Raw genomic sequence first — 65,907 nt, forward strand, 5'->3', positions numbered from 1 at the left:
CGGCTGACCGATGTGTTACAACCGACATCACAGTGGCTCTTGCATATGTTAAAGAGCGGCCATAAGTGATTTTGGGAAAATTAAGCTATATGGCATACTGTTAAACTTTTTGAATAGTAGTAGCATTGGTTTAAAAAAAAACAACAATTTTTTTTTAATAAAATTTGTAACCATGTTTTTTTTCTCTTAAACCCGTCACATTAATTGTCTTTTTCGCTTAGTGATAGCAAATAAGAATCTAAATATTCGTGGAGGCTTTAAAAACCCGAGATGATTATTATTTTTTACATTTTAAAGAAAAGGTTTTCTCTACTTTTGGACTATTACTAAGAAAGTTCTGAAATTATTATAATGTATTAATTTTTCATGTTTTTTTAAACGTCATTTTTATCCATATTTTTATAGTTTTCAAAATACCAAAAAAATACTATCGACGCTTATCGACGTTTCCTCTTATCGCAAATAATATTGTTTGAGGAATGTATTTGTTTATAAACAAAAAATGGTCTGCCGAATTCTGCCTATTCATGCAATATTTGAAATAGTCCGTGTTTCTCAATAGACCGCAACACAATTTTAAGTTACGTTTTTTCAGAAAAGACAATAGTCGAAAATGTTCACGGTATGCCACAAATCAAGATGTTTTTAATTGTCTCCTGATATCCTCTGACCCTTATTTGGCTGCATTTCGGCATATGTGGAAGAAAAGTGAATATTTAGAGCTGGATGATGAAGCCAAAGAACTCCTTTTATAGAACATATTATTGAGTTAGTTGAGAATATGTTTTCTTACATAAATATTATTTTCTACTTTTACGTTCAGAGTTGTAATGGTGGTTTAGTTTTTTTGTTTTGGAAAATATATATTTTTTTAATTTTATACTTCTGGTTTATTTTAGTATTGTTTAAAGTTTCTTTTAAGTATGGAAATCACTTGATTAACAACACACATTTAAGTTATAAATACTTCTTCGTCTGCACGTATATAGTTTTTGGATCCCATTGTTAAATTAGTATCTCGTTATTTTATTTTTTCACGGGGGAACTTGAATTTTTTTATTAAGAAAGGTCTAAACAAACAGCTAGTGATAAAAGAAATTATTTTTAAAGAATTTATAAACTTATCTCTTTCACCTTTCACTTGCTCACCCAATCCAAACATTTCCCGAAACCCACCCCCACGTTCACTCTTTAAAGGAGGGGGCGTGGGGCTGCTAATGTAAGAGAAACATTTTTTGGAGTTCAACAGAAATCATTACTAAGCGGTAAATCTACAGGTGTGTACCTTTACCGATATTATTAAGTGACACGCTTTACAAAAAAAATATTTTTGCCGTCATAATTAAACCGGCGTTTTGCTAAAATTCAATTAAAATTATAGAAAAATCTATAGATATTTTTCTTTTCGCCATAAATAAAGCAGCTGGGCTACAAATTACTGATTAAAGTATTTTTTTTCTATTTATGACCGCTATATCCCTATACCTCGATCCACTGTGCGACACTCCAGTATGAGCCGTAGTCCTGGAAGAAGTGACGTCTCCAGTAAAATGTTTCGAGACATTTGTTAGTGAAAAAATTGTTACTTTTTTATGCCAGTGGACTAATGAACCTGCGGCAAAATATTTTCTTGAAAATTTAAATAAAAATATGAAAGTACACGGCTTACGTTGGCGTGATGTGACAATTAGTGAAATGTACGCATTCATTGCTCTGGTACTTATGCAAGGCCTGATCCATTTATTTCACCTTAGTGATTACTGGAGGAAAGACTTTCTTTTGGCTGCGCCTCAGGTTTTTTCCGCCACCATAATGAGTAGGGATAGATTCTTATCTATCATGAAATTTTTACGCTTTTCTGATCCTAAAGCCGCCGACTCATCTAGACCCCTAACCCGATTGGCAATGTTCTTCGTTTTTATAAAAGAAAATTCGGTAATTGCGATTGATTCAGGTGAGACTTTAGCACTCGACGAATGCCTTTTGTTGTACAAGGTTAGATTACATTTCAAACAGTGTATATCAAATCCAAAAGATCAAGATTTGGGATCAAACTGTTTGTTCTGTGCCCTAGTGATCCCAAATTTAGAGGTTACACCTACAATTTTGCATGTACATTCAAGGAACTAATGCGTTTTCAATGTCTAAAAGAGTGGTTGTGTATATGCTGTCGAACTTACTTGACGAAGGTACGGAAGTGATATTGGATAATTGGTACGTGTCAGTTAGGTTAGTTGTATTCTTGTTGACACGAAATACTTATGTGACAGCTACAATAAGAACCAACCGAGGAGTGCCGTCTGAACTCACACACATTCAGTTGGAAAAAGAACAGTCGTGTTTTATCAGAAAGGGAGATGGACTGATTGTGCGTTATAAAGACAAAAAAGACATTTATGTGATAACATCTAAACTGACCGGTAATTTCGTCCAGAAAGACCAGTATTCCGTTGCCCATAAACGCATTGTAGTGATTGTAGTGTTGCAAAAGCCAAGTCATGTGGATCATTATAATTTAAATATGGGTGCCGTTAATGCAACGGATCAGGACCTGGAGTCATACAATGCAGCAAGGAAGACCTACGCTTGGTTCAAGAAAGTTGGGATCTACGTGTTACAAAGGGTGGTAACGCCTTATAAAAACGAGATGGAGGCCAGGAAATCTGCGATTGGCGAGAAGCAACAACAAAAAGTCAAAAGAAAAATAGGACAAACAGGAAAGGCCAGCAAGCCTGTAATAAGGATGTAACAGAAATAGACGAAGAAGAATGGTTGTGTTTCTTTTGTGGAGAGTGCAAAGTTGAAAATATGATAAAGTGTGATGTGTGTAATCTTTGTGTACATGAACTTTGTGCTATATTCAAAATTACATATCCTTTTTTTGTGACAAATGTATTTAGACTATTCCAAATGTTGTGTTCAAAGCTTGTTAATTATTTTATTCTGGTACAGAATAATCTTTAAATTATTTTTTGTGTTTTGAATTTTTTAAATATGTTTATATAAATATGTATAAGAAATAAATTTGTTTCCTATTATATCTACTATACTATTTTGTTTTTTTTTTGAATTACTTCAAAGATATGATTAGGCGTAAAGCTATTTCATTAAGTACGATTTAGGAAACCTAGCGGTACGACTTACTTTTTTAGAAAAATATTCCAGTGATAACCCATATGCACGTCCCTGGTGAATATGGCGACACTTTTTTAGCCTTAAAATATGTCGCAGTTATAGTAACTTTTACCCTCAAAATTTCATTCAAATCGCTAAAAGCACTTGGAAGGAAAGTATAATAAATCGAAAAAATATTAAGACTTTAACACCCTGTAGCTAGGAAACACAGCAGAATCGGACCTATGTTGATATGAAAGAAATCTTATTTTTACGTGATGGATCTCCCCACGAGAAATGGCACATGTTTTTTGAAACACCCTGCATAAATGAAAGTGTTTATTTTCCGTAAAAAGATTAAAACAACTTTCTTAGTGATTCTAAAGTCTACCCAGTGAGTCAAAGAAGATTTCGACATTAAAAAATGACAATTTACGTGTGCATTAAAATGACAAACAGAACTGCCGTTGTCATGTATGCTCTCACTGGATAGACTGTATAGTTCTTGTTGCGTATATTTTCCCGATATGAAAAGAATTGTAAAATTTCACTTAGTATAGAATCCAACGGAAACGAGATTTTTAGAAGCTCTCGTAAAAACTAATTTGTCTAACCAAACAAAAAACAATTGTATTTTAGTGGGTTTATCCCGCCCGTCGTCAATGAAGTAAATTAAAGAGAAAAATGTAAAAAAATATTTCGAAGTCAAAGCTTAGTAAGCTTGTAAGTACATTTCAAGTAATGAACCCGCCACAGAGGAAATGAGATTATTAAAAATATCTAAATCTCGCGTAGTACTTGCTCTATCAATTTTACTATTTTATCACTATTTTTTTTACTATATGTATGTATTTACACTATCAAAATAAACTCACTGTATATGACAAATAATCTTGCTTATTGATTGGTACTTTATTATACATTATTTTTTTACAATCAATCTATATTACTTGCATTACCAATAAAAAGTAAACGTATTGTTTCTTTTTCAGGAAATGCTGCCTTAGTGGATCTTTCACTGTCCGATCTTAAGAATAAGTTCATCTGTACAATTAAAGAAGAGGAAGATATGTTAAGACGATTGTCGACTTGGGCAATTCCTTTTAACTATCATAATATGATAGATGAACAGACAACGAAGTGTGCTGAATCTCTTAAAAACTACAGCCTAACGAAACTCTTATCTCCTTAAGAAACCTATACAAAAACAAAGATTTTCTAAACTATAAATTAAAAAAGCAATTATGTGAGGCTCTTGTATTATCACAGTCCAATTATTGTAATTTTGTTTACGGGCCTTGTCTCGATCAAAAATCTAAGAGACAGTTACAGAAAGTACAGAATTCATGTATTCGCTTAATATACGGATTGAGACCATGTTACATATAAACTAGATATGTTGAATTGGCTAAATATTGAAGACAGACAAAGTTACATTTTGCATGTTTTTTACACAGAATTTTGCGGAATGGTTTTCCTGAGTATTTAACTAATAAACTTAAATTTCGATACTCTAACTATGCTATAAGGCAGTGTAATAATATGGAAATTCCCAAACATCGCACGGCGCTATATCAGCGTTCTTTCTCCTACCTGGCAACCAAGATGTACAATTCCAACTTGAATCTATACTCCCTTGATTTAAAGACGTTCACTTTCAAAACAAAAATTAAAAACTTATATGTTGAGCGGATATAGAATTACACAATAATTTGATTTATTAATTTTTGTATCCTTTACGGAACAATTTTCATTTTTTACTGTTTTTGCTTTAACTTATTAAGTTGTTGATTTTTCCTTATCTAAAGTATATTGTTAATTTTCATTTTTCTTACTAATTCTTTTTTCTTTGAATGTTATTTTTTAAGAATGTATTATATTATTTACTTTTTTTATATGCTCGGTTAACTTAACAGCTCTGCTGAATTTCGCCGAGTAAAAAATAAAGACGTTATTTATTTATTATTTATTTATTTAACAGAACAATATGATCAAGAACAATATGTGGAACAGCCATCGACATCAACAGGCATATTCCATTCTGAAGTTAGATATCTAACACCAACCGAATTTAATACTCCACCAAAGAAGAGGCAGCATATATGGGATCTGATAAGGACAGTGAATGTTTAAATATGGAAACAACTGAGAGAGAATCACAATTAGCAGATACCCCTAGGAAAAGAGTACTACGACGAAAATTAATTTACGCTAAGCGACAATTGAATCGAGTTACGACAAGTTTAAGAACGAAGTCTTACTTGACATAGCCTAAAAAGCTCAAGCAATTGTCCCAATTTAGTAGGGCAATGGTCACTATGCAATATACCATAAGAAAAAAACAGCCTGGACCATTGAAGAAAAAAAAGTTTCTCTTGCTTTGTTTTATAAGTCTACAACTGCTTATAAATTCATGGGATCAAAAGGTTGTATATTGACGTACTCTTGATGTACTCAAGGCAATGGTCACTATGCAATATACCATAAGAAACAACCTGGACCATTGAAGAAAAAAAAGTTTCTCTTGCTTTGTTTTATAAGTCTACAACTGCTTATAAATTCATGGGATCAAAAGGTTGTATATTGACGTACTCTTGATGTACTCAAGGCAATGGTCACTATGCAATATACCATAAGAAACAACCTGGACCATTGAAGAAAAAAAAGTTTCTCTTGCTTTGTTTTATAAGTCTACAACTGCTTATAAATTCATGAGATCAAAAGGTTGTATATTGACGTACTCTTGATGTACTCCAACAACCATTGCAACCCGGATTAAGAGCTTCAGGTACAATCCTGGTCATAACAAATATATTTTTAATTTATCGAAGATAAAGGTGAAGGCTATGACAAAAAAATCAAGAGAATGCACTTTCATTTTTGATGAAATGGCAATAAAAAAATGTTTGGAGTTCTCTAACAATAAAGATCTTATTGAGGGATTTGAAGATTTTGGCGAGTCTGAACGTTGTGTAGTGTTAGCGAAAGAACTACTGGTAGTAATGATAAAGGGGCTATATTCAGACGGGAAAGTTTCCTTATCATTTTACTTCAGTGAAAATGGCGCCAAAGCTGAACAACTCGAAGCTATTATTAAAAAGAACCTTCATGAATTAAGCAAAATTGGCATTATTCCGACTGCAGTAATTTGTGATCAAAGTACAAGCAATCAAAAGTTATTTAAAAGACTGAATATTTCAGTAGAACAACCATTTTTTTTCATAATGAAATTAAATATTTTGCCTTGTATACTGCATCCCACATCTTAAAATGCCTTAGGAATAATTTGCTAAATGGCTATTTTATGATAGATAATAAAATTATTAGTATAAAAGATATAAAATCACTTTATGATTTAGATAAAAGCCCTTTGGTAAGAGCTATACCAAAACTTACAGATAGTAATTTAAACCCTACTCCATTTCAAAAAATGAATGTAAAATTAGCTGCCCAATTATTTAGCCATAACGTGGCCGCTGCTCTTAAGACAGCCGTTGATTTTGGGGAAATAAAATCTGACTGCAAGATATACAGCTGATTTTGTGGAATTTCTTAATAATACATTTGACGCTTTAAACAGCAGAAATTTATCTGGACCAAAACAATATAGGACTCTCAGTAGTTCTGGACCAAACTAATAGGGCTCTCAATAGTTCAAATGAGGCCCCAATACAAATCATGGAAAAGGCGTTTAATATATTTAAAAAAATTGTTGAAGTAGACAATAAAGGTCAGTTTAAAATACCGCCTACCTTTGATTCTATATTAATAACTTAACGCTGTACCGCCCATCTTTCAGGAAAAGAAGAAGGAGGGATATCGTTTTTTATTAACGTCGCGTTTGAATCAAGATGTTCTTGAAAACCAATTTTCCATATACAGGGTGATTCAGATTTTCCTAGAATAACTGCAGGTATCGATAAAATTAACAGAAATAATGATAGTTTGTATTATAAACCATACTCAAAAAACGCTTCCGCTTGGAGTAAAATGGCGCTAAAATTTTAATTATTTTTCGGTTTTTATTATATTACTCGTAAGTCAGAGGATCTAAATACGCAAGTATTTGATTAAACGTTAAGGACAACTTTTTTTCTCCCTCCTTGCTTAAATGCCAATTTGTTTCATGATTTTCTGGAAAACTTTCTTCCTAAAGTTCTTGAATACGTTCCATTAAATTTACGTGAAGAAAATTGGATGCAATTAGACGGTGCTCCTCCTGCACTCTCTGGACGCCAAATGTGACAGTGGCTAGACAAAAATTATCCTCGTCGATGGATAGGACGTCTACGCGACAACCGTCAGAATTTAATTCTCGGTGAGGGGCCAGTGGCTTGGCCTGCGCGTTCACCGGACCTAAATCCCCTCGATTATTATGTTTGGGGTCATGTTAAGGATATCGTTTATGCAACACCAATAAACACCCGCAATGAATTAATTGAAAAAATACAGAACGTCTGTAACACCTTAAGAAATAATCCCATTACAGTTGGAGCAGCGGTTAATACATTCATTCGTCGGTCCAATAAATGTACTGAGGCTGGAGGAATGCATTTCGAGCACTTATTGTAAGTTTGTTGTTGTGGTTTAAAAAATTTATTTTTATTGTTAAATGTTCGTCGTTTTTGTCATTATAAACATGTCAATTTTCAGTCTCATTTTGTTTTGAACCTTTTCCATGAGTCTTACTATGTACGGAATTTTGTGGAATATCTCGAAAACTAAGCGACATATCAAAAAAATTTAAGAACAAGAAAAGTTAGTAAAAAGATGGAAGGTATCAGAAAAAAATACAAATTTATCCAGTGGCGTGCGACAAAAAAGTTCTACAAGGTTCCGTGCAGTTGACACTCACAAAAACAACACCCTGTATAGCAATTAATCTAATTTTTTTTCACACATATCAGCCACGTTGCCCTTAGCATTTAACCAAACACTTGCGTACTTAGATCCTCTTTGCATTTGACAGATATTCATAGTGGGGTGACTGTATATGAGCATATTGATATTTGTATTTTGTTTATTTTGTTCATTACTATATATAGGTCGTTGAGGTTATGTCGAGAGTAAACAGGTTAAATAACAAAGTCCCAGAAAAATTAAAACAATACTGTAAAAAGTACTCGGTAACCTCATTGGATTGCATAAAGTGTGGATCAAGCACCATCCAAGCTGTGCGGCTCAGGTAAAAGTGCAAAATACAGATAACAAAGTTTTGTGTTGCCCAAAAGCAAAAAGTAAGGTTAGTGAGCAAGAAAATTTATCTAACGACGATGCCATGGACGAAAAAAGATATAGATAAAGTGTTTTAAAATACTTATTAAACGAGTATCTTACACCATTTAAAAAATATGTTCAAAGTGACTTGGTTGAAAACAAAAGATCGATTCAATTTATGTTGGATGGGTTTGACGAACAGAAAGAGAGCAGATATAAACTGTTAGATGAACTTAAGAGCCTTAAGGATCAAAATTAAATGCTATAACTGAAAGTACGAGAAATGGAAGGCAGAATATACTTCAGCGAACAGTAAGAAAAGGAAAAATTCTAATCGATATTTGGGAAAACCCAAACAGGCAGCTCAATCCCAAGGAAATCGTAAAGGGAGTGCTTATTTCATTGAAAACAAAAGTTGATGAGGATGAAATTTTGGAAACGTACTATGTATCCAAAAAAGAAAATGCACCTATTATGGCAAAATTTAAGAATAAAATAGCAAAGCAAAACGTGTAAATCAAAGTTAAACAGCGATTAGGAATAAAGTTAAATGAATGTAGATTGGAGAGAGATAACAAAAATATATTTCCAAAAAAGTCCTATGGGTTTTTCGCCACTATAAGAAAATCTACAAAATAAAATATAATTTTTTAATAATGATCTTACCAAAAAGAATTATTATATATTAAAAAAAAAACTAGAGAGCATAAGCATCAATAGAAATATAAGTCTAAGTATGGAAGGATCTATTTAACCTTTAAAATAAATAAATAATATAATAATAATTTTTAATACTAATATGATTATAATAATATAATATAAGATAGTCAGGCCAGACAGAGGAAAGTAACCGGGATAGGGTTCTTTACTGTGTCCGCTACGGTACCCAGGGCAAGCCGTACAGCCTGTGCCATACCCCGACGGGAGCGGGCTCCACTAATACAGACTATCTTCCCATACACCTATCCCCATACAGACACATAACACAAAACTTGACCCTAGACGGTCACAACTACTCCTTTGGCGGGCTCAGGCATGTAATGACCTCATGGAAAACAAAACTCCAAATAGGAAATTCTAATAACGGATACATCACAAATGAAGTAGAAATCAAGCGAGGAATCTTTCAAGGCGATAGTTTGAGTCCATTGTGGTTCTGCTTAGCCTTAAATCCCTTAAGTAACTTACTAAACTGCAGCCCATATGGATACCGAATCGCTGGAACACAAGGTGAAAAGCTGTCGCATTTGTTCTATATGGATGACCTCAAGTTATACGCCAGTAATAGTGAACAACTTAAAAGCGAACTTGAAATAGTTAAAAATTTTAGTAAGACTATAAAAATGGAATTCGGTCTAGAAAAATGCGCAGTTCTTAATGTAAAAAAGGGCAAGGTAGACAACAAAGGGGGAACATTACTATCCGATGGAACAACGATTGAGCATCTGAAAGAAGAAGAAAGTTATAAATATCTAGGATTCAAGCAAGCCCTAAATATTAAAACAGCAGAAATGAAAGATTACCTTAAAGCTAGACTTAAACAAAGACTCAAAGCATATTAAGTACACAGCTTAATGGAAGGAATGCCATAACAGCGATTAACTGCTGGGTTTTACCCATTATAACTGCATCCTTTGGAGTTCTCAAGTGGTCAAAAACAGATATGCAAACACTCGATCGCCTAATACGTACCACACTTACTGATTACCGAAGTCATCATCCAAAATCGTCGACATCGAGACTATATATATCTAGAATCAAGAGGGTAGAGGTCTACTTAACTTAGAAGACGCGTACGAAGTACAAATAAATAAACTAAGGCGGCACTTTAAAAAGCACCAACATTCCTTGTATCGGTGTATATCTCAAGTTGACAAACACTTTACAGCATTAAACTTATCGGAACCATCTGAAGACGATATCTCAACCAATGTAAATAAAAGACATGTTGACGAATGGCGATCTAAAGTATTGCACGGCAGATTTCATGCAGCTCTGACAGGAGACCAGGTAGATCATAAAAACACCGGAAAATATATGGCGAAGGGAATACTAGACCGCGAGACAGAAGGGTTTATTCATGCTATCCAGGACCAAGTAATTCCTACTCGGAACTATGCTAAACATATATTGAAACAAAACGTAACATCCGAATTGTGTCGAGTGTGCAATAAACAAATAGAGACAATACAACATATAAGTAGTGGCTGCAGCAGTATAGCTCCCAGGGAGTATCTGGACAGACATAACGACATACCAAAACTAATTCACAGTGAAATATGCCGCCTGAAAAAACTGAGTTCATCAACAACCCCTTATTACAAATATACTCCTCAGGCAATCGTTGAAAATGACAACTGGAAAATATACTGGGACACATCAATAATAACCGACAAAGAAATAACACACAACAAACCCGACATACTTCTTATTGATAAAAAACAAAAAATAGCACAACTGATAGATATAGCTGTACCACTTGATGATAATCTGGGAAAAACATATGCAGAAAAAAATAATAAGTATCAAGACCTAAGCTACGAATTAAAACGCGTGTACAAACTGAAGAAAGTTCAAATATTGCCGTTCATCATATCGTGCAACGGACTCATTGAAAGAAGATTCATGAACAACTTACAAACGCTGAATCTAAAGAACTCATTAGCAGGAATTGCACAAAAGGCAGCTATTCTGGGCACCTGTCATATAATTAGAAGAATTTAGTAAAGGATTAATAACCTTGGTCGATAAAACCCGGTTATACTCCTTAATTATCCCGACTTAGTCGCTAAAACCGGCTTTAAGCTGTGAAAAAAAAAAAAAATAATTATAATTATATTAATATTAAAATAACCTAACTGTACTTAACAACCCATGCCTTGACGCATATTCTTTTTTATAATAATATCTGCTTTCAGAGACTAAACATCCATATCCATAAAATAGTTGGCCCACACTAATAAAACCTCATTTCGGCCCTCGGACGACCTTGCTCTAGTCAGCTATCGACTTACGTGTTGACAAGTTGATTAGGCAGGTCATTGAACTCCGTCGCGTCTAGCATGTCGTTTTTTCAAAGATGGGTCCCATATAAACGCAGCCAGAAGTATTTTCAATACTAAAAATATTATGAATGGCTATGTTACAATAAACTAAGTGTAAATACTGAAAAAAAACAGTATACCTGGTGCGTCTCGAAAGTGGCTCACTCCTATAACTTTTTTATTTTTTTCTCCTCCTTTATTTTTTATTTTTTCAGATTAAAAAAACGTGATTTGGTTTATTATTGGCGTATTCAATTATTTTTGGTCACTTCCTGTTTTACCGGAAATGACTACAACTCTTCATCTTTAAATGATACCCTCTCATCCTTGATATTTTTTTACTTTATTCGATAGAAAAGGACACTCTGAATAGAATGACATATCATATGTCAACTTTTGACATTTTCGCTTTAACAAAAATCGTATTTTAAATGTCAATCTAGAGTGCCATGGCTGTTTAAGCCATGGCTGGTTGTTAAGTTTTATTCAAGGAGCCTTGAAAAAAATAGATTTGATCGTCTAATGTTTCTCGTGTCTTGTCCTGGCCAGTTAAAAGATGCCCAAATCATATTTTTAATCATATCTCAATTTTTTCAAAGGGAACAAGGGAGGTTCATTAGCATATTTGGAAAAGCATTTTTTACGAATAATTTGGTACCACACACTTGGTATTTCGAGTCAAATTGTCATTCATTCTATTGAGAGTGTCATTTTCTATCGAATAATGTAAAAACATACTGAGGGTGTCAATTGTAGTCATTTCCGATGAAACAGAAGTGACCAAAAACAATTGAATACGTCAATCAATCATAATTTATGTCATATACTAACATACCAAATCTCGTTTTTTTATCTGACAAAATAAAAAAGTTATAGGGGTGAGCCACATTTTTAATATGGCATTTTTGGAATGTAATTAATTGTATAAAAAATACACGAGAAAAAATTTATAGCCTTTAATTTAAAAACTAAAAGTATTTTTTTAACATATTTGAATCGCCCTGTATAACTATAAAGGAATATAATGTGCACTATTGTTGCCGGCATATTTTGTTAAAAAGATTGGACTGAAAATTTCAAATAAGAATGTGTTATTTAATAGTTATGAGCACTTGATCACCTTGTAAAGTTTTACAGATGTACTTATAATAATTAACAATAACAAAGTGGTTAAGTAGGTCTTAACCAGTAAATGTATTTTTTTAATATACTGCTACACATAGAAATCCTTACATTTAAGATACATAAATTGAAACAATTATACAAGAATGTACCATCCGTAATATTAAATATATTGGAGCAGTATATTTTAAATTGGTCATTTAATATTTAATAATTGTCGTCTAGAGATGAATCTGTTCAGAAGTATAACATAATTCTAAGGTGATTTGTATGAAAAATGTATCCCCGGTTCATCAAGGTATTCTTGGTAAGTAAATGGTTTAGAACATATTGTTTTACGACGGGTATATTTCAGTGGTTTATATATAAAATAATAACTGAAATATTATTTGTTTACATAAGTATATTTTAATGTGATTATACAGGGTAGTTCACCACATACGACACGGAGTATTGTAGCTAAACGATTAGATTTTTACAAATTGTTAGTTTTGGGTTCGTTGAAGGACTATTACAGCTACAATTTAAAAATATTTTTACAAGGTACAGAGTGTCCCAAATAAATAAAAAATATCAAAGTTGTATTTTTTTAAATGGAACACCCTATATATTATTACATTTTTAGAGTCTACGATTAAAATAAAGGTAAATTTGATTAAGGTTTATTACACTTAAACCTTACCGTTTTTTAAATATTTTCAATTTGGTAAATTGCAATAAATATTTTCAGGCTTCATTTCTCCGTGAGTATCAAAGTTTTTAATGGTAAATATTTACTGAAGTTTATTTATTGATCAGTTATTGTGTTGCAATAATAAAAATTATACCACCTTATACAGAGTGTCTAAAAATTTATTTTAAATAATTACTAGCTTTAAACGGCAACAATTTGTTTAATTTAAATGGAATACCCTGTATATTTTATGCTAATCAGATGCACAATTTAATTGTCTATCAAACTGTATTATACCATTTTTTAACTATCTCTTCAAGGTTCCGTAGAAAACATTTTCTTGTAATTTAGAACTCATTTATCAATATACCCATGGAATACTGACATTTTAGATTATTTTTAAAGATGTACCAAGTTTTTAAAGAGTACAGACACTAATATTGTCGATATAGTTCGATTATTTCATTAAAAAACTAAAAAAAAACTGTTTAAATATTTGTTAAAGAGGACCAATTAATATGATTCCAGTATTCAATCTACATTAATTGACTGTTTGCGTTGATTAATAATAATTGCTCCAAAACCCTAAAAAAATAATTTTGTATGTGTATTAGACAGTGTGGTAAAAAGTAACACCTTCAAAATGATATTTCATTTTGACAAATGTTTATTTATAACAACAGAGATGTTCATTTTCATAACTTATTATTTTATATTGATTTCTGATTCAAATCCACATTTATTAAGAATAATTTATTAATTAACACAATTAAGTATGTAATTAATGGTATACTCTTTTATAGAGATTTAAATAGTTTTTTTTTACATACAAATGGGCTAGTAATATTATCGTTTTGCTAAAAACGATATTATTAGCCTGTACATTTTGTATATTTCCTGCTTTAACAACAATCTAAAATGTCAATATTCCATGGGTATAAAATAAATGAGGTCTAAATTATAAGAAAATGCATTTTCTAAGAAAACTTGAAGGAATAGGTAAAAAGCGTAACACAATTCGACAGACAATTAAATTGTGCATCTGATTCTCCTAAAATATACAGGGCATTCCATTTAAATTAAACAAGTTATTGCCCTTTAAAGCTAGAAATTATTTAAAATAAATTTGTAGACACTCTGTATGAGGTAGTATTATTTTTATTAGTGCAACACAATAACTGATTAATAAATAAACTTCAGTAAATATTTAGTATTAAATACTTTGATACCCTCGGAGAAATGAAGCCTTAAAATTTTTACTGCAATTTTACAAAATTGAAAATATTTCAAAAACGGTAAGGTTTAAGAGTAATAAACTTTAATCAAATTTACCTTTATTTTGATTGTAGAAACTAAAAATGTAATAATATACAGGGTGTTCCATTTAAAAAAATACAACTTTAATATTTTTTATTTATTTGGGACACTCTGTATCTTGTAAAAATATTTTTAAATTGTAGCTCTAATAGTCCTTCAACGAACCCAAAACTTACAATTTTTAAAAATCTAATCGTTTAGCTACAATACTCCGTGTCGTATGTGGTGAACAACCCTGTATACATAATTATGATTATATTTGCATAAGTTTTCTTGAACCATTTCTTAACTATAAAAAAAAGTTTTTTTATAATTAACAAACTTTTTTATAATTATGATTATATACATAAGTATATAATCTGCAATATTTTTATATCAAAAATGTAGTTTTTAAATGGAAAACTATATTGTTTGACTTAGTGGATATGTAATAATAAAGTTTCTCTATTCCAAAATTATTTTTGTACCAAAATTATAAAATAAAAAATGCTATTTTTTAATTGGAAATTATTAACAGCACTAAGAAATGCTATTTTTTATTTCAAAACTAATTCTAAAATTGTCTTTATTTCCCGGTATATTCAAAGTGATGCAAAACTGTTTGTGGTTTATTTATTATACAAGGTGTCCCAGAAATAAGTGCAAGTATTTTAACTGGTAGTATAGTTCGACCACTGAAACACGCCCACGAGGTTTTTTCGCGAAAACATTTTTTTGAAAATTTGAATTTTTTTTTATTTTTTAGCTAAAAAACATAATTTCTTGATAATATGGCAACATAGGTATTAGATTAAATTTACAAAAAAAACAGAAAAGAACCAGTGGTTCTCAAAATTTTAGCAAAAAAATCTTTTTTTTGAAATTTTCAAAGTAAAATAACTCTGTTATTTCGGACTTATTTGAAAAACGATAAAGAGAAAATATGTTTCTTTTATCGAGATCTACCACTCCTTAAAATACTTGCACTTATTTCTGGGACACCCTGTATAAATTATTTCCAAATCGTCAATTCTTTTCACCAACTGGTAGTAGGTGCCATTAAAAATAAAGACGAGTATGAACTAAGTAATGACGTATAGGGCTTGAACTCGCCAAAATTATCATCGATTGTCGTTCCACAGCCGCTCGTGACGCCGTTTTTTTAGCTCAGGGACGTGCATATCGGTTATCACTGGAATATTTTTCAAAAAAAAACATGTGCGCTACTGACTTTTTTCTTTTGATATCAAAATCGTGTAGGCCGTTTAATGCCAATTAAAAGTTATCTCTTGATATTTTGTCGAATTCGGCCTCCTTGATGAAATAAAGGCAATTTTATTAATCACAATTAATAAAATTAAAATAAAAATAATATTAATAAATTATATATTTTACCTAATTTATTATTAAATATTATTCCAATTAGTTATTATTACTATTAGTCCAACGTACAGCAATTTAAAAAAATAATGGTATTTAAGATAATTACAAAAAAACTAATTTTAAAAATGTTTTGATATCCCAATGATATCCCTAAAACTATGCATTTCCATGCCCATGTTTATAGGAACTTTTTTTCATATTTCTTGATGAAGAATCAATGAGTACTTATTTAAAACTTTCGCAAGTTAATGATATTATTTTTTTTTAAGTTGCTATTAAATTTGGACCAAGGCAAATTAATAAAATTAAAAGGAGGCCGAAATCGACAAAATATCAAGAGACAACTTTTAACCGGCATTAAACTGCTTACACTATTTCGCTAACAAGAGAAAAAAAAGTCAGTGGCGTACATGCTTTTTTTTAGAAAAATATTCCAGTGATAACCCATATGCACGTCCCTGGTGAATATGTCAACACTTTTTATTTTTAAACTATGTTGTATTTATAATAACTTTTACCCTCAAAATTTCATTCGAAACGCTAAAAGTACTTGGAAAAAAAATTATAATAAATGGAAAAAATATTAAGACTTCAACACCCTATAGCTACGAAAAAAGCAGAATTGGACCTATGTTGACATGAAAAATAAATCTTATTTTTACGTGAGGAATCTCCCCACGAGAGATAGCACATGTTTTTTGGAACACCCTGTATATTAAATCGCTGTTTATTCACTTACATAATATTAATTATACAATGATAGTTTTTAATAGTTTTTTCTCTCTCTTTCATGAGCATTAAAATTTTATTTTAAAATTAACACAATGTCTTCAATGTTGATTAATGGTACAAAATACAATGTGTTCCATTTGAAATATCACCGAAAAGCAGTTATCTAGATTTAATTCACCTTGTATATCAGGTAATTTAGCCTATTCTAGTATGATTAGTTTTGAAGAAAATACATAGAACATAAAATAATTCCAGTTAAAAATAATCAATTATATTTTTATTATAATTTTCAGAGAACCTGAAATAAGTAATGTTATGTTTCACAAACCACTCGGTATAGATTATGACATTAGGATAAAGTATTTTTGAAATTATATTTTTTTCCATTACGCAATCCACTACGTAAAAAAATGCAGAATTCCATTTAAAAAATTATTAATTTTACACACAACTTTAATTTAAAATATTTAATTTAAAATTAATTTTTTTAACAACTTTAATTTAAAATATAGAATTGAGCGTCCGGATTGCACAACGACCTTAGCGCGTGGCCGCGGGCAGCCCTGTAGACAAGCGAGACAGCGACGCGCCGATTTAACAAAATAAATCATTTTAAACCTGCCGTCATTTCGTTAATAATTATCGTAGCGTGTTGATTTTTGAATAGAAATACTCATGAGTCTTTAGCGCTTCCGACAAGCCTAAATAACTGGATTAATTTTTATATTTTCGATTTGTTTACATTGTCCGAGCATATTATAACTTTGAGATAAAAATCTCTGTTATAAATTTTAAAACTGACAGATATGAATACTATCATTTAATTAGTTATACATTTAGTTACACATATTCAAAATTTAGGTCTATCGGTTTATGCTAGCAGTAATAACGAGTATAAATAAAAAGATGGTCAGTACAACGCTCGCCGTTTTTAGCGCACGTTCAGCTTTGGTTTTAGTTTTAGCGCTATTTTTACAGAAAATAAATTCTGAACTTTGATCAAATGACAAGAACATTATCATTGCCGTTATCTCCTGGATATAATGTAGTTCTTTTTTCAAAATATTCCATTGTTTTAGCTTAAAGAAACTTGAATTATGCGGCTTTTTTTGCGAGAGCTACCGGAGCTGCGTTAATAAAGATATGGCTGTGTACGTTAATCATAGCCACAATAGACTGTAATTTTACCTCGTCACGAGATTTTTTGGAAATATTGCACTTCCATTTATCCGGATTTCTACTAACTTTTGACCTTTCTTTTCGGTCGCATTTCCCTCTATTTAATAATAAATAAATAAAAAAAAAACGCACAAATCCTACTGGTAGTAAACAAGATGTGGTAAAAATTTTCTATACTCCGTGTAAACAAAAGACTATCGCATATACTGTCTTTCGAATGACGTACATAGCCATCTCTTTATTAACGCAGCGCCGGTAGCTGTCGCAAAAAAGCCGCATAATTCAAGTTTTTTTAAGCTAAAACAATACAATATTTTGAAAAAAGAACTATATTATAACCAGGAGATATTGGCAATGATAATGTTCTTGTCATTTGATCAAAGTTCAGAATTTATTTTCTGTAAAAATAGCGCTAAAACTAAAACCAAAGCTGAACGTGCGCTAAAAACGGCGAGCGTTGTACTGACCATTTCTTTATTTATACTCGTTATTACTGCTAGCATAAACCGATAGACCTAAATTTTGAATATGTTGTAACTAAATGTGTAACTAATGAAATGATAGTATTCATATCTGTCAGTTTTAAAATTTATAACAGAGATTTTTATCTCAAAGTTATAATACGCTCGGGCAATGTAAACAAACCGAAAATATAAAAAATAATCCAGTTATTTAGGCTTGTCGAAAGCGCTAAAGACTCATGAGTATTTCTATGCAAAAATCAACACGATACGATAATTATTAACGAAATGACGGCACATTTCAAAAACATGTGCCTTCTCTCGTCATATTCACGAGGGACGTGCATATGGGTTACCATTGGAATATTTTACTGAAAAAAAGTGATGAAATGTACGCCACTGACTTTTTTCTCTTGTTAGCGAAATAGTGTAAGCCAGTTTAATGCCGATTAAAACTTGTCTCTTTTTGATATTTAAATGGTATCCTTGGTATTTTTTTCCTTTATTTGATAGAAAATTACGTTCTGAATAGAATAGCATGTCATATTATGTGGACTTTTGACATCTTCACTTATGGAAATTTTAATTTTCAATTCATGCGGCCATGGCTGTGTTAAAATCATTAATTTTGGACTCTTGGAAAAATTGATTTATCATAATATCTTTCGTCTTTTCCTGGCAGGTTGTCCAAATCGTATTTTTAATCATAACTCAATTTTTCAAATGGAACGAGGGTGGCCCCAACATATTTGGAAAAGGTATTTTTTACGAATAATTTTTTGGTACCACATACTTGGTATTTCGTGGCACTAAAGATTGAAATTTAAAATACTATTTTTAAGCTGAAAAAAGAAAGTATAAAAAGATGACATAGGATATGTAATATATTCAGAATGTCATTTTGTATGAAACAGAGAAAAAATATCGAGAGTACTATTTCAAAATAAAACGTTGTACTCATTTCCGGTGAGACAGAGAGTGACCGAAACTAAATGAATACGTCACTCAATTCTGATTTATGCCATATACTAACATACAAAATTTCGTTTTTTTATCTGAAAAAATAAAAGTTATAGAAATGAGCCACTTTTGAAAGACACTGAATTAATTATGCATATACAAGGTGCTACAAATTCGAGGTACGAGCATTGGTATCTCGGAAACCGTAATAGATACGAAGATTGTTAAATTGGGGCAAAGTTACCCCTTCTTGGGATGTACACCAAGATGATATCAAAAAAGCTTTTTAAAATTTCAAGGATTGCTGAGTTTTTTGGAAAAAAACTAATTTTTTTGAAAATCAATTTTATTTTTTCCTGTCGTTACATTTTAGAAAATTAAAAAACTAATTACACACTCTCATAGCCACTTTATCAGGGATATCTGATAGTATTTTTAGATTATCAAATTGGCTGATAATTTGTGAGATACAGAGGCCAACTTAATTTTTTTAAATACGGATCTGCATTTTTTATTTCAGGTTTTGAAAGAACTCGATCTTCTGAATACAATGATATGCCACACTTGATACTTTTTTTTGTTTTGGGTGCCTGAACAATAACAAAACTATTTAATTATTATTTAAAATAACTTCAAGTCCGACTCTGGTTTTTTAAATTATTTAATCTGATTATGTTCATCGCAACAATATTGATCAGCGCTAATTAACATTGAATAAGGAAAATCGAGCAATTTGAAAGATTCAAATAAATAATGTCCAGGTCAGCAATTTAAAGATATTCTTTTTAACTCTTTTTATTGTGAATTTGAAATTTCTCAATGTCTAATCTAATCTAATAATATGCATTATATTAATCGTAGTAATTATAAAAAAATCAACTTTTACAAACTATATAGGTTCTAATGCTCTACATGTTCGAAAGGTTCCCTAATGCACAAATTTATTTTTCGTTCAATTTTATTTATATCTCTTTAAACATAGCTTCTTCTTATATTTCCGAATGCATTTTGTACTCTTTATTGTAAATTTTGAAATGTATTGATTTCACTTTTACAAATAAAATCGAGTATACTAAAAATAAAATATTATTTATTTTATATTATTTTGTTGCGTTTGATTTTCCTTATTCAATATTTTACCCCACGTCATTGTTAAGTTTGAAAGCTTATCAATATATTGTAACGATGAATAGATTAAATATTTAAAAAAAAACAGAGCCGGACTTGAAATTAGTTTAAATAAATTGTGTTCAAATGTCTAAAATAAAAAAAATATTAAGTGTGGCATATCATTGCACTCAGGAGACAGAGTTCTTTCAAGACCTGAAATAAAAAATGCAGGTCCGTATTTAAAAAAATTAAGTTGGCCTCTGTACCTCACAAATTATCAGCTAATTTGAAAATCTCAAAAATAATATCAGATAACCCTAATAAAGTGGCTATGAGAATGTGCAATTAGTTTTTTGATTTTCTAAATTGTAACGTCAGGAAAAAATAAAATTGATTTTCAAAAAAATCCGGTTTTCTCAAAAAACTCAGCAATCCTTGAAATTTTTGAAACTTTTTTCATACCATGTTGGCGAACATCTCAAGGCGCAACTTTGTCCCAATTTAACCGTCTTCGTATCTATTACGGTTTCCGAGATACCAATGCTCGTACCTCGAATTTGTAGCACCCTGTATACATATTATCAAAACCAATAGATTATTATTGATAGTGCGGCCGTGAAAGTAAAAATAGCTGCCTTGCTGTTTTATTTCATATTACAATTCATCTATTACAAGGACACTTTAACATGATTTTTTTATAAATAAATGTATAATGTGTTTGTCACAGGGAATTATAATTAAATATCAATTATCATCTCAATAATTAAAAGTTTTGTTTTTTATTTGTACAGATGTATAACATAGGTACAGTAGTTATATGTCGATAATAAGAAATACTACTGAATTAAACCTGTTTTACATAGAAATTAAACAAAATAATGTCTATATCATTGTGGTGACTAGGTGAATGGAAAATCGGAATTATTTAACATTGAATGGATAACCTGAATAGTATATCTTTTTTCACATACGCACAGTGACTGAAAATGCAATTCTACGGTTCCAAAAATATTTATGTTATGTAAGTGTTTTTTTCGGCTTTATAAATCAAGGTATAAGCTAATAAACTTTTACAAATGATGTTGCAAAAGTTTTTTTTTAATAATAACTATAGATACGAGTGCCTTTATTGTTTATTTATTTTCACAGTGGGAATCTTAGAAAAATCAATGTTCTTTTTTCGAAAAAACGCTCGGACACGTCGATTATTGATTTTGTTGATACCATTTTTGAATGATGCCATGAAGCTATTTTTATGATGATATTTTAATGTATACAGGGTGCCCCAAAAATTGAGTTATGCCAGATAACTTCTTTGTTTTAATGGAAACACCTATATTTGTTATTTTATTTGTGGATTTTATGTCAAATTCTAGACGTATTTTATGTTATATACCTATCTTCAACTGTTTTTAAGCTGCAAATAACTGAAAATCGACATTTCACCTTCTTTGTCTACCTATACAGTATCTACCATAATGTTGGCTACATATGGTATTTTTTTTTAATTTATAGGATATGCGAAAATTTTGTATGGGGGATCGCTACTGCATGTTTAGTAACTTTAAAAGTCATTATGACATCAGTGACGTTATCATCGCCATGGCGGCAAATTAAAAAAAACGCTGTGACAACCCGAAAAGTGGGGTTAGATGGCAAAATATCGAAAAAAGTTATTCGAAAAAAGTGTATAAAATGATATTTTAAGGCTATCTACAAAATTTGCGACATGCATATTTTTAGCCCTGGCTCCAAGCCTGTTTCTTCTATGAAAATGTTTTATATGGAATTTATTACTGGATTGGCTCAAGTAACTTGATATTCAAAGTATAGCATGCACCACTGAATTATTGGAAACCTGACAAACTGTCAAGAAACACGGCATGGCTACAAAAAATTACCGTTTCGAAATCGACTTTTCTGATTTTATCCTCTGGAAATGACTTCAATGTGAAATTTTGAATTGTTTTACTTTACACATTGAATATCAAGTTACTTGAGCTAATCCAGCAATAAAATCCGTATAAAAATATTTTATAGAAGAGCCAGGACTCAAAATACGCCTTTTTCTACTTTTTCTTATTTCCGCTCCAAATTTTGCAGGTTAGCCTTAAAATATCATTCTAAACATTTTTTTCAAATATTTTAGTATTGAAAATACTTCTGGCCGCGTTTATATGGGACCCATCTTTGAAAAAACGACATGCTAGAAGCAACATGGGTTCAATAACCTGCCTGTCAACACGTACTTAAATTGATAGAGCTGGCGTTGATGAGCGAATAGGGCAAGGTCGAGTCTGGACCGGCGGATAAAGAAAGCGATATTATTTTAAAAGAAAATATGTCAAGGCATGGGTTGTTAGGTACAGTTTGGCTATTTTAATCGAACTATTTCCCTATGACAAACAAGGAGCAAATTATACGAGAAAGAGCAGAATCACATAAATAATAAATTTAGACTAATTACCATATTTTTTTATATGATTATTATTTTTCTAATTAACAACTTAGGACAAAGAAAAAGCTTGCATGGTTTCCACCGCCAACAGGCGTTAAAACAAATGAATCCAAAGCGTTGTCAAATATTTATTGGGATAAATTGATACGTTTTTGAATATTGTTGTAAATAATAATTATTATCATTTAATTAGTGCTAACTTATCAAAATTCACAACACGGCGAAATTTCAACAAAATCGGCCAACGGATCTTTGAGATATTAATAAAGAAATGTCTATTAGGACCTGACACCCTGTATCTTTAAAATTACGCATTTCCGGACACATGTTTATATTAACTTTTTACCTTAAAAACACAAAAAATCACCTTCTGAAGTTGGCCAGATACTTAATTAACAGCTGTATTTAAAAATGGCTAGCTACGGATGTTGTAAGTAAAGCTATGTTTATTTTAATAGAAAAAAATACATTTCATAAAAAATAAACAAACCCATAATTCAATTACTATACATTAATTAATTAATTTTAAATGTATCTAAATAGGCACTTTAATAATTGAAAAATGGACATGAGCACTTCATAGAGTATACCAAATATGTAAAAAAAATCCAATAAAAAAACCACAAATGGCACATTAAAATCTGCATTATCTGAAATCAAACTATAGGTACCTAAACGGCCAATCAGCCAATAACAGTCACAAGACGCCGACATCGATAACGCGATGAGCAGTTTTTAATAATTATTCAGTTAATACTTCAAGTAGCATTCCTTCAAATAAATTTTAATTTAAGTACTGTTAATACATATAGTCATATTAATGATTATAGCCTGTATGATTTCTGAAATAAAAAAGTCCAGCGTGTTTTTATCAGAATAATTATTAAATGATTAACTAGAAATAGTTAATATTTATTAACTTCGTAAGTGTCATTTTTAATATAATTATGGATTTAATAATTAAATAATTATCTTAAGTTTAAACTGTGGTAAATGAGTTTCAATCATTTATATTTAAAATCTTAGGGAAGGCAATATAGATTTTAGGCAGAAGAACTCAAGGGAAGGACTGTGTAATTAGTAATTAAAACTTTACATTTTTTTTACTTGCCATTTTTCTTTGCACGTTCACTCTTCGTTGTGTCACACACAATCTGAATTTCGGATATGATGCAGAACTGATAAATTAGACCAAATATATTAATTGCAAGGTATGCAAAAAATATTTTTGTTAACTTTGCAAATACTTAAGGCATGCAATAATTTTAAAAAAATTTGACGTGAGATTACTTCATAATTCTTGAAAGTCTTGAAGATTCTTGGATGATAAAGATTTGAATTATTATGGGTATGTTTTGTTTAAGAAGCTAACAAATAATTTCAAAAACTCAACTATCAAAATATAATGGTAGAAAATGTTTAAAAGCATGTATAGGTATAATATTCCATATTAATTGAACATACTGAATGTAAACTCGGAAGACATAGTTGCTGCAGTCGATAATATATTTTGCTGCTTATTTTCCTCATAACAAAAAACCGTCAATACCGCTACTCACATTATGGGCACCTTTTTATACTTAAATCTCTTCATGATGTTTAAAAATACATATGTAGGTACATACTATAAGTAGTGGTTGTCACGGTTTTTTTATAATGGAAAATATTTTTTTTATTAGGTATGATGAAAAGCTGCAAACTAAATTATCGTTGGAGCCAACTATATTTTAATTTATTTTTATCTACAGTAACTATGCACGGTAAGGGTTCAAAATATGCCTATACTGTGAGGCAACTCAATTCGAGTATAAATTAACACTTACATTCCAAGTATCTTCTTGGTCTGGCACCCCGTTCATCCTTATTCCATCATTTCTATAAAAAATAGTATGATTTATAACTTTTAATTTTTATTGAGAAAATTGGTGAAATTTTGTTGTACGGCGAGTTTAAATTTATGGGCCCTCCATAAATTTACACCGTAAGTTCGAATATTAGTTAAACCTAGGAATATCCAAGTAATAGCCGGAAACATGCAAAAGAAGGGGTGAGTTTAGGTTAGAGTAGAATTAGGTTTTAGTTGGTTCTGAATTAATGAAAATATAGACCTAATCTATAAAAAATAGTATGATTTATAACTTTTAATTTTTATTGAGAAAATTGGTGAAATTTTGTTGTACGGCGAGTTAACCGAAAGTGACCCACTTTTTGGTATATTTCGGGCTCCTACGTGGGCAACTCTACGTTTAACCAATATTCGGGCTTTTACGGTAACATAATACTCATTCTGATTGGTTTAATCTGGCTCCATAACAAAACTATGGGTTCGAAGTGCTATTGCAAATTAATGCAATTAATTCTATGTATACACTTTCATAAAAGGCCATCACGATAAAAATTAAATATCAAAATTATTTAACGTTGCGAACTGTTCACTTGTTCACCATACGTATCTGGAATATATTTGCGAATGGCGATCAGCGATACGATGGTGCGTCTAAACCTGGGGAGACGAGCGCGAGACATTCCAAATTCGCTGTGTGGACGAGTCTCGCGAAAGCGTCGCGGGTCAACCCACGGAGCCTCGTTGCTATCCGTCCCCTGTCGGTTTTCCAACGGCCGATCAAAGAAAGCTCGAAAGTCTGGACGTGTTTTGGTAGGCCCGTCCGACTGCGAGATATTAGCTCTGATTTATAAATTTCGACCATTTAAAATTAAGTAATCTCAAATTTTAAATCGTACACCGTATGTATTATCATTTTTCTGATAGAATTTACAAATTTTATGTCACTGATAATTTTTACCCTACCGAAATCAACATTTCTTTAAACAAATTGAATTATTACAACATCTATTAATTTTAGATATATAACATCAAAAATGGCAAGAAAAGTTACCGAATTGTACGTATGTATAGTCCAATAATAAAATAAAAAATAGGGTATTCCCATTAGAAAATATGTTATATCCGCAACACTGTTTTGAATTACCCTGTATACTCTATAGTAATGTTAAAATGTGCTTCTTAACCTTATCAATAACTTTTTATTTAACAATTTGTTCCAAAAACGTTAAAAACGTATTATGTAAAAAAAAAACGTCGTGTAAGGAATAAAGGGAAAACAGCCAACAGGGGGAAAACCGACGATGAATACCATGTTAAAGACCGAATATCATATTAAAGATACAAAAATTTATTACTGTATGCGTTATTATTTGACCATCGTTTGTTATATTCAATTGCAATTTAATGTGTTTGGCTTTCTTTCACTATGATCCCACTCGGCTTGTCTCGTGGCAGGTTGGCGTAAAAAATGGATAGAAAATGTCTCGCTCTCGTCTCGCTCTTGTCTTGCTTTCGTCTCGCGCTCGGCTCGTCAGGTCTGGACGCACCAGACTGCCGGAGTGGTGACGTCACGAATGTCAAATTGCTTTCCAAACAAGGTTTAGTTCTTTATATTTCTATTGAGCTCTTCCAAATGACGTCACAAATTAATATAAAATGTAAAAAAACAGGTGATTGCCGACAACCGCCGACTTGTATCTGGTATTTTCAATACGACTATGATGGTTGCGCATGTTGCAAAATCTGTGAATTTTTTTTTCCATATTTTGCCATCTAACCCCACTTTTCGCGTTTTCATAGCGGTTTTTTTTTAATTTGCCGCCATGATAGTGATCACGTGACTGATGTCATAATGACTTTTTAGATTATTAAACATGCAGGAGCGATCCACCAAACAAAATTTTCGGAAATCCTATAAATAAAAATTTTTCCCATATGTAGCCAACATTATGGTGGACTGTATATTAAATGAGAAGGGGCGCCTGGTGGCAAAAGTTTCTGTTTTTCTTTAGAAGGAAAAAATGTAGAGAACAAAATGATGTTAGTATTTGGAAGTCGTAACAAGGCACAAAAAAGTTCTACCTTGTTATGCAACAACGTTTTCGCATTATTCTTTAATTTACAATGTACACTTTAATTGAGCGTCCTAAAATATCTTTCATACTAAACATTATAATTTTACGTAAAACACAAATTACATATCTCCAGAAATATGCAGCATGTATTTGAGAAAAATCAAAACACACAAACATTAATTTAACGAAACGATTAAGACTGCAGTCGAAACAGAGATCAGAATTTCTCGAAACGGCGTATTAACTGCTTCGACTTTCGATCAACGTGGAGCAATTGTTTCTTAGCCAGGGCAACTGGGATTTGTGTAGCACTGTTTATTAGCTTTCTTTGAAGGGTAATATATCATTTTGTAAAAGATTTAAGTCAACAAGAAATTTGAATTTTGGAACTTCACAAATCCATTTTCTATCACTGTGATACGGTATAATCGTTGACTTTATAATTAGGGTTTGCATACGTCCCGATTTACTTGTCACATGTACGGGTTTTTAAGGCGTCCGAGGTGGTCCGCCCGGAATTTCAAAACTGTCCAGGAAATGATTTGGTTTTGAACCTGAAACAACGCGAATCTAACAAAAAGCAACTATAATTATTTTCATGACACAAAAAAAATCGTAATTGAAAACAATTTTGTTTTAGCTGTTCGTCGCCTACGAGATAGTATTTCGGAATCAAGCATGTGCAGCATATCAAAGTTACTTCTTAGATAAAAATGGCGAATACAAATATGAATATGGAACTGAAAATGGAATATATGCCAAACAACAAGGAGATGTTAGAAATGAAGTTACAGGCCAATATGGAACAAGAAATTATGGCATAAAATATACAGCTGGAGTTCGAGGATATGTTCCGCATTATACTTATTATAATAATTTCTATAATCCAGGTAAAGATGGAAATATGTATTTCTTAAAAAATCAGTTGAATTAAAGGTGTTTATGCCTTCTCTAAATGCCTTCTCCGCTTCACACTCAGCTTCACATAAACATTGGACACGTCCAATATGATCAATTTATAAAACGGATAAAAACTAATTTAAAGGAATGCTACAAACCAGAAAAAACGACCAGACTACGCAACATTTTAAACCATGTTTTAGTGTTATATGTCAATAAATAGCTAAACTAAATTTTCCGGACCTATGTAGAAAGTACCGTATGATCGAGAAAAAACGGCGTCAAAGGCGGCTGGGGAATGACTATCGATGCTATTTTTGACGAGGTCGAACTCTGCTCAAAGTTAATTAACTTTATTTTGATTTTTTTAGTTAATTAAAATTCTTCTTCTTTTCACTTTAAAGATCTTCAAAAAAGTTAAATTATAATTAAAATTAATACTAAATGTAGAAAATCTAGAAGATAATAGTAAGTTTTCGGATACAGAAATTTATATCCAAAAAATATTTTTTTCTGATAATTTGAACTATACCAGTTCTAATTAATAAAAAAATCTATATTAGGTAAATCCAGTAAATCCTAATTAATACAGAATGCGTCTTTAAAAGTAAAGAAGAGAAAAATCAAAAAGGCTCTAACCTAACTATCGCCCGTCCCAGTCCCAGGCATTTCGATAACGTCTAGAGTTAACAAAAATTGGATTATTCTACTGTTAAAATGTATGGATTATCCTTTTGTAATTGTCTAATACAGACTAGACCCTTCAGATTTACTAATACTGTAGCTGTAAACCAATCAATATGTGTGTTCAATTACTAGTAATAACCCGTTAGTTCATGGAAGAAGTATCGTGTTTATCAATAAAGTTAATTGTAGGCCTTTAAATTTTGCTTAATATGGTCATATTTTGTAATATTCAACTCATAATTGTTGATACTTCTGGTGGATGATGTTCAATTTTATACATGTATAAAATATAAACACACTAAATTGAAATACTAGAAACGGTAAGGTGAGATATTTTTAAGAATCTGTATTATTACTTATACATTACTTTTTTACTTATAGAATATCTACCCCTGTGTATAACCTCTAAGAAACAAATTAAATGAAACAAAACTATGTCAAAGAAATAGTCTATTGTATAGAGGATTTAAAGAAAACCAAATAGGTGATGCTGTAATCAAAGCTTTGTCGATATTGACTTACCGAAATGTATAGGCATACGTTATGTTTGTACAATTTGTTTTTGAATTTCTTCTAGGTTTCTGCATCTTCAACAGCAGTTTTTTCAGTCCATAAGATTCAACATTTAAAAATACAGGGATACTTAATCATTAATTAATCTAATTAATTTTTTTTGAGATATAGGCACTATAAGCAGCAAAATATTAGCCTTATAATCCCGGAAGATGTGGGCAATAAATTAAATGATAAAGAATTGTAAATTGTTTATACATATATAAATCACTTGTTTTAAAATAAAAAAAAATTGGCATTTTAAATTTTATATTGTATTTATTTATTAAATGATAAAATTAAAATACTTATATACTACATGATCTAACACTGTAAGTCTTAGTTTCTTTGGTTTGGTTTACTGTTTGCCGAGTACTATGGGTATAGTTCATTAAATTAATAGACTCTATTCTTATGATTGACATATGCATATTAATTGTTTTCTTAAGTTATGTTACAATAAAACTCACTTTATAAACAGTATAATATAGGTCTGTATTTTCTTTCGAATGGTATTACAAAATATTTTTTACTGTGGACCCTACTAATCAATATACCATGCCTGGTTCAAGAGTCTAAATCTGTACTTATTACATTTAATTTAATAACAAACCTAAATTATTTGTCTAAGTTCTGCGACTTACTAAAAAAAAACAATTATGATTTTCGAAAGTGATTAATACAGCTTTTTCCAAAATTATACATTACTTCTTGATGTTTGTATTATATTAATTCATTTATTTACTTCAATTGTTCCAAAGTGTATATTATTTCCTGCAATCTACCAGTAGTTACGTTAAAAGCTAGGTATGTAAATAAATGACTTACCAGCCTAAAATTATTGAGATTAAATAACGTAATATATAAGTAAATAAAATTGACAATACACCAATAACATATTTTAGCAATAACCATTGATTCCTGCATGGAACTTTTTGATTACAGCATCACCAATTTTGTTTTCATTAAATCCTCTTTGCAATAGATTATTTCTTGGACACAGTTTTGTTATTTAATTAATATGCTTCTTAGAAAACAGAAACTTGGGCATACACAGGAACAGATACTCTATAAATAAAGAAGTAATAATACAGGGATTTCGTAAAAATTACTATCTCACCTTATTGTTTCTAGTACTTCAATTTGGTTTGTTTATAATTTATGTATGTATAAATTGAACATCATCCACCAGAAGTATCAACAATTATGAGTTGAATATTGTAAAATATGACCATATTAAGCAAAATTTAAAAGCCTACAATTAATTTTGTCGATAAACACGATACTTCTTTCATCAACTAACGGATTATTTATTGGTATTAAACATACATTTTTATTTACAGCTACAATCAATGCAATATTAGTAAATCTGAACGGTCTAGTGTGTATGAAACAATAATAAAAGGCTTATCCGTACATTTTAACAGCACAATAATCAAAAATTTTATTATTCTATTTTATTAAAACTGGACCGGTAACAATGCAAAACCAGTCAAATGTCAACATACCTTAAGTTGTAAACCTATGATTTTATCATGGTGAAATCTAATTTGTTGTGATGTCTACACTACTACGTTATAGTACCTACGTTTAGTGTCCCCGAAATGTATTTTTGTAATATACAACTGGTTCGAATGAGGCAAAATTTGTTGAGGCCTAATGTTAAGACTACACAATTTCATATGGCAAAATTATAGGATGACAACTTATTGGCAATATAAATTTTAAATAGTGTTGGGGACATACAGCAACCCTGTCGGAGCCTGTTGGGTTAACTACGGCAACCCTGTAAGGTGCAGTTAGAAAATGGACTGATCCAAGAGAGTCCAAGAGGGGAGGACGCATAAGAAGAACATCTTTTGACCTTTGAAAGACATTATCATTTTACTTAACGTGAAATTCTAATAATATTGACGCTTATACATAAGTTTTTTGGTCCTTCGAACCCGATATTTGGCGAAGAATTTGGAAAAACAGCAACTACAATTGACAACGCAATTTAATGGTTTTTATTCAACGATTGTTACCACAAGAAGTTTGCTATCGCTACAGGTTAGTGTGCATCCTTTTTTTTCCTTTTACTTTACCTACTTTACAACCATTATTTGCTCACTTTATTCGATTTTTATCGATTTATATTGAATTACTTTACCTATGCTGTAATTAACCGATTTAAGCCACTTAACACGTTTCTTGTACTTATTTTAATTATTTTAATTGAGGGATTTAAACAAACATTTACTTATTACATCTTTAACATAACTATTTAAATTTTAAATACGTTAAAATGACTGATGAACTTAAAAACAAAAGACGGGTCATTAAAGCAGCTCTCACACGATTTGAAAATTACTTTAACTTAAAAAAGTCTTTGGAAAACCTTCCTTTTGAAGAAGTAGAACAATTAAAAAACAGATTACTTAAGGCTACTACATTTTTAGATGATTTTAATGACGTTCAAATGAGCATTGAAAACTTAGACCCTGAATTTGACAAAAATTTCGATTCACATTCAGAACAACGTGAAAATTTTGAAAATCAGTTTTACCGTATTACATCTGAAGCCAAAAAATATTTAGACAATATTATTACAAAACAAAATGCAGAGTTGAACTCTCAAAATGTACAACAAACAGGCACTGATAATAATATGACTTTTGCATCGATAAAACTCCCACAAATTAATTTACCCACATTCGATGGTGCCCATGATCAATGGCTTTATTTCAGAGACACTTTTCGATCACTCATTCATAATAATAATTCACTAACATCTACACAGAAATTTCACTATCTACGTCTTTCTCTAAGAGGCATAGCAAACGAAACTATTTCATCTCTAGAAGCTTGTGACGATAATTATCAAATTGCTTGGAATATTCTGCAAGACAGATTTGAAAATAAACCTTTACTTGTTAATAATCACATTAAATCAATTTTTAATTTACCATCTCTCACTAAAGAATCACATCAAGGTTTAAGAATGCTACTAGACGGTGTTCAGAAACATATAAACGCCTTAAAGGTTTTGAAACTTCCTACAGAACATTGGGACGCACTTATTATACATATAATAACTTCCAAACTTGATAATGCTACAAGACGTTCTTGGGAATCTACAATTTTTAACACTGAACTACCAACTTATAACGAACTTATAGATTTTTTAAAAGAAAAATGCCGTATATTAGAAACTATTGAAACAAATTACATATCAAAATCACAGAAGAATTATAAAAATGAACCACCTCTTAAACGCGATTTTAAAACATTTTTAACAACAGAAAATAAATGTTCGATGTGTAAAGGTGATCATACAATTTATAACTGTACTTTTTTCCTAAGTCTTTCTCCCACTGAAAGATTTAGTGATATAAAGAAAAAGAAATTCTGTATAAATTGTCTTGGTTCTAATCATGTAACAAAAGACTGTAAATCGTCTGGTTGCAAAAAGTGTGGTAAAATTCATCATACTTTATTACATTTCAATGAAAATCCTAGAACTCATGATAAAGTTAGTACAGGAATAGATACACCATCCAACTCAAACACACCTTTAGTTTCACCTTCAACTTCAACAACGCTTACAATTAATAATTTATCGACAAATGTTGCTTTGCTATCAACAGCTAATGTTAATATATATGACTCTAACGGAAAATTACATAGTTGTCGAGTTTTATTAGATAGTGGTAGTCAATCCAATTTTATATCTGAGAGACTATGTGATATATTACATTTAACCAAGGAAAAAACATCATTTTCTGTTTCTGGGATTAATCAAATATCTGAAATACTTAAACATAAGGTTATTGTTAAAATACGTTCTGCTACAATAAATTATGAAGCGAAATTGACTTGCTTGGTTGTACCTGAAATTACGGGAAATTTACCCTCAGTATCTTTTGATCACACTTTGTTAAACATCCCAAAACATATACAATTAGCCGACCCAAACTTTAACATTTCAAAACCAATTGATTTACTGATCGGCGCTGACTTATTTTGGGAACTACTTAGCATTGGGCAAATAAAACTGGGAACTGGACTTCCTATTTTGCATAAGACAAAACTTGGGTGGATTATTTCAGGGCCTATAATTAATAATTTTCACAATAAAACAACATGCCATTTTAATCAAAATATTGAACAACAACTTCACAAATTTTGGGAAATTGAAGATTTTCATAAAAATAAATTTTTATCGACTGAAGAGTCTTACTGTGAACAACATTATTCAAAAAACACTGAGCGAAATTCTGACGGACGTTTTATTGTTAAACAACCTTTCAAACAATCTGAAGACATTTTAGGTGATTCGAAAAATACTGCTATTAATCGATTTTTAAATTTGGAACGTAGGTTTGAGAAAAATTCTAATTTGAAAAAAGAATACCAAAATTTCATAACTGAATATCAAAATTTAAATCACATGACTTTAGCCAATGATCAAACTGACATATCTGGATTTTTCCTACCACATCACTGTGTTTTTAAAATGGATTCAACTACAACAAAACTACGAGTTGTTTTTGACGGTTCTTCTAAATCAACTTCTGGATATTCATTAAATGACTTATTAATGGTGGGACCTAACGTTCAAGACAGCTTATTTAATATTTTAACACGATTCAGATTTTATCCTATTGTTTTAAGCGCAGACATCGAGAAGATGTATCGACAGATTTATCTCCACGAAAGCCAACGTCATCTACAAAAAATTCTGTGGCGTCCTGATAGAAATCAGGATCTGCTCGTATATAATCTTAATACTGTGACTTATGGAACAGCTTCTGCTGCATTTCTTGCTACTCGTTCTCTTCAGGAGATAGGACATCTAGAAGCGAATGACAATCCTAACATTAGTGATATTATTTTACATGATTTTTACGTAGACGATCTTCTCACTGGTGGACAAACCCCACAAGATGTAAAGGAACTAAAAGATAATCTTTATAAAACTCTTCATAAATATGGAATGAATCTACGAAAATGGCTATCTAATGATAAATCTATCACTGCAGATTCCGATGACATATTTATTTCTCTTGATTATGACAACCAAACTAAGACGCTAGGTTTACTCTGGAATTCTCTATCTGATTCATTGCAATTTAATATTAAACACGAAATACCCGATAAGACTACTAAACGCACGATACTTTCTTCAATTGCTCAAATTTTTGATCCAATGGGACTTTTGACTCCAGTCACGATGACTGCCAAAATCATTCTACAGCAACTTTGGAAGATTAAAATTGATTGGGACGAATCTATACCTGCGGATCTGCATACAAGTTGGTCCACATATAGAACCCAACTTATTCAATTAAATAAACTTAAAATTCCTAGATTAGTTCTTTGTGCAAATGCAGTCGAAATACAATTGCATGGTTTTTGTGATGCTGCTCAACCTGGTTATGGAGCATGTATTTTTATTCGTTCTTCTGATGCTCTGGGAAATGTTACTTCTAATCTTCTTTGTTCTAAATCCAGAGTATCGCCATTAGCACTTACTACTATTCCAAGACTAGAACTTTGTGGAGCCCTTCTACTTGCTGAGCTCATGAATAGTATTTTGAATTCTACGAAATTTGATATACAATCTAAGGTATACTGGTGTGACTCCACTATTGTACTATCCTGGCTAAATACTTCTCCACATCTGCTAAAGATATTTGTTGCTAACAGGGTGGCTCAGATTCAATTACTTACAAATTTAAAAGAGTGGAGATATATTAATACTCATGATAATCCTGCAGACCTTCTAACTAGAGGTATAACTCCTTTAAAATTTATTGACACTAAAATTTGGTTTACGGGACCTTCTTGGTTGGTCAGTGAAGAAATTAATTGGCCACATTGCAAATTTAATTTTTCTAAGGAAATTGATGAAACAGAGTTACGTAATATAACAGCAGTACACTTAATTAAAAACGATTTAAAGGAAAATAACATATTAATGCTTTTAGAAAATTGTTCAAAATTTACAAAACTTTGTCGTATACTTGCTTATGTCTTACGATTTAAAAACAACATTCGCAAAACTAAAATAACACATTTTAGCGGTCCTTTAAGTTTAGATGAGATATCAAGTGCTCTTTTTATTCTAATTAAACTAGTTCAGATCGAATCATTTTCTGAAGATTATAATACCTTACGTAAAATGAATAAATTACCTAAAGGTTCTAAATTACTTAAACTAAATCCATTTTTTGATGAATCCAACGAAATTATAAGAGTTGGAGGCCGTTTACTAAATTCTGATTATACATTCGAAAGAAAACATCCTATACTCCTTCCCGCAAAACACAAACTTACAACTTTAATTGCGGAAAACGAGCATATTAATTTATTACATGCTGGTCCTCAGGCTATGTTAGCTTCTTTACGACAGAGATATTGGCCACTTAATGGACGCAATTTAGTTCGAAAAATATATCACAAATGTGTGAAGTGTTTTCGATTTAACGCCAAATCCGTACAATACATCATGGGTAACTTACCAAAATCGCGTATAACAGCTTCTCGCCCATTTTCCTTCTGTGGAGTTGACTATGCAGGTCCATTCACAATTAAAGATCGTAATGGCCGTAAATTTAACACCACAAAGGCATATATATCACTGTTTGTTTGTTTCGCTACAAAGGCGGTGCATTTGGAGCTAGTTAGTGATTTAACAACTGAATGTTTTTTGGCTGCTCTTCATAGATTCATGTCTAGAAGAGGTAAATGTACACAAATGTTTTCGGATCAAGGTACAACTTTTATTGGGGCAAACAACGAGTTAAAATCTTTTTTCCAAATTAATGGTGACAAATTAACAAACAATTTAACAAATCAAGGAATACAGTGGAATTTCATTCCACCTAGAGCTCCACACTTTGGTGGACTATGGGAATCGGCTGTAAAATCGGCTAAATACCATATAAAAAGAGTAGTCGGTAATTCTATTTTTAATTTTGAAGATTTTAACACTATTCTATGTCAAATAGAAGCTTGTTTAAATTCGAGACCTCTCTGTCCTCTGTCTGATGATCCTGATGATCCTACTTGCCTCACTCCTGCACACTTTTTAATTGGAGAACCTGTTACAACTATACCACAAACCAATGTTCTGGGTACACATCCATCTAGACTATCCAAATACCAACACCGTCAACAAGTTGTACAACACTTTTGGTCCAGATGGTCGAAAGAATATGTTTCTCAACTTCAAGTCCGTACCAAATGGAGAGAACAACACAATCAAATATTGAAACCAGGTTTGCTTGTCATCATAAAGGAAGACGGCTTACCACCACTCAAATGGCGGATTGGGCGTATTCAACATGTGCATCCTGGGTCAGATGGTGTGACACGTGCAGTAACCATTAAAACTGTCAATGGAACATTCAAACGTCCTGTTACAAAAATTAGTGTTTTTGTTTATATCTTTGAAACACGGAGTGCTTTCAAGGGGGGCGGTATGTTGGGTTAACTACGGCAACCCTGTAAGGTGCAGTTAGAAAATGGACTGGTCCAAGAGAGTCCAAGAGGGGAGGACGCATAATAAGAACATCTTTGACAAAAAAAGACATTATCATTACTTAACGTGAAATTCTAATAATATTGACGCTTATACAGAGCCCTTTAGTGATAGAAATTTCCTCTGAGAGACAGTTGACCGTTTTTATTTGTGATTTTCCTCCATGGTAAAGATTTTGTACAGCTTTTATCGGAGCTGCGTTAATTCTTGATTCGTGCAATACTTCCCATAATTTTATTATTGGCACTGTATCATATGCTTTTTGTAGATCGATGAATGTTATATGAACTTCCTGGTTCATTGCAGATTTCTTCTCGATGATCTGTTTCAATGCAAAGATATTATCTGTACATGATCTTCCGCTTCTGAAACCATTCTGCTCTTCTTCTTCGTAGCTGGAGTATTCCTCTTCAATTAAGTTCCTCAGTATCCTTCCATAGAGGCGACTCATAGTGCTGGTGACCGAAATTCCCCTGTAGTTATTGGGATCCTTCCTTGAGCCCTTTTTATATATAGAGGAGATATATGCATTTTTCCACTGTTCAGGTACTGGATGACCATTTAAGCACTGGTTAACTATGTTTGTTAACATTCTAAACAGTTTTTTGCTTCCAGATTTTATGACTTCCGCATATACTCCCTCTGGGCCACATGCTCTTCCATTCTTTAAAGACATTATAGCGGTCTTTATTTTGTTGGTATCCACGTAGATTTCCTCTCCTTCAATGTTTATTTCTGGCTGTGGCGGTTCTTGATACTCAGGTCTGTTCTCTGTCAACAATTTGGAATAATATTTCACCCATTCTTTGTTGGTTATTATTTCCATAGGGACTGACCCCTGTTTTTCAGTTGTTGTTGTTTTTAAAAATCTCCATACTTCCGTATTCCTTCTTCCGCCTATATACGTATTAATTTCTTTGCATTTGTCATCCCACACTTTATTCTTTTCTTCTTTTACCATTCTCCTCACCTCATTTTTCTTGTCATTATAAGTGCGCTTGTCTAGTTCAGATTTCGTATTTTTTAATAAAATGAGTGCGTTTAACGTTGGTGATAAATTAGCTAAAAACTGATGGTACTCTGAGAAAGTACAATGTTTTCAACTGTTTTTCCTCATGGTAATTCTAGTTTTAACTTCCCTGGTACCATAAAAAACCAATAGAGACCTTGATGTAATTAAGAACTTCTTAATCTAAAATCACATTTTATGTAAGCTAATACAAAATTACAGTTGAGGGTTGGAACCTTTGGTGTTACACAGCAAAATAAAAACACTAAATCACCACAATACACCAAAACACTTTTACTTTTACACTGGACGCGCGTTTCGCTAACTATGTTAGCATCATCAGCAGATGATTATAAACTAAAGTACAATCTACAAGTTGAGCGTTTATATACTCGCCCAGTAGGTATCGAGTGGGCGTGGCAAAATCTAGCCAACCGAGTCAGAGCCCACTGAGCGTAACAGTTAGATTTCCGCCACTAGAGTAGTAGGAACAAAGAACTTGAAGGAATTGGACCGTTGTCTCTGTTCATACTATCTTTACATTTATTAATTCTGATGCTTTCATATGCCTGTAATTTTAGACTTGTTAATTTTAAATTATTAAGATTTATCCGGTCTACCATATCTTATCTGAGCTAAATGTTCTTATGTCGAGTGTTTGCCCAACATATTTCTGATTACAATCTTTACAAGAAATTTCATAAATACCCGACCTTTCCAGTGGAGGTGTATTATCCTTTGGTTTACCTAATAATTGTTGTAATTTATTATTAGCACTATACACAAGTTTATAATTGACATTCTTAAAAATTTCTTTTAGATCACGGGATAACTCTCTATCAAACGGTATCGAAAAATATTTAGACGTATCTTTCTCCACTTGAAAAGTCGAATTTTCAGAAATCATTAACCTATACCTACGTTTTCTAATTAATTTATCAACAAAAAGTGAGGAGAATTACCATTACACTCAGCTACATTCCTAATATAATCTCTTTCTATTTCATATCTTTCGTTGGAAAGTGGGAAACTAAGTAATCTATGAACTAAGAAATTTAAACTAGCCATTTTATGTTCAACACTATGATGTGATTCATTAGGAGTATATCTACGTGTGGTCGTATTTTTCCTATAGATATCAAATTCCAGGCAATTAATAGTATTTCTAATAACTAATACATCTAGAAATGGTAATCTGTCGTTCTCAATTTCATGCGTAAATTTAATGGAAGGAAAACCATTATTTAACTTAGAAATAGAATTATCTATGGTGTCTGAATATGTCAAAAACAGCAAAAATATCATCCACATACCTAAACCATACTCTTGGAAAATACTCAAACTGATTCCTAGCCTCCACTTCAAACCTGCTCATGAATAAATTAGCCAAAAATGGAGACAATGGATTATCCATTGCTGTACCTTCCCGCTGTTCAAAAAAGTTGTTATTAAATTGAAAATTTTAATTAGTTTTAGAAAGGAAACTGCAACTTCTGTATTTTCTCTTATTCAATTTAATTTTCGATATACCCAAAGTATTCAAATTTAAAAATAATTTTTAATGTGTAATTTTAACTAGCTTTTCCTAGTTAAGCCTAGTGATGGGTTGTTATTTAACTATCTGTTATTTTATAAAAATTATTTAGAAATAACATAACGCAACCGTTACTACTTTTAAAAAATAACAGATATAAAATAGCGACACGCAGAGATCGACTGTTCGTGAAACGAAGTCGGCGCTCGAAACCGCCACGAAATTCGATGCTGCTCGAAGCAATTCCAAAAAACAACTAGTATGGATGAAAAACATGTTATTTCGACAACCATCGATACAGGCGGCAAGATACAACGGACAACGGAGTGGGGTATGCGCTACGGCGCAGCCCGGCGTGTTGGGCTTACAACAGCTTAAAAATAATAGGATATAAAAGAAGCAGCTTTTTTGAAACAGTTGCAGGCATAACGCCTGGCGGTCGAGATAACAGGAGTGGGAAAGGAACGCTGCTGCATCGGTCGATTGTCGATGGAGGTTCGAAACAGGTTGGAGAATAACGCATCAGTTGTTTTAGATACATTGTTTTTCAACCTGTTACGAGCATAACGGGCGGAGGTCGAGATATTATGGCGCTGTATGTTTCAGTACTTGGTTTTAATATTTAGGTATTTATTTATTATTCTGAAAAATTTTCAGAATATAATTTTTTTTAATGTATACAGGGTGTTTTGAAAAATCTGGTCATTGATTAATCACGATCCTGCTTAAAGCTGACGTAAAAAGCTGATTTTTGGAAAACGGATTGACTTTAGGGTGTAGAGGTTCGATAAGAAGGGATATTTCGAAACTCAAATTCTAAGGGGGTGAAACCACCCTCAAATATTAGAATATTTTTTATTTAAAAACTGGTGAGTTTTTCGAAAAAAACTCTTAAACACGTATATTTTATTTTGTTTTTTTACATATTTTAAGATTTTTAAAAAATCTATACAGGATGTTTCATAAAATATGACCATTGAGTAATCATGATTCTGCTTAAACTGCTTGACGTTTAAAGCTGATTTTTGGCAAACGGATTGACTATGGGGTGTAGAGGTTCGATAAGGAGGGGTTTCTCGAATCTCAAATTCCAAGGGGGTGAAAACGCCCCTCATATATTACAATATTTGTTATTTAAAAAACGGTTAGTCTGTCGGGAAGACGCTTGGACACGCATAATTTATTTTGTTTTTTACATATTTTGAAATTTTTTAAAAAATTATACAGGGTGTTCCAAAAAGTTGAGTAATTGATTAACCACGATTCTGCTTAACTACTCGACGTTTAAAGCTTATTTTTGGCAAATGTGAGAAAATTTTATCCAGTTTGTATGTTAATGGGAATTCTTGCTTTGCTTTATCATCACCATTACAAATTAACGATTCGAAGTCGCGGGTACACGCTAGTTTAAGTGTAAAATTAATTCGAACTCTAGTGTGTAGTTGGTTTACTTATGAAGAATATACTACACATTTTCTTATATTGCTATTTTTTGATCGCAAATGGTAAAATCATAACTAAGAGCTTCTTGCCCGTCGAGTGAGATGCACCCTGTACACTGCTACGCAATTCAGGATCTACGCAGATCGAGGGGCAGGGTCTAGGTAGATCGGAATGTATAGGCGGAATATATAGACGAGTGGCGGCATTTTGGCTTTTTTATATCACAATTGCGCTTATTTGTAAACAACCACCGTTTTTAGAGAGGTATTTTAGATAACAATCGATATTTAGAAATGTTATGACACCCTGGAAATACTACCACCGAGTTGCAACTTGCACCATTGTTGCAACTTGCAACTGCGTTAATACGCCTGGCGGTGACCGCCTCATACTCTTTCAGATATTTAGCAATAAAATAACGAAACCTGTTATTTTTAAGCTGTTATTTTAAGCTGTTTTTTATAAATAACTATAACAGTTTCAACTGTTATCGAAAAATAGCAGTTTTGCCCACCACTAGTTAAGCCTAAGTTTTTATTCGTTTTGTGCTTATATGACATTAAATTTAATATTAGAAATCTCAATAATTTTGAATAATTATTGTTAATATAAACTACAAAGACATGTCAATATGTCTATGATGCGTCAATATTCAGTCAACAACTTTTATCAAGAATGTCATACACCTTCTAGATACTAATTGTCTCGGATATAGTAAGAGATCACCAAGACTTCTCCTGTCAAGTAAAATAGAACAGCATCCTGAGGCTCCAAAACTTATTATAGATTAAATTATTCTATTTTTTATGCATTTCCTAAATCCATCTTAAATATATTATCCATCTTATCTAGAAGCTTTAGGATAATTTTTAGTTTCTTCTTCTTGCGTATTAAATTCTTGTAACTAAGTTCTAATTATAATCTAAGTATAATATTTTTACCACAGGTAATTCCAGATATTTCTAAATTATAGAACATTTAAAAATATAACTAAAATTAAATGGTTGTAAGTGAACAACTGCTTGCATCTAATGCGAAAAGAGCGCTCTTAGAGTCTTTTAGATGTTTTGGTGTTACTTTAATTAATAGCTAACCCCATAAAATATACAAATGTATTTAATTTCTTTTTTTTCTCATGGAAATGAATGTAAATATCTTTTTTAAGTTGAATTTAAGTAATACTTATTGGTAACTAGTTTTGAAAAAAGGATTAATTATTTTAAAAACTGATAATTCTATTGTAAGGGGCTGAAAACAAAACCCTGTATATTTATTTATGTGTTTACACAAACTTTTTATGATTTTTTAAACTTTAAAAGACAAAATAATATAATTAAATTTTTTACAACACATTTTTTATTTTTTACAGCCAATTTAAGTACTCTCTGTATACATAATTCAATTTTCTGAATTCAAAACATCACTTATATACTTAGAAAACCACATTTAACAAAAATAATTTAAAAAAATATAGTAGTAAGTTGAAAAATTGTTTTTCGCCACTTTTCGCGTTTTCGGCATCACTGTGCGACGGTGCACCAACCGGTATACCGGGTGCGTCTTAAAAGTGGCGCAACCCTATAACTTTTTTATTTTTTTCAGATAAAAAAGGAGATTTGATATGTTAGTATATAACATAAATTAGGATTGATTGACGCATTCAATTATTTTTGGTCACTTCCTGTGTTACCCGAAATGACCAGAACTGTTGATTTTTAAATGGCACCCTCGGTATTTTTCTACCTTATTCGATAGAAAATGACATTCCGAATAGAATGACTACACGGAAAAAAATCATTTCTATATTCAAGAACAATCCTACACTTAAAATTTTACACTTTCTTTAAGGATAGTATTCTTTCCATGAGTACAGCAAATATTTGGACCTATTTAATTTTTACACTTGCTTTTTAAATATAGTTATAGTCACTTTAAGTAATTTTGAATCTAAAAAAAAGAATAAAATGACTTATATTTAAGAAAAACTTATATTACTATCAAGTGAATAAATCCATTAGCAAAGAAGAAACTATTATTAAATGAAGTATAAATACTTTTATATAATCAGTATTCTTAACTTTTTTAAAACATTTACTTGACATCGATGTATACTTTAAATAAGCATATTATACTCGGCGCGAGAATCACACCCCATTTCCAAGAGTTACTATTCTTATATTAAGTGACCATCCCCAACAGCAACAACGCAACGTGCATTCCTGATTCCTACCTTCATTTCATTGGGTTTCTGTTTCTCTCATGCGACACGAGACGCGCCGACTAGCCGGGTAGTTTATAAAGTTTTTTGTTATCGTTTGTGCTTGTGATATGTGAAAATGGAGGACCTTGTTCAGGCAAGGGAGATGACGGATTTGATCCCAAAATTTCAAGGTATGTTTAGCAATAATCCTACATTATTTGATGACATTGGTTGGAGGTTAGGGGCGCTCCATTTTAATATGCATTATTTCTTATACACTGGTGGTAAACTAGGTATGTACGCGTTTGGAATGATTCAATTATGTTTTAACAATTTTTATTATCGTTTCTCGTTTTTAATTAGCGATGCCGCTGTTCAATATCTACTTATGTTGGGAAATTTCACAGTTTTATTGTATTTTCTTATTACGAAAAGCATATAATTTGGTAGGTGATGTTTGGCTAATCTAATTTAAAAAGTATTAACTATATTCGGGGTTATTCTGGTGATATTTCAATATTCCATGCCTATTGTAAATGGAAATTAAAATTTTTAGCATGTACCAACTCTGTTATATTCATGTATGTTACCGGACAAACCCGATTTTAGGATAAACTAACTTTTTCTAGGCCAAATCAGGGTATTCAAAGAGATGTGGGTTTGAAAAACTATTATGCCGAGCTTAAAGACTTTAGCAAAGTAAAAGATTTTACCAAAACAAGAGTTTCTAACAAGATCGAACCCGAACCACCGAAAGCATAGGGAACACGTTACCGAATTTTGTGCAAACTATATAGTTTTTCGAACCCGCTTAATATTCGGCCTAGGAAAAACTAGTTTATCCTAAAATCGGGTTTGTTTGGTTCCGAAATAATGCATATTAAAATGGAGTCCCCCTAACCTCCAACCAATGTCATCAAATAATGTAGGATTATTGCTAAACTTACCTTGAAATTTTGGAATCAAATCCGTCATCTCTCATGCCAGAAGAAGGTCCTCCATTTTGACATATCACAAGCACAAACGATAACAAAAAAACTTTATAAACTAATCATTAGACGTTACGATATACTCGATTAGAAATAACTATATACTTTAAGTAGGACTAAAGGGATTTGAAACAATAAAAAGTAAAGTTCAATAAAGATTAAGTATACTTTTTTAGAAAATATATTTTATATGCAAAATTTACTAATCTCTTTTTAAGTCTAGCAAACTCTTGTAACGATAGTAACTAACCTAAGAGTAAGAAGAGGCTTTATTTCAGAATAAAGTAATTATTACATGTACACAAAGAATTTCTATATTTAATGCAATAATTTGCTAATTTACAAATAAATTAAAGTAGTACTCGAAACAAGATTTTATCTAGAATTGCCTGGAGTGTAGTTATAATCTTAATTTCAATACTAGGTAAATATTAAATAAAAGATAAATTTTCTTAGCTTCTAAGGATAAGATTTTCTTGAGAAGAAGTATAACTAGATTTGCGGAATGGGGAAACTAGCATATCGTTGGTTCAAGATTAATAATCTTTAAGCCGTTCAGTTTAGCTTTTTTTCCGTGTATCATTTCAACTTTTGACATTCTCGCTTAATAAAAAATCGTATTTTAAAACTCAATCTAGAGTGCCATGGCTATGTTAAAAACACCAATTCTTGATCAAGGAGCCTTGGAAAAATACATTTGACCGTCTAATTTTTTAGTGTCTTGTCCTGGCCAGTTAAAAAATGCTCAAATCGTATTTTTAATCATATCTCAATTTTTTCAAATGAAACGAGGGTGGCTCATTAGCATATTTGGAAAAAGTATTTTTTTACAAATAATTTGATAACCATACACTTGGTATTTGGAGTCAAATTTTCGTTACGAACCGCAAGTTATAATTTCAAGAAAACCATATGCAAAAAATGTCAAGTAATTTCCGGTGAAGTAGGAAGTGACTGAAAACGTCAATCAATTCTAATTTATGTAATATACTAACATACCAAATCTCGTTTTTTTAACTGAAAAAATAAAAAGTTATAGGGGTGAGCCACTTTTGAGACGCACCCGGTATCGGGCAATATGTAATTAAATATCAGTTATAAATAATATTGAGTTTCAAAGCAATAATTAACTTGAGTTTAAGCTACTATAAATATAAAACACAACCTGCCCTATAGGCCAGTAAACGTAGCCGAGTATTATATGTAAAGGTGGAAAAAATTAGTAACCAACCGATCTCAACGGGAATGTGTAGATAATGATCTCATATTTAACCCCTCAAAAGTCCCATTCGGTCCCAGTGGGGGAAGTTTGAAAAAAACCGCCGCCATCTTGGATTTTTTCGTTTTTTTTCAAATATCTCCGTTTGCATAACTTTTTTCCAAAAAAACTAAAGATATGTTTTTTGTAGAGAATTAAATTTAGAATGTTTTACCTTCAATCACTTTTTTTCTAAAATAAATAGTAATAGAGATAGAGCAATTTTTTACTATATGTTTTATAAATTTTCCAGTTTTTTTAAACCAATCAGCTATAATTTTTTGCGTTAACAGTATAGTGTTAATATAGATAAACCAAGTATAAATTTAATCATTAAAACAATTAAAACTAACGTTTAAATATTGTTTATTATGTCGGTACTGAAAAAAGATGACGATCTGTTGATACCTCGACGTATTTTTAGAAAAAAATGCTAACAAAGATGACTTGTTTCAGTCAAGATTAAATTATCTTTTAAAACGATATCACTGCCTAAGCTATATTAAACATATTAACCATATGAGATACACTCTATAAAGTAGTATTACATCAAGACAAGACTTTAAGACTACTTTAATTTAGTTAATTTGCCTCCAACTGAGAACCCTGCAAAATTCCATTTACTCAGGACATACTTTCAGGTAACTGTAAAGCTATATCTATTATAGGATTGGTAACAAGTTAGATCCTTTACAATATGGATGGAAGAAAGATCAAAAAGGGAATCTGACACCTATTCAATCAACAGAAGATGTGGCGCCTCCTGCCCTACTATAATTAATTGTTTGTCATTGCAAAGAGAGTTGATTGCTTTTGTAGAAAACTAGGTTTTAAATGTTCTTCAAAGTGTGGCCGGTGCTACGGAATCAGTTGCACAGACTTTTGTATTTTAGTTGAGGACGAAAATGACGCTCAGGATGACCTCATAGCAGATTTAATTTAATAACTTTAACTTAATAATAATTTTTTTAACAATAACTTTATTTAATAAATAATATTTAAATGTTAGTTTTAATTGTTTTAATGATTAAATTTATACTTGGTTTATCTATATTAACATTTTACTGTTAACGCAAAAATTATAGCTGATTGGTTTAAAAAAACTGGAAAATTTATAAAACATATAGTAAAAAATCGCTCTATCTCTATTACTATTTTTTTTTAGAAAAAAAAAATGATTGAATTTAAAATATTCTAAACTTAATTCACTACAAAAAACATATATTTAGTTTTTTCGAAAAAAGTTATGCAAACGGAGATATTTGAAAAAAACAAAAAAAAATCCAAGATGGCGGCGGTTTTTTTCAAACTTCCACTGGGACCGAATGGGACTTTTGAGGGGTTAAATAGGATATATCTACACATTCCCGTTGAGATCGGTTGGTTACTAATTTTTTCCACCTCAACCTCCAGATTGACTGGCCTACTGTACTATACCATACCATTACCCTTTGCAAAAGTACAAAAATTTTATTATAAAGTAAGGGACAACATGGTAATGTAATGAGTCATTTTCACTCTCAGTTAATTTGCGAAAACTGGTTTGCTCAAACCAAACTGCACTAATAAAATATTGTAATAAATAACTAATAAAGTGTAAACAGAAATCATTATATCGGTCGACATTGATTTTGAAAATAAAATTTTCAAAATCTTTTATTTAAGGCAATAAAATCTACGGGTAATTCAAAATATATCAAATTTACGATTGTACTATTAAATATAGAAACGTCAAAAAAGAAGCAGCAAGTAAAAATATAATAAGGAAATAATCTAATATAGAACAGTATTTCTCTAAATTATTATATTTGTATTATTTATCTAATTCTTCATCTGAGTTACTGTCTTCTATAGCTGAATCATAAACGATTATTTCTTCGACTTGATTTTCTTTGTCCGTTTCCGTGTCCACTGATAATGACAATGATTCTAGTCTGGTCTATAGCAACTTTCTAAAAGAAGACTAACATATATGTTTTAGTCTTTTTATGTGATGTTTATGTTAGTCTCCGTTCTGTTACGATGGGTTTTGTGATGCTGAATTCACATTCTTGTTTATCGGAAAACAGGGCTACTTAATAATTGATCTTTGTTGATATTGAGAGATGAAAATAATCTGAGGACATTTAATCATCGCTCCTGGCTCCTTCTTAAAATGCGCCCCTTTTACAATCCCAAAACGAAAACAACGTGTCACGCGTTTTGGCCTTAGCTCGGCTCTTTTTTAATTTAAAAAAAAAATAGAAAAAAAAAACTTAAAAAAAGTACGAAGAAAAAAAAATTATTGAGTTAACGATTAAAAAAAAAATATTTATGGAATTTGCAGGGGTCTAGTCGCGAACAAATTTATGCCCTAGCTCAGAAAATTCGGAGAGTAGGGGCGGGTTAAGAGCGCCACTGACTTTAGACGGAAAAAAGTCAGAAATCCCCCAAGGTGTATTTAGGGCCTTACAAGTTCCACAAATACATAAATAAACAAAAAAAAAAGTCAAGATCTTAGAGAATTATGTAGACATAGGGCCAAAGGAAATATAAAAAATAATAATGCAAACTGATTAGCTTCAGTACCTCTATTAAAATATAAAAAAATAGTAGGAAACAGTAAATAGAAAATACCAAATAGCAAATAATAAATTAAATAAATCAATAAAAAAATTGTGCACCATGAAAAATAATATATCACCATACGCAAATAGTAAAATTACGTAAATAAATAGGTACCTTCCGTGATCACGTAAGATCAGGGTTCGGAAGTAGTTAATTAAGACGTAATTTACCTGATTAACTACGTGTAGTTTTTCTTCAAAAACTACGGCTTTTCCCGTTCATTAACTACATGAAAACTACATTAATAAACTATGTATTGATATTCTGAATAATTTTCCTTTGTATGAGGTGTAATAGAGATAATATGATGTAAATATTATATTTAAAGCTATATTTCTTCTGTTTTCTGAAATACATTATGTGTTTTTAAAGCTTTAACTTATTATAACCTCACCTCAAACCTTTGATATTTGAAAGTTACATACATAGATTACATCCTCCACATAAACTACATTAACTACATGTAATGTAGTTTATGTAGTTTTTAAAAGTAACATGTAGTTTTCCGAACCCTGCGTAAGATTTACAAAAAAAATCTATATGTATATATCAGCGCAACTAAATTCAGATAATATATGAAATTAATCAACAAAGTAATAAATCAAATAAATAATACTAAACTAATTCACTAATAATAATAATAATTAATAATATAATTATTAAATAAATAAAATAATCAACTAATAATTACGAATTCATCAATTTAAGAAATTCAAATATCGATAAAAAAAATTAAGATTTAAATAGAGATAAAAGGAAACTATATCAGCTGTTTTAAGTTTACACAAAAAATAGATAAAGAGAAAAAAAAAATAAATATTATTTTATCAACAGAATTGAGTATGTGAAAATTTATTCTAATTATATTATAATGTTAAGAAAAAAAATATCTACGGTCAGTATTTGTAGGCACCATCAAAATTTAAATCGTGAAATAGAAAAAAATGAAAAATGAATTGTACGATACCAAATAGTTGAAAATCTTCTAAATTAACATCTGACTTGGGCAGACACCGTCGGCTGTTATCTGTCAACCGTCGACTGTCAACTCCTCCAGAGAAGTAAAATGGATACCAGCAAAAAAAAACTGCTCCAACAAAAAAAACTGGCTCAGAGAAAAGTCTTCAACACAGAAGAAATAAACTTCTTCGGTCCAGACAAAAAAAACTTCTCCGGTCCAGACAAAAAACTTCTTTGACCCAGACGAAAAAACCCTACAAAGAAATAATATTATAGTTTCTCCATAGTACGAAATACCATAAAAAAAGATAGTTTTTTTTAAAGAAGAGAAAAAAAATGGAAAGATTTATATAAAAAAATAGGCTTTACCTGCTAACTCAGGGTTTTCTACGAATCCTCAGGTGGTTAAAATAAGTTCTTTCCCTGGATGGAATGGGGTGCTCGATGAGAAAAAAAAGGCGGGCTGCTTGGTTGATCCACGTCAGCTTTTTGAGGTGAAAATCCCGTCACCGGTAAACTGTAGCACCGTCCAAAAAAACAAAAGGCAAGATAGGGTGCTGCAGTAATTTTTGAGGCACACTCGAAAATCCCCACAAGGGTAAAAATCAAAAAATTGACAAAATTGACCGAGAGGCCTCTGTACCTCACACTAGCTGAACATAAAGTGACCAAACCAAGGTAGTTCCAAGAAAAACGAAAACCTTTTTTGCGACAAAGAAATAGCCAGATAAAAACACGAGCCCTTATAAAATATGGATTGCCAACAATGAGCTAAATAAAAACATGAAGAAAAAGTTATATGTTAAAGGAAAATAAAGTTAATATCAATAATTTATATAATTAATAGAATAAATAAAGTTAACGAGATTAATTAAAGTTATATGGAAATTTGCTTATCAAAACGTTCAAAAATGAATAAATAATAACCATCTAGAGATATTGCGTATGACTCACTTGCCGGATCGATAGGATATTTTAAAGACAATAATTATGCTTAGAAAATTTTACTCAAAAATTAAAATAGATCAACATAAATTTAATGAATTTAACTAAGTGACAATATGCTCATTAATTACTGTTGATTAAATAACATACAAAAATTTATAATCAGTTTATTAAAGTAAATTTTGGGTTGCCTAATAGTTAATGTTAATAAAATATAAAAAAATATTTGACGTTTCAATTCAAATATTTCTAACCTATGTATTTAGTAAATAAACAGACTTAACGGCGGAAAGAATTATTTTATCTATTTCGGCTAAAATAAATATTAAATTGTATTAAATTGAACTAGTTTTGTGCTGCAAAAAAATGTTATTAAGTGTGAAATATGTATAGTTAAAAATAAGAATGGAATAATTACTTTTGTTGACATGTAAGTACTATTTATTTATTCTTGGTTTACTGAATTGAACTGATCGATATTTCAAACTAATAATAATATCAACTAGCGTTAAATTATTGAGAAAAATAAATAAAATAATCTAGTGAAATTTTGGCACGTTACAAACGAGCCAAGATCGGGGTCCCCATGTGCTCAAGAGATCGTGATCTTGAACCGATTCCAAATATGATGCGCGGCGAGGTGATTGGCTCCAATATGTTTAATGAATAAGTTTGTACACGACTGATTCAACATAGCTGCACGACGAGGTGAACTACTCCATTTTGTTTTACCACAATGGGGTTGCTCCAAATCTTTAATAATACGATATTGACTTGTGTTGCTTGTTTAATTTTTTTATTGCAAAAAAATAATTAGCTATACATGTCATATTATACTATTTCTTTCTTTCATATATCATTATATTATTTCTTTCATTTATACTGCATTTCATTATTTTAATAATAATTAATATTTTTACTTGCAGAAGTAACTCATTCCGTACAGCCAAATTATTATCATCAAGATCAGTTCGCAAATCTCGGCGGCATATCTTCACAATCTGCAGTGTCCGGTCAATTGGATTTTGGACTTTACGCTCCTAATTACTACTTCTACAAAGACAATACTTTTGAACACTTACCTTTTTACAAAGAAGTACCATATGCTTTTGAATTTGATACTGGAAATTATAAGAGACAAGAATCCCGTGATAGTAATGGAAATGTACGAGGATTTTATTATTATCGAGACGATGCCGGAATCCACGATTTGACCTACACTGCTAGTAAAAGAGATGGTTTCATAGTTACTGGAGGAAATTTGGCTGTAAGCTTTATTCCCACTATCGGACCATATCCGTCCACTACAGGCAGTGTGTCAAACCCTGTAAAACCTTTTGAGAAGGCTAGCACGCCTCAACCTTCTGGAAGCACTGAAGGCGATGTAGTATTTCTAGCAGGCGTTACAGAACCTAGTACAGATATACAAAAATAAGAAACAGAGTTATTTAAGTATAATATCATATATGTACGTATATAACTCCTATAACTTTTTTATTTTTTTCAGATAAAAAAACGAGATTTGGTATATTAGTATATGACATAAATTAGGATTGATTGACGTATTCAATTATTTTTGGTCACTTCCTGATTCACCGGAAATTACGAAAACTTTTGATTTTTAAATGGCACCGTCGGTATATTTTCACTTTATTCGATTGAAAATGACACTCTGAATAGAATGACATATCATATGTCAACTTTTGACATTTCCGCTTAAAAACAAATCGTATTTTAAATTTCAATCTAAAGTGCCATGGATGTGTTAAAAACACTAATTTTTAATCAAGGAGCCTTGGAAACGTAGATTTGACCGTCTAGTGTTTTTCGTGTCTTGACCTGGCCGATTAAAAGATGCCCAAATCATACTTTTAATCATATCTTAATTTTTAGCCGACCATACCAACAGATATGGTAGGCTATTAAGATCGGCAAAAGTTTTTTTTTAATTTCACTCAAAATAAGTTATTTGGGTCATATGTAAATGACCTAAATACAAAATATTTTTATGGTGTCTGTCTGTCCGTCTGTAACACGATAACTCAAAAACCGCTAAACCGATTTTAACCAAATTTGGCACAAAAATACTGTGGCACCCAAGAATCTGGCCATTAGCCTTTGGTGGGGGTGGGGGTTGGTAAGGGGGTATAGGAGGGGGTTAAAAATTTTAAAAAATCGTAACTCCAAAATTACAGTAGCTAGCGAAACGCGGTTTTCAATTTAAGATTAGGAATAATATTTACAACAAAATTTGTAATAACATCAAAATCAGTCAAAGTCGCAGTTTTTTAGATATTCCGTGTTTTCGTAGTCCGTTTTTGAGAAAATCCGTGTGGAAAACTCCAAACTCCCATCTGGGATATATCCCCAGGTAGCGGATAGGGGAAATAACCGCGGACCAAAATTGGAAAAACTCCTTTACTTTGAAACTAAAAGAACTGCCTACCAACTTTTTATTAACATATTTTAGTATGGCGCCAATTTTTTTCAATTGGAACAAAAGTTTGGTTTGGCTCATTAGCAAATTTGGAAGAAGCATTTTTTTACCAGTTATTTGGTATCACGCACTTGCTATTTCGAGTCAAATTGTCGTTATAAACCGCATGTTACTATGTCAAATAAACCATATGATTTATCATTCTACTCAGAGTGCATAATAATAAAATATTCTATCGAATAAAATAAATAAAAAAAAGCATAAAAAAATAAGCACAATAATAAAATATTCTATCGAATAAAGTAAAAAATGCCGAAGGTGTCATTTAGAAATCAAAAGTTGTAGTCATTTCCGGTGAAACAGGAAGTTTCCAAAAACAATTGAATACGTCAATCAATCCTAATTTATGTTATATACTAACATATCAAATATTGTTTTGTTATCTAAAAAAATAAAAAAGTTATAGGGGTGAGCCACTTTTGAGACGCACCCGGTATATAATAATAAAGTATTTCATAAGTAAGGTAATAAATAATTTTGAGGCCTGTTTTTACCTAAAAATTTGTAACATCGCTGCTATATCTTTAAAAATTAAATACATAGATAGAGAAGTAACTTTGGATAGACAACTGCCATTAGAGAATGCAATCCCGCACCAAAATCTCAATACCGCAAACCCGCGGGATTAAAGCAATCAATCTCGCGGATCAGCAAAGTTGCGGGACTGTAAACAATAAATGCTCTTCTTTTCTCTTTCCGATTTTGGGATGCGGTTTGGACCAGGTTTTAGACGCATCTATTATGATTAAGATGCTATGTGGTTTTCGAAAATATATTTAGCGAATTCTCGTATACAGAGTGTTTTATAATGGTGTACAAATTTGATCAAGAATTTTTTCTACCGAAAATTTATAATTTTTGAAAAATCAAAATTTTAACTATGTACGACTAATCTGTATTGAAATTAGAAAAAACAATTTGGTGTTTTTTTTTAATTTTTTGTTTTAAGGAAAATACGAGTTTTTTCGAAAAATATGCATTTATAGTAATATATTTGGTCCAAAATGGTACAAAAGGCATTGTACATTTTCCATAGGCCCACAATATACTGATATAGCGTGTATCTTAAACTAGCTGAACAGAAATTTGGACCGATGTATACAGAGCGTTCAAAAAATATATTTAATATTAAATAAACTTAAATTTTATCATAATTTAACTACTTATTTTATAAATAAAAATATTATTCTGATGTTGAAGGTTTTTTTTTCCAATTTGTGTTAGTTATCTGCTTTTAAATACACTCTATATCAATAATTTTTTGGCATATGCAGAATGTACAAAGCTTTTTGTACCATTTAGGACCATCGTATGACTAAAAATGCATATTTTTCGAAAAAACGTCGTATTTTCCTTAAAACAAAAAAAAAAATAAAAACCGATCAAATTGTTTTTTCTAATTTCAATACAGATTAGTCGTACTTGGTAAAAATTTCGATTTTTTTAAAACTGTAAATTTGCTGTAAAAAAGATACAGGACCAAATTTTCACACTCTTATAAAACACCCTGTATACGAGAATTCGCTAAATAGATTTTCGAAAATCACATAGTATCTTAATCACAATAGATGCATCTAAAACCTGGTCCAAACCGCATCCCAGAATCTTTTTTAGTTCAAGAGATATTCAACTTTAAATTTACCCTAAAAATTTTGCTTGTCCCGATAATTATGTCCGGCAGTTTATTTGACGAAATTGTCCACAAGTACTAGTTAAACGCTTTTCTTGACTTACGCACGCCAGAAAGAAATCTAATAACTAACCTGTTTGTTTCACTTATTTTTAATGGCCAAGCCGCAAGGGGAAGCCCCTGGTGGCGATCCCGGAGATCCCGCACGGTAAATCCCGCAAATTTGATCCCGCGGAATCATAGAAGGATCCCGCATTTGCGGGATTGCATTCTCTAACTGCCATGCATTAAAATGGAGCGATGCAATATTGCGAGTGGATGTTGAGTGAGTTATATGTCATATACAGGGTTGCAGCGAGTCAGCAGCAGTGAACAACCCTGTATATATGTCATATAACAGGGTTCGGCAAGAATATGCGGCTCCTAGAATAAAAAAATTGTTAATTTTATTTACATACCAATCTATTATACTAGTATGTATTTCATGAAAATAGTTTAACTTCTACATGACTCAAAAACATGTGAGTGGATCAGGATGAATTTTTTAAATGGAACACCCTGTATATTATTGCATTTTTGGCTTTTTTCTTTCAGATATCTTTACAGAGTCCTAAAATATTAAAGTTGTTTTTATAACTTTAGAGATATAAAATAAAGGAAAACATATATTTTTTCAGCCTTTTTGAAAAATATATTAAAGTTATATTTTGTCCAGAAATCAAAACTATACTTAATACTAAGTACAATACTTAAATCATACAGTGTGTAGAAAGTTCGATAACAAACTATAAAATAATTATTCTTCGATTTTTTAAATGAATTTTTTCTTATTTTTTTTTATTAGATGCAGAATGAAAATTTAATATTTTTTTTTATTTAAAGTATTTCAAAATTTTTAAGGGTTGCGCAGATATTCGCGGTATTGTTACATATCTCCTTCAACGGTAAAATACCAGAGAAAAATCTTGTCTTTTTTAAAAATTTGCTGTGGAAAATGCCATATGTAATTATAATACCGCAAATATCTGCGAAACCGCTAAAAAATTTGAAATACTTTTTAAAAACAAAAATGTTCATTTCTTAATTCTCCGTCTAATAAAAAAATATACAGGGTGTTCCATTTAAGTAAATGAAGAAAAATTATTTTATATTTTGAACGTCCTTTATGATTTGAGATTACGATATTTATAGCAAAGTAAGTACAGACTATCTATAGTAAATACCAAGTATAGTTTTGATTTCAGGACAGGTTCTTGTATTTTTAATAATTTTTTAAGAAAGGCTAAAAAAATATTTTTTGTTGTTTTTATTTTTTAATATCTCTGAAACAATCAAAACATATTTAATAATATCCTAGGATTAGATTAAAAAAGCCAAAAATGGCAATAATTATAGAGGGTGCTCCATTTAAAAAAAAACTATCCCGATCGACTCATACTTTTTTGAGCTTACTTTAGTACATACTTTAGGTTTGCACTTACAGAACATTCCCAAGTGTTATATTCTAGGAGCTACAGATGCTTTTTTATGTATAACTTGTAAATTTTATGTATAACTTGCAATTTTAATAAACATACCGAATATATTTTTATTTATTATTTTTACCTAAATATACCTCAAATATATCTTCAAAATATTAAAAATATATTATAAAATGCAGTAATAGACCAGGGATTATAATAGAATAAAAAACCACAGCAAAACTATATAACATATTTAAGAAAAAGTAAAATTTATTTATACTAAAAATATTAGTGATGTAAAAATTTTAAGTAATCGTTACAAAGTAACAGTTACTTTACGAGGACTCGAAGTAAGGCTTACTATTTAAATTTAGAACTCGTTACTAAGCTAATTCGTTACTTTTGCGCCGGCAGTAATCGTAATTGCATAATCGTAATTGCATAATTGTAATTGCATTGTAAATGGAAATGCATGAACCGAGGACTCGAAACTCGATACTGAAATATTTCTTACTTCGACGCCGTAGGTCTAGTTGTTATCAATATGTTTATGTTTAAAGTGTTGACTTGACGCCGGCCGGTGTTTTGGGTGGCAAATGTGTGATATTTTTATTACAATTATGATTGGCTCATGCCGACCCGGAGGCGGTCTGTCCCTTTGCCGTTTGTTGTCGCTTTTTATTTATAGAATAGAATTGTTTATTTAGATTAACATGTCTTAGATATTAATTAAAAATGTATTTACGTTAGTCACAAAAAATGTTAACATCTGAAAAAGCAGAGCAAATATTTTTCTTCTTCAAAAGAGAATAGATATTTCGCCACTTGCACTGTAAGAAAATATACAAAATAAAAATAGTAATTTTTAGTAAACACTGCTGCGTTAATCCAAAGGACTTTTTTGAAGAGATGAATCCGCCACAGAGGAATATACATTTTTTTAATATTTTTACATTTTAACAAAAATATATACATTTTTTTTAATTTTTACTCTTTAATGTTTGCCTATTTATTAATGTAATACAAAGAGAGAGAGGGAGAGAGAGAAAATATAAAAAAATACTTTATATTTATTATATACATATTTTCTTTGTTTGATTTGTTTACTTTTATTTTTAATTCTATTAATAGTACATAGTTTTATTTAACATATCATTATAAAAATATTATACATATTATTAAAAACATATTCAGTACTTGAATACCGAGTATTGAAATTATCCTATTAAGCCCTTACATTAGAAGAAAGTAGAAACTCCTTAAGGTGCGTATTCATTATCCGAACGAACGAACGAATGTTCGCTAGTGGTATGGACGGGGACCGCACGATAGGACCGCACGAGAAGACCGGAGGCATTTGTTGGCGAACGCCTTTGATTGACCGACTCAAAACGGATGGTCGAGCGAACGAACGAACGAACGGCCGCATGCGTTCGGTCCCCGTCTAAATATACCGCACTTTCATTCGTTCGTTCGTTCGTTCGGATAATGAATACGCACCTTTATAGGTTAAACTGAGCATGCAACGAAGATCGCCGCGCACAATAAGTAACGAAGTTCCACGTCAAGCCCAAGTCTTTCAGCCTGTACACAAAACAACGATTATAAAGTAACGATACTAAGTACCAAAGTAACGAGTAACTAAAGTAACGAGTCCAAAGTAACGAGTACTATTACCAAAAGTAACTAGTAGTTACGAGTTCATAAAAGTAACTAAAGTTTACATCAGTAAAAATATGCTATTTTTGCATACAAAAAATGTTTAACTTGTACTTTTTGGTGTTCGCGTAATATATACAGTACTTGTACTTGAATGAGAGGTATATTTTCATGATTTTTTTTTCTGAAATGGTAGGGTGATTTGAAAAATTATAATAGTATATTATTCAACCAGCATATAATGGTGGCTGTTATTCACGCGGTTTATGTAATGATAAATCATCCAAGTAAATAACAGCCAATTATATGCGAGTAGAATACTAATCATGGCCGGAACAGCGATTTTTTAATAACAGGGACAAGTTGTTCCAGTTGCAAAAGATACCTGTTCCAGTTCCAAACTGTTCCAAAACGAAAATTAATACCGTAGAATGACGCAAGATTTTGATTCGGTTGCTATTTTTCATTTTAAATTAATATAAAAGAATATGTTTTGCTTAAATAATGAGAACTACTGGAGATTTTTCTGTTTTCTCTAAATTTAATCTACTACCTATGTTGCTATATTACCAAGATATAATGTTTTTTAACTAAAAATTAAAAAAAAAACTTTTCAAAAACATGTTTTCCCGAAAAAAACTCATGAGAATCGAAATGAACCCTAAAAATATGTGCACTTATTTAAGACCCACCCTGTATAAGCAGTAATGAATAAATATAGATTTATAATTTTGTTATATACTTAAAAAAACAATAACCGACTGTTCTTACACTGTATTTAAAAAAAAAACAACGATGCGATAATTATATTGCATTTGGCAATATCGCCAGCATTTTTTTACAATAAAAAATGTTCCTTACCTATTCTGTTTCTGTTTACATTAAAAAAAAAAATAAAATATTTAAAAAAAATTATTATAAATTTAAAATCTACGTACCTAAATAAAATGCTATTGTTTATCTGTGTCGTCTCTACTGAAGTAACGACTTGCTCTAGAAAGTTGCTTTTTTTACTAAAAGATAGCTGATTGGCTCTTCTAAAAACTGTCGTCGCCGAATTTTTTGTTTTTCATTTAGTTAAAAAAAAATAAAAAGTAGTTTTTTTTCTGATGTCGTGGCGGATGCGCCAGGCTTCAACTTAGTTGAATTTTAATTATATATTTTAAATAATAATATATAATAATTATAACACACAAATGACAGATAACACCTGAACGGTCGCGTCCGCTAAACTTTGGCTAGACTAGCGAAACCGATATACGACCTCGATATCAACTCAAACCAGTTCTTTTTACTTAACTGTTTCAAACAGTTCCAAGTTCCTAACTGTTCCAAGCCCTAAACTGTTCCAAGTCTCAAACAGTTCCAAGTCTCAAACTGTTCCAAGTTCCACTGTTCAGGTTGGGACTTGAAACAGTTTAGGGACTTGGAACAGTTAAGTAAAAAGAAGTAGTTTCAGTTGAGAAACGAGGTAGTATATCGCTTTAGCGACGCGGTTGTTTGCGGTAATATTATCGAGATTGAGTGCGAGTGCACTAATATAGTGCATAGACGTAAAAAAAACAAGGGTGACGGTTTTCGCAGCGTTGCCGATATTTGATATATTTAATTAAAATTCAACTAAATTTTTATTATAAATTTTAAATAGGAAATCAATATTTAAAAATACAGAAAGAAAAGAATATCTAATATTTACATATATAAAAAAAAACAACTTATATTCCTAGATATTAAACTTAAAGTCCTAGATAGTACACAAATCAAAATCTATTCTTGTAATAATAAAAATTCAACAGACCTATAAATATTTATACCCTAAATTAAACAACTAAACAAATAATAACAGAGATAGACTAAAATATTTTGGATTGCTCAAAGAGTACCGACAAGCAAAATAGTATTATAACATCTAATTATAAATTAACACGAAGAATCTTGGAAGGAATTGTTAATGTTTATAAATAACAATTGTTTTAATTTGTTTGCACTAAGTCTTCTTCGGCGATCGGTTAAAATAATTCCTGCTTAATTATGATGATTGTTGTTTACTGCACCAAGAAACTGTAGATAATAATTCGGTAGCACGAATTAGCCAAAACAAAAAAATTTAAAGTGAATTTCTTATACCTATTTAGAAAATTATCATGCCTATAAAAAAGGTCGTCGCCTTTATCATAACAAGCGGTTCCTTTGTTGGTATGTATACATTTTTTTAGGCAGAGTTTTTTATAATGTGAACAGAATAGGTGTAGAGAATTTCTTACCATCAAAAAAACGTACTGGCGATGTTGCAAAATGCAATATAATATATAATTATCTCATTTTGAAAAATATACTATTAAGAATCTAGTATTACAAATATAGTAGATAACATGATTTAAACAATTCCAAGAATTTATTTCTTTAAGTATTTAATTTAAGTTGCAGTGTTTTGAAACAGCTGGAACAGTTGGAACTGGAAATGGTATAGGATAGCACATAAACCTGTTCCAAGCCAGTTCCAAAACAAACCTGTTTCGAAAATAACAGATCCTGTTCCAAAGCGCCATCGCTATAGAATACTATACTTTATCCAGGACTATCAAAAAAAATTAGAAATTATTAATATAAGTTTTATTTTTAATGTCAAAAAAAAAATTGAAGCCAAGCCGGTTTGGATCGAGCAGAGCTCTTGTTTGGAGTTTGGATCGAGATATCCGTGGAAGAGGTGAATGAAACCATTATGCACTAATGAATAATGAATATTATTATTATTTCATAAACTCATGTATAATAATCAAATTATAGACGAGTCGTGGATAAACAGAATTAACTGATTTATAACAAGCAAAAACTTTGCGCGCCAGTGTTTTTACAAAATGGTAGAGCAGAGTGGGGCAAAAGTCCTATCTATAAATTCTGTTCAACAATGGCAAAATTTGACGTTACCACCAGTCGTTATTAGCTTTTCGTGTGCCCAAACTTCTCTGAAATTATTACGATATTTCATTAAATGTTGTGGAAAATATGAGGTAGGGTAAAGTCGCCCATACTGAACCGGCTCCGCTCCCAAATTGAACCTTAATAGTTTGTTAAGACGCGATTCAACTAGCGACGTCTATAAGTGTAACCCTTAAAGAGCATCAATGGCCGAGCTAAGTTCAACTGTAGCACGCGGAAAGAGATTTATACTTGTGTCAACTTGGGCAACGAAAGGTATTCGTTAAAGTAGAAGTAATAATTTGTGCTCTTACCTAAGCGGATTTAACAACACGAAACAAAGGTAGGGAAGTATTTTTTGATATGATTGGTAGTTTGATTCACGGTAATACGTTTGCAATTTTTAGGTTATATGTCAAACAATATTAGGTTGCTTAGATTGAACTAAGAAGAGTATCCCAATTTGAACCGAAGTTCAATTTGGAAAACCATGGTTCATTTAGGGCAACTAATCTCTGAGTGTCTTAAAGTAATTGTCTTCTTGTTACAGATGGCTAAACGTGGAAAATACGGAAAATGGACAACTGAAGACATGAAAATGGCGTTAGCAGCATACAACACCGGTGCCAAGGGCTTAAGTCAATGCAGTCGTGACTACAGTATTTCAAAATCAACCATTCTAGACATATACGAAATAAAGAGCCTATTTAAATCTTTATTCGTGGTATCATTTACCAGTCACGGTATATAAGAATCTTGTACATGCAAGCAAAATTATATTAATTAAAATAACAAAAAATATATAGTGCCAATTGGTATGCTCTACAAAGAGACTCAACAAGCCCGTAATAAAGACTGCCTAATTAGAGCGCTTACACACACACCAGCAAAATCGGAGCCGGTGTGCAGAAATTGGTTGTTTTTTTTCCGTATGCAGGGTTATTGTTATGGCAATATTGCCAGTTCAATCTGTTTTGTGGTTGTTTTGTCTAGATTTGTTAATTGTTTTTTTTTATACATATATACCTACTTGTGTAGGGGAGCGCCGGGAGGGTTTGGACAGGGGGAGGCATTCGACACATTCAAAACTGCCGCCTAATTGGGAAGCAATTGAAAACAAATACTTAACCGGAAGCGCAATTGAATATCCTTAGTGCTTGTCTAGACGCGTAGCAGGTTAGTCGCTCCGTTTCGACGCATCACCATTTTCACATTTTTCCACGTGTTCGTTCTAATATTTGATAGGTTTAAACTGTGCCTTTTAACAAACTGTTTTGTGTTTTTTGAATTGCGGGTTTAATTGCAGTATTAGGTAAGCTTTACAAGTAAAAGTTTGTTGTTATTTTTAAGATATATAAACATGCTTCTATATTTTTTTAACGTTATTAGTTGAACCATGTCATTGGGAGGTTTTGGACACCTGTCCAAACCGTCCCTCAAGTATAAAATTGTTACAGAAAAAATGCCTTCCAAGTACAAAAGGTTGACAGACAGGACCTTTTGTTCAGCAGACATGAAAGTCGCAACAGAAGATGTCTTGTCTGGAAAGTATTCCTATAGGAAAAGCGCAGAAGAGCATAATGTGAAAAAATCAAGTCTGGCATTATATGTCAAAAAAACAAAGGACGTTGGAATTGAAAATGTTTCATTTTCTCCACATTTCGTTACATGTCAAGTTTTATCTAATGAATTAGAAGCGTCACTTGCCTGTTACTTGCTCGAACATGTACCATGGTTTAACTCCAAAGGCAACGCGCAGATTAGCAAATGAGTTTGCGGAAAAAAATCACGTTAAAGTTCCAGACTCTTGGAAAGCAAATAAATTAGCTGGAAAGGATTGGTTCACGGGTTTTTTAAATCGACAACCCCATTTGTCTATAAGAACTCCGGAAAACACAAGTTTAGCGAGAATTTCCAGTTTTAACAAATCTACGGTTGGGGCATTTCAAGCTAAGTTAGAGGAGGTCCTGAAGAGGCACGAATTTACTGGATCAGACATATTTAATTTGGACGAGATCAAGGCCAGCATCAAGTGGGTAAGGTCACTTCACGTGAAAGAGGACAGCTGGTGACGCAAGTAGGCATCATTGGAGCGAATGGAATAGCACTTCCTCCAGTGTGGGTGTTTCCAAGGAAAAAAATTTAACAAACATCGAATATTAAGTGGTATTCCTGACGAGTATGGCGCAACCGGCTTAGTTCATTCATCTGGATGGATGACCTTGGATAATTTTTTACGTGTTTTAGAACACTTCGTAGCTCATGTTCGATGTTCTAAAGAACGTCAAGTCATCCTCATAATGGACAATCACGAATCCCATTTATCTGTTCCTGCAATTGATTACTGCAAAGAAAATGGTATTACGATCCTAACTCTGCCACCCCAGACATCTAACAAATTGCAACCTTTAGATCGGACTATTTTCGGCCCATTTAAAAGATATTTTAACCAAGGAGCAGATGACTGGATGCTTTCTCATCCAGGACAGACTTTGTCGATATATGACCTGGCAGCAATATGCATGATAGCTTGGGATCGATCTACAACTCCCTCAAACATAAAATCTGGATTCCGTTGCACTGGAATTTGGCCATTTGATAAAAATATTTTCAGCGAAGAAGATTTCCTTTGCTCGTTTGTTACAGACAGAGTAGCACCTCCAACAGAAAATAAGGTTTTAGAAAAAAATGTAGATGCATCATTACCATCCACCTCTTCTGCACAGCCATTACCGGAGCCCCAAACTCGAGCTGAAATCGACCATCACAAACAAAATTTTGTATCGCCATCCAAAATAAGACCATATCCAAAAGCTTCAGAACGAAAAGCATCTAGAAAAGGTCCTTCTAAAAGAAAATCCATAGTGGCGACCTATACTCCAGAACGCGATGAAATTGCACAGAAAAAATTAAAGAAAAATAGATCAGAAATTGATCTGAAGAATATAGAGAAGGCAAAGAAAAAAGTTACGAGCGACTCTTCTTCCGATGAGGAAGAAGTCATTCACAAAGATTCGTCCTCAGACCTGGATTTGGAACAGGATGATGATGAAGATGAGGACCTTACAAAACTTGAAGTCCAGAGTTTCATAGTTTGTAAAGTATTTGGAAAAAAATCAGTTAGACATTATGCCGCTAAAATAGAAGAAGTTGTCCTGGATGGCTACAACGTAAAATTTTTGAAAAAGCAAGTTGCTTCCAACCGTTTTAGATTTAGTGAGGAGCCTCCAGCATTTGTGTCATACGAAGAAGTGATATTGAAACTACCGAATCCTTTGACAGACCGATCTGCTCGATATGCAGATATGATTTATTTCAATATCGATCTTACCGAGTACAGTTTATGCTGATTTCATCGTTTTGTAGATATTAGTTTTGCTCGTTTTTGCTTTAAAAATAATGTTGTTCATCAAATAAATGTATCTTAAAAACAGATGGTTTCTTGGGCATGTCGGTCACGTCTAACGATACACTAACGGGGTAACAACGTAAGTTACGTCCAGCAGTGTCGAAACGAATAGCAAAATTTTCCTGCTGTCGCTAACTATGCTTATGTATTTTTTCGTCCAGACCCTACAGGTTATGAGGGAGGGTTTGGACATATTACATATGTATGTATATGTGTCTGTCACTCATGACGTTGTAATATTTTTTGAACGAAATAAAGGAATATGTATGTAAGATGTATAAGTCAATCGATCTGACACCAAAAATTTAGTTACTTCTCACTTATGTCAATGTCATAATTATTTAAATATTGTCCAAACCCTCCCGGCGCTCCCCTACTCAATGTCTATTTTAGTTTTTAATTCAATTTTAACTAAACGCAATTTTTTCTATTATATGTTTCTATAATTTTAATATCTCTTTTTTAATATCTTTTATTTGTTGACAAATAATTTCAAACTAAACCAAACCAAACTAAGGCATGTTAGTTTATACAATGTATTAAAAGAGAGTCTTTCCATAAAAAAATTCCCATATCTAATTTAGTTGGATTTTCATCTGACACTACAAACGTCATGGTTGGGTCGTTTTAATTCTGTATTTAGCCTTTTAAAATCTGATTTACCAGATATTCTAAGTGCTAAATGTTCATGTCACATGATTCATTTATCAGCTTCGAAAGTTTGTCTTCAACTACCCCGATTAGTTGAAGATATGCTAAGAAGTATAGGGGCTCATTTCAGTCGAAGCTATCTCCGGTAAGAAAAATTCAAAGGCATTTTTTTTCATTCATATAAAAATTTTCATTTCATATAAAAATACACAAAATTTTATTACCAAGCCAAACTAGGTGGTTATCACTCAAACAGTGCGTCAATAGAGTTTTAGAACAATATGAAGCCTTAGTAGCTTACTTTACAGAAGTAACATTTGAAGATCCTCCACACCATTATCAAGAAGTCCTGTCAGCTTTAAAAAACCATTTTACTTATATCTATTTAGAATTTATGTCATACACTCTAATTTTAAACAATTTTAACACCCTGTTTCAAAATGAAATACCTCTTTTGTACATGCTTAAGCCAGAAATAATAAAAATGTTAAAAACTTTTTATCAAAATTATTTAAAAAAAGTTACTTTTGAACACCATGATGTTTTCACTTTTGATCACAAAAACCCAAGTAATTTTGAAAAACTTAAAAAATATATATTTGGGGGTTGCAGCTCAACAATCTATTCAGGACAAAAAATATTACCAGATCATCCAGATACTCAACCACAACTTAACAATTTTTTTAACTGTCATAATTTTTACATAGAATTAGTTACAGATATTAAAGACCGTTTTATTTTTGAGGATCCGATTTACAACATTATTTCCATAGTAATTCCTGCAGAAGCACAAAAGTTCGAAATAAAGTCGTTGTTACCGATAACCAAAAGATTCAAATTTTTTATTGACCCACAAGCTTTACACAACGAATGGAGTGAACAATGTGAACATTCCCTTTTAAATTACGATGATCTTACATGTTTCCTTATCGCCCGAATCATATTGGGCCAAAGTATTATCATTAAAAAACGCGGGAGATATGTTTTTATTTTCAAATTTAGCAGTAGTTATTAATTTATTAATAATATTACCATTTTCAAATGCCTCAGTTGAGAGGATTTTTAGCAAATTAAGCAATATAAAAACTGAGAATAGAAACAGGCTAGCAACTGATACTATTGCTGCACTGCTTTTTACCAAAGAAAAAATTGAATGTGATGAGGTAGTGACGAAAGCGAGGGGTAAACCACTAGTGGAAATCATTGTACATTTTCCTGGGAATAACAGGGCAATCAACTGGAAATACATGGAAATCCCTGAGAATCACCTGGGAATACATGGGAATCACCTAGGAATCAACTGGCAATCGCTGGGAATGATGTGGTAATCGTTGGGAATCACCTCATCCTAACCTAGAAATCACATGTCATTATACAAAAGTTTTTCACGACGCGGCGTCCCCGTTCGCATGTGTACAGTACGTCTGTCCGTTCTGTAGCTACGTGGTATCCGTGAGAGGGGAAACGATATTCTCTCGATGTTTGTCGTAAAAAATTAGACGACGAATCATCAATAAAAATTCGACGAATTTGCAAGTCGCCAATAAAATAAGTGGGCGGAGCGATTTGCGGTGACGTACTCGTCAAGCCGACGTATAAGATATATTGCTGTTTATTTAAATGTTTTTTGTCCGTATTCCTTTCATACACACAGATCCAGTAGAAGTAAAGTACGTTTGCTGAATCTGTGTGATTAGAAAGTGTTAAAAGACCCATAAAACTTTTACTGAAGCAGTAAGATAAGTAGGTACTCTACTCTGTACTTTATTAATATTATTTAATATACTTCGTTGCTTGTATAATATTTATTATTTAAAAATTCAACTAATTTTAATCTTTACTTGGTGTCTAAAGTATCGTTAGACGGGTGTGTAATAATAAAATAAAAAATGGCCGATTATCAACAGCTGATTTCAGATTTCTAGCTTTCAAGCCAGATCAATGACTAAAGAATCGAAGGACAAATAACACCCGAGAGCAATTTGTGACGATGTCACCAAACAGTGTCGTGGCACATATTTTTCTTAACCTAGCTGTTTGAAGAGATATTTATATTTTTTGATAAATGTTTTGACTACGCCTATGGTGTATACTGTGGTATCACACTAATTAATTACGAAAAAAACGTATTAAAATGTTAACAAAAGGTACAAAACTAGTATCGACGTATAGCACACATCAAGTACATATAATACCAGAAAAATAATTATCGAATTCAATAAGAAAACTAAAAAAACGCTAAAAAGGTGGAGCTGACTGTTTATTTACTTATGAAACGTAACTCCTGGCTCTTTCTTATCGCTGCTGCTTTTACACTTGAAAGCTGAACAACTAATCACCATTGTAATAAAATTTATACAAAGTTCACTACACACAAACTATTAAAAATCTCTAAAA

General features: G+C 31.5%; 2 protein-coding genes across 2 annotated transcripts; both read left to right on the forward strand.

Annotated features, from left to right (window-relative positions):
* Window positions 1–2,140: 2,140 nt before the first annotated feature.
* LOC115883739 lies at window positions 2,141–2,749 on the forward strand. The gene has a single exon (XM_030902148.1). The coding sequence runs from the start codon at window positions 2,141–2,143 to the stop codon at window positions 2,747–2,749; it is 609 nt and encodes a 202-aa protein (XP_030758008.1).
* A 9,940-nt stretch (window positions 2,750–12,689) lies between these two features.
* Window positions 12,690–50,835, forward strand: LOC115883731. The gene is made up of 3 exons (XM_030902139.1): window positions 12,690–12,804; window positions 27,311–27,560; window positions 50,209–50,835. Exons 1-3 carry the CDS (start codon window positions 12,775–12,777, stop codon window positions 50,715–50,717), a joined length of 789 nt encoding a protein of 262 aa, XP_030757999.1. The 5' UTR covers window positions 12,690–12,774; the 3' UTR covers window positions 50,718–50,835.
* Window positions 50,836–65,907: the final 15,072 nt, after the last annotated feature.

Source organism: Sitophilus oryzae, unplaced genomic scaffold (assembly GCF_002938485.1).
Source record: "Sitophilus oryzae breed Bouriz unplaced genomic scaffold, Soryzae_2.0 scaffold_1977_pilon_pilon, whole genome shotgun sequence".
In the NCBI taxonomy this organism is placed as follows: Eukaryota; Metazoa; Arthropoda; class Insecta; order Coleoptera; family Curculionidae; genus Sitophilus; species Sitophilus oryzae.

Excerpts from the sequence above, each read along its gene's own strand:
- LOC115883731 (XM_030902139.1), top strand. The coding sequence starts at position 12,775 with ATGTATCCCCGGTTCATCAAGGTATTCTTG. Across the intron at positions 12,805-27,310 it reads GGTTCATCAAGGTATTCTTG|CTGTTCGTCGCCTACGAGAT; the intron begins GTAAGTAAATGG and ends ATTTTGTTTTAG. Across the intron at positions 27,561-50,208 it reads TAATAATTTCTATAATCCAG|AAGTAACTCATTCCGTACAG; the intron begins GTAAAGATGGAA and ends TTTTACTTGCAG.
- LOC115883739 (XM_030902148.1), top strand. The coding sequence starts at position 2,141 with ATGTCTAAAAGAGTGGTTGTGTATATGCTGTCGAACTTACTTGACGAA.